The 64,969-nt window shown below is 38.4% G+C and overlaps 2 protein-coding genes across 3 annotated transcripts in view; one reads left to right on the forward strand and one right to left on the reverse strand.

The window, feature by feature from the left end:
* galnt17 (polypeptide N-acetylgalactosaminyltransferase 17) overlaps nucleotides 1-1,004 on the forward strand; it is a 13,631-nt gene extending 12,627 nt beyond the window's left edge. Inside the window, exon 11 of the mRNA XM_053647590.1 lies at nucleotides 1-1,004. This exon is cut by the window's left edge and continues 283 nt beyond it. The gene's annotated coding sequence lies outside the window, so the exon portion shown is untranslated.
* Nucleotides 1,005-5,870: 4,866 nt separating this feature from the next.
* Nucleotides 5,871-59,677, reverse strand: caln1 (calneuron 1). 2 transcript variants are annotated; one of them, XM_053647172.1, is made up of 6 exons: nucleotides 59,546-59,677; nucleotides 55,019-55,143; nucleotides 46,580-46,723; nucleotides 35,457-35,569; nucleotides 11,370-11,526; nucleotides 5,871-6,084 (listed from the first exon to the last, which is right to left on the reverse strand). In XM_053647172.1, the coding sequence occupies exons 2-6, from the start codon at nucleotides 55,134-55,136 to the stop codon at nucleotides 5,957-5,959; spliced, it is 660 nt and encodes a 219-aa protein (XP_053503147.1). In that variant the 5' UTR covers nucleotides 55,137-55,143; nucleotides 59,546-59,677; the 3' UTR covers nucleotides 5,871-5,956. The 2 variants fall into 2 exon arrangements, with proteins under 2 accessions (XP_053503147.1, XP_053503146.1); XM_053647171.1 differs by having other exon boundaries at nucleotides 59,444-59,677.
* Nucleotides 59,678-64,969: the final 5,292 nt, after the last annotated feature.

Below are 64,969 nucleotides of genomic sequence, written 5' to 3' on the forward strand. Positions count from 1 at the left end.
CTCTCAGTAGAGGAGTGTGCAATACATGCGAGAAAAACTGCACACTCAGCCTTCTGAGTTCAGTCCTCTACAGAACAAGGGGTTTTTATTAGAAATATGCGTGTTCCTCAAAAAGAGTGGCCATCTACTACAAACTTTAATGACTTTTTTTTTTAAATGCCAAAAAGATTTTGTAAGAGTCATGCTGTGGAGCAAAACAGGTTAAAGAAGTTATAATAACAGCATTCCATATCAAGTAAAACCTTTTCTTCAGGGTGCTACAAACTACATTGAGCTCGTTTTTTTCGTTATTATTAAGTGGTCTCTTTCTTCTATTTGAATTAAGATATTTTGACTATTTGACTATTATTGACTTTGTCATGGACTTGAGTATTTCTGTTGATTTGTCTCGAACACATTCATTACCCCAGTGGAAAATACTCATTTACAAGCGTTCGTGACGGTGGATGTGTACGGTAATTTGCTTAAGTTTTACTGTTTGTTGTAGATATTATTTTAAAAAATCTTTTACAGCGTCAACCCCGTTAATAAGACGTTTTCTTTTTAAGCAAAGTAACAGACTCTGTTAGTGACTTAAACACTCAGTAGCATGACCTTTTAATATGCAAATGAGAAATAATTATAGGTATAGTAATATATATTAGGTACAGTAAGATATTTTTGAATTTTAGAGTGAGTGTAATAGGACGTGTAAATGAATATGCGCTACTGCTGCTCATGGTCAAATGGCTTGGTGATGGAAATTCTCCCATACTGTCTTCCATTAAATTGAAATAAAATTTGAAATAAAATCGTGAACGACTCTGCTTGTGTAGGGTAATGTATGGAGTGACTACATTTCATGTTTCATCAACTTTACAAACATTAAAAGCAAATCACAAGTGAGTTAAATTACAATCCTAAAAAGGGATCAACAAAGCACAACCAAGTTATACGTTAATTACGGTGACTACATAAATAAACTGAATTTTTTAGGCTTTTAATAAGAAAAGAATAGAACGTATATCCCCACCCCCTGAACCCCCACCCCACCCCCCACATAATCTCCGGACAAAAATAATATACATTTTCCAAGTCCACATCTTTAAAAGGCTGCATGAAGCGGTTAGGTCTGTGCCCGTCAAGTGCATGCCATGAGGTTTTTGGTCATTGGTGATGAACAGTGTGAAGCGAACACGGTGCGATCATGTGATACTGAGATTCACAGAATCAAAGTGTACATTTTCCGCCACAATCCTTCCTTCAGTGACACTAAAGAAGTCCTAACTGCAAAGGCCATGGACTGTGCATGCTAATAAGGCTGGCACTGAGACAAGGCCAAACAGTTTCTGACACCTGTTATTTAAAATTCCGTCAAACATTGTCACGTCCACCATAAACAGCAAAGTCCACAGCATGCCGCATAGTCCAAAAACCTCTTTTGTACTGCATTTCTAAGGCATATTTCCAGGATACTTATTTCCTGTGTTCCTAGACATGCTCCGATTAACTCTGCTTGTGAATTCTGACTGCCTGGGTTTTTGGCCAACACTAAAAACACTAATGTCATGTTCTTGGTTTAATATATTTACAATTATATCAATAATTAAAATTTCATTCGAATGCATAAATGCTCGTTTGGTGTGTAGATACAGTGCACTCATCAGGTTAAGGGTGTATGGAAGTAAATAATCTTGCTGTAGCTCCACCAAGTGGACGCTTGATAAATTTGGGAAGTGATATAAGTATCGGATGTGTAATTACTATATTTAATGTCCATTATTTTATTCTATTCTATTCTTTTCAAGGGCAAACATACATAAAAAAAATACAATAGTATTTGCACAAAGTCAAATACAAACACTTATAATGTAAATGTATTAAACAAACTACCGAAAGAGCTTCATAAGCCTTCCCATACTGTAAACTGTTTGAAGAAGGTCTAGAAAGTAAATTGCGCCTGAAACCATGTTTGTTTCATGTTTGCTGAGCGCTGATGTAAGCTTTGGGCTGATGTAAGCTCACAAAATGAGCTTACATATAGCCTGTTTCATCAAGATTGATCTTACTGCTGGTGCTGAACACTACCATAAATGATAACCTCCAAAGCGGCGCACATTTATAGAAGGTGTACAAAATGATTCGAAATAAAGATGACAATTAAAATTCTATAAAACATTTTTTATTGCATCATTGCTATGCATTTATTATATACAGATGTTCATATTTACAATATTATCGAGGGAATCTTATAACAACTCTTATGGTATCTATATTCTAGGTGGATATATATTCTGCATGCGTATTTGGCTTGTCTCTCTCTCTCTGTGTTTGTGTGTGTGTGTGTGTCTGAGATAGATACAGGGCTCTTCTCATTTCTAATTGTGCTTCCTCGTTTCCTTTCCTTGCTTCCCTTCCACACATCTTGGCTCCTCTTCTGAGGACGTGAGGAACGGATGCAGGGATGGAAAGTGTAGACAGAGGAATCGATGGTAAAAATATCCTTGTTAATGAAGCGGTTCCTTAAAGGGATGACATTGATTGATGATATTCTTTACACAACACAGTGTGAGTTAAGTACAAACTGAATGAACTCAGTAAAAAACATTATTTTATATACTAAATGCTCATGTTCGTGCCACAACAAGTGGGTAGGTATTTGTCAATCAAATATACTAAGAATGCACATTCATTTGGATTTATTGTGGTCTTCGTTCAATTTATATCGCCTAATATTTTCAGTGCGCCAGATGAACGCACTTATATGGAGGCTTGCAGAATGTTCCAGATGTAAAGGTGGAGGTGGAGAACATGTACCTTAGGCTTGCGTCATGCTCTTTACAAGATTTTAAAGTCTGTGTGTCTTTTCACTCAAGAAGCTTCCCATCTCCACAATTCCTCTGAACACGTGTAACGAATTGGTAGGTCCTTAACGATGGCAGCTTTAATCGATTTCTTTCCTGAAGGGTGTAGGATACATGAGGCGAGGAGGCATCAATTAGAGTAGAGAGAAGTAGAAACCCATAATAAATCTACACATAAACTTTTACAGCCGGTAAGCCATGGAACCAATATGCTAATCCAACATATTTCTATTAATAATAAAAAAAATAAAAAAAAATTAAAATGCCCGTAATTATTTTTGTTATTTTTATTATTACAAACTACTAATAATAACAATTCTGAATCATTGGCTCCATCCAGTTATTCATGTTCACTTTTGAAAAATATCCACACCAAAGGACAAATTCAAATTTATTTCCAGTGTTAGTCCTTTTAAATGTCTTCAAATGTAACAACCCCATTATAAACAATGAAAACATTCACTCCAAAATATAATGCACATGTAGCACATTCAGAAGGACATTCTCTCCTGAATACAGTCTAGCGATAGTTCTGCACTCTTACTCTGTATTATGGTAGTAATAAAAAATAATCTACTTATGTAAACACATATGGTACAGTGTCCTGTTTCCTCTCCCTGCTCTTATATAATCAAATGCTACAAGCTAATGTTATCATCCAATTGAGACAGACAACATGAGGACACAATACTTAATACTGTTAAGGAATTAGTTCATACATGAACCACCAGATGGAGCCACTGTAATGGTTGGAACTCCAAATCAAATCCTTGCTCGACAAATCCTTGCTCGAGGATTAGCATTTCCGTGCAAAAAAAAGAGTGACGGTGTTTCTCCGCGCAAACATCAGCAGTTCTCGCTGTTAAAGGAGGAGAAAATGAACGTGGGCTTCCCGGTACATCTGTGCACACTAATATGGCTTTAGTCGGAGGCTACTGGAGGAGCTGAGAGCTGGCGCATTGGTATTGGGATCAGCAGCCCCCTCTGTGCCCACTGACACTGTCTGTGCAGAACATACTGACCTGTCCATAGACATGCATATACATATCACTTAACACAGGTGACTACATGAGACGTCTATGTACACAGATTTACAAGATCACATGCATTATGAAGCAAAGTCCTTTAAAAAAAAAAAAAAAGATGGAAGGGGAGAACGAGCTGCTTACACATACAGGAGACTGGTACTCTCATGAAACAAAACAACAACAACAACAACGACACAAATGAAATGAGCTGCATCAGGCACAGAACAGGCCCGGCTGTCAAAGCAAGCAACTGACCGATTCACTGTTGAAAAAGCTTGTGATTATGGATGACATTTCAGTACCATTCTGCAATTAGACAGAATGTTCAGAGAAATGCAGTCAAATATTTTAAAAAAACAAACAAACAAACAAAAAAAGTCTGAAACAAAAGAAGTTAATCCTACTGTTGTTTCAGTTGAGATTAGGTTGCGGGAATGAAACATCACTGTAGTAGTTACTGAAAGTTTGATGAAAGGAAAAGCTAATTGAATGGCTTTGACCTGAAGGCATTGAATCACTCTCAACTAACACCACAAGCTAGAGACTAAGGACTATTTTCTACACTATTTTGGTGTACTTTTGGTAAGAGTTCGGTATGTTTGGTGAAGACTTTTTTTTCTAATACAGTGTATGGAACAGAAAACTTATAAATGGTGGTCTGTAGTTCACAAAAACAGGCTGCACCATGTGTGAAAGTGATTTGCTCCTGGGGCTGGGCATCTTCCAATGTGAATATTGGGGAAAGACATGCTTTGGTCTATATAGGAGACTGAATACTTTCTTGGTACATGGAACAAAGAAAGCAACTGAACCAAGTGACTCAGAAATGATTAGTTATTTTGGTATATAAGCAAGTAGCTTCAAATAGAGTTTGGAATAAATGAAAAGCATCACTAACTTGATAAAAAATACATCAAAGCTACAGTGTGTAAGATTTTTCTGTTAGTTTGAGACTTTATAATAGTAATTCATCAGGGTCAGGGGTGTGGGGTCGGAACTGGTGAGAAATTCGTATGTATAGGTCTTGAACCAGTTCAGGCATGTCAAATGTCATTGCACCCAAACTTTGGGAATGAAATAAGTCTGACTACATGGTGAGTGGCAGGAGTCAGCAGCCAATCAGCGGTCAATGTGTTCATAGCATAGGTGGATTGGAATGGAAGCATAGCATCAGGAGAATAGCATCAGTGGACTGGAATGGAAAACATTTCAAATCCAAGATACCAATCCAGCAGTTCATTCCAGTAACTGCTCTGATGCAGATATGATTATTGCCTACTGATGCATCCCAAGAATTTGTGCAATTTTTCTGCAGTTTGTGGAAATAACTGTCTGTTTGACACCTTCCACCAAACAGGGGTACTGGGTACAGGTCCTACTGTTTGGGCAAAGTGTGAAAATGCCATAAAAGCATAACCAGAGATCTTTCTATGAGGACCACGACAGATAAACCGGCCTTAAGATAACCTAACATCAGATTTCGAATATTAAGCACAAACAATATGGCATTAGCCAAAACCCCAGCTCTGCTACTAAAATAATATCAAGAATAATCTTTCAGCAGGCTCGTTTCGCATACTGAACATATGGAGAAACAACCTCATCAATAATAAACAGAAGCTCAGATATTATGGATTCTCAAAGCTGTAAGAAGTATTCAGACGAGTGGCCACTACTGATAACTTCCATTTGCCGACATGTCTGTGCCTTGAAGCAGCTCTTCAGCACATCCCTGATGAAAATGGGAGACAAAAATTGGATGTTGGAGAGGTTCTTGCAGACACTTACAGGTTATTGCACTGAGGAAACAGAGATGGAAAGAGAAGGGGGAAAAAGGAGAGAACAAGTCAGCCCTTTAAAGTCCCTGCCAGTGAGGTGGAGCGAGGACTCAGTAAAGCATGGCTCCGGCTGGCTGCCGTTCCTGACAGAAAAACACTCCACCATTCTTTTGACGAGGTGTTTGGTTTCCTTAGTCTGTAGGTTGCAGGTTGAAGGCTTTTTTGTGTTCAGGCAGAAGGGAATGACGTCTCTGACGGACATGCACATGCAGGTTCCGCCCTCACACCCCTGCTCACAGTGGCGTCGCTATTCCATTCCATTGCGCAGCATCTGATTGGCCGCAATAAGCATAACGCTGATGATGAAGGCCATGGCAAAGGCGCAGATCAGGCTCTTGCGCACACACGTCTGTCGGTTCTTCTTGGTTGGATGGACTGGAGTAAACAAGTGAGACAGAGACAACTTTTACTCATGAGTCAGCAGAACATATATACATTTTACTTCCAGTTCACAGTAGCTAGTAGAACTAGAATGATGGCAGGGCTGGGGAAATGATAGTTCACTTTCACCCATGGCTACATGAGTGCTTCGGGTTGAAAATGTTTTTAATCTATCTCTGGAACAACAGATTGTATGGCGTCTCACCCCATAATCATCCCCATCCTCCTCTGTATCTGTAATTCTTGGCCTAATTACTGTGATGGCACAATAGCTGGGAGTGTGTACATGTGTGTGGTAAACCAATTCATACAAACCCTTTTGATTTGCCACAAGACAATTTCTAATCCACAGGTTAATATCAAACAGTTTCATAAGCAATAAATTCTAGGCTTAGTAATATAATAAAACAGAATAGGTGTGCTGTTATAAGAAATTAATCAGTGAATTGGAGTCACTGTTACCATGCCAAAGTTGCTCATTTTCCTATAACAGCACATCCCAAAGTGTTTATTCCTCTTGTACGACAACAATTTGCCAACGACTACAATGTTTTATTTATTAAAGAATGTTATGGATTATCCATTTATAGTTACATTTAAACAAGTTAGTTCCTGTTATCACTTACTTTACAGCAGCTATATATAGAGTCATTTCCTCATTGTCTCTTTTGGAAAGGAACAGCTTTACCTCTTACTGCTACAAAGCAATGAATTAAATAAACATATCCATACAGATAACTTCACGGTCAACAATTATATCACCATTTGCTTTGTTAAATAACATTTTAAAATCAGTTTATTAATAGGCTTTGATTATGTGGAACGTCCACCATGCAAGTCCCTGTGAATTATCAGTCACTACAAAAGCCGTAACATATCAGAACAAGTGCATTAATATAAACCTGTGACTTGGAATTACAGCTGGCACTATTGTCTGAGCTGCTGGTGTACAGGAAAATGACTCATCCCCTTCTGACCAATCAGATTCAAGAATTCAAATGTGCTATGGCATAAGCATGTTTAAATCATCATGTGACATACAGTGGTGCTTGAAAATTTCTGAACCCTTTAGAATTTTCCATAGATCTCCATAAATATGATGTAAAACATGATCAGATTTTCACACAAGTCCTAAAAGAAGACAAAGAGAACCCAATCAAACAAATGAGAGAAAAATATTATACTTGGTCATTTATTTACTGAGTAAAATGATCCAATATTATGTAACATATGTATTATGTATGATATATATCTTTAGGTGGCAAAGTATGTGAACCTCCAGGATTAGCAATTAATTTGAAGGTGAAATTAGAGTTTAGAGGGGATTTCAATCAATGAGATGACAACCAGGTGTGAGTGAGTGCCCTGTTTTATTTCAAGAACAGGGTTCTATCAAAGTTTGATCTTGTTTGGGGAAGTGTATCATGGCATGAACAAAGGAGATTTCTGAGGATCTCAGAAAAAGAGTTGTTGAAGCTCATCAGGCTGGAGAAGGTTACAAAACCATCTCTAAAGAGTTTGGACTCCACCAATACACAGTCAGACAGATTGTGTACAAATCTGTCCATGAACTGAATATCAAGAGAAAGTGGGTCATGCAGCAAGACAATGAGGCTAAGCACACAGGTCGTTCTACCAAAGAATGGTTAAAGAAGAATAAAGTTAATGTTTTGGAATGGCCAAGTCAAAGTCCTGACTATAATCCAATAGAAATGTCCTGGAAGGACTTGAAGCAAGCAGTTCATGTGAGGAAACCCACCAACATCCCAGAGTTGAAGCTGTTCTGTACCGAGGAACGGGATAAAATTCCTCCAAGCCGATGTGCAGGACTGATCAACAGTTACCGCAAATGTTTAGTTGCAGTTATTGCTGCACAAGGGGGTCACACCACATACTGAAAGCAAAAGTTCACATACTTTTACCACTCACAGATATGGATCATTTTCCTCGATAAATAAATGACCAAGTATAATATTTCTGTCTCATTTATTTAATTGGGTTCTCTTTGTCTACTTTAGGACCTGTGTGAAAATCTGATGAGGTTTTAGGTCATATTCATGCAGAAATGTCAAAAATTCTAAAGGTTTCACAAACTTTCAAGCACCATTGTATATGTAATTAATCACATCTCTCATCAATATTCCTAACATTATTAGAACATAGTTCTTTATTGTTTAATGCTCACAGGTTAGCGTAAGAAAGATCATATTATTTGAATTTACTGTTCTTAAGTGTCATAATAAATGATTGATAGCAACAAACATGAACATGGATGTCCAACATGAGGTGTGTAAGTATGACCATAAGCCCAAAAATGCAGAGTTACTGTCAGGAAATTTCAAGTTTCAAGTGTGTAGATTATATGAAGACTTCAAGGCTAGTCAACAATAAAAGAAACAACTATGTTTACACAAGTGTCCAGAGAAGACGCTGCATACCTCTGAATCTAGGTGGAAGTGTATCAGGCAGCTGTGAGCTGTGATCATGTACCCCTTTCACTCACATTATAATAAAAAGAACTAAAAAATTTTCCTTGCCAATCATCCATCCATCCATCTTCTACCACTTACTCCTTCTTCAGGGTCACATGGGAACCTGGAGCCAATCCCAGGGAGCATCAGGCACAAGGCAGGGTACACCCTGGACAGGGTGCCAATCCATCACAGGGCACACTCACATACACATTCACACACTACAGACACTTTAGACACACCAATCAGCCTACCATGCATGTCTTTGGACTGGGGGAGGAAACCGGAGTACCCAGAGGAAACATGCAAACTCTGCACACACATGGCCCCAGCGGGACTCAAACCCCAGACCCTGGAGGTGCAAGGCAAACATGCTAACCACTAAGCCACCGTGCGCCTTCCTTGACAATTATGCTTGAAGTAAAAAAATATATATATGTATGTGAAATGTTGCAAAACTGCTGAATGCAATTTCATAACTGCTTCAGGAGCCCTTATGTACTGAAATAATATTTTTATGACTTTTGTCTAGAGGGACCTTCAGTTTGACATGAGGGGAAAAAAAAGCTTCTGACTCATAAATATGAAAGACCTTCATACTTAGAGAAGTCTACTTCTTCATTTCCTTCCTTGTGTTTTAATGACCCGGGATAAGCGGCAGAATGTTCTGCCTCAAGCTGCAGAGCGGCCTATTCATTCTGCATTTTTATAAGGGCATACACCATTAAACAGCCAACGCACCACAAGCTATTGCAATACACAGGCTTATTTTATTTTATTTGGTTTGTGTTTGGTTTGTTTTTCTTCGGTTCAACCTAGAAGAGTCGTTTTCACTCAGTGACTAACTCACTGGTGAAGTTTTTCGGGATCTGCAGTTTGATACACGAAAACATGGACCAGTGAATTTCATGCACTACCTGAGAGTAGAATGGCAGGAACAAAAACTATTCAGCTATGAATAAGGAAATGAGTGTGTCTTCTGCTGATAAGGTATATGTAAATGAACATTTTTTACCACCTCTTTTTAAATGCTGTTGGCAGTTTACTATGGTAAATATACTAAACTGTTACGTCAAGGAACTTTCTAAATATGGCCTCCCATAATCCATCCAGATTGTGGAGAAGAGATTTGTTGGAATACAACTGAGGGAAAAAAAACTGTGGGATAGTGTTTGTGAATCTGCAACACAGTTTCATTCATAGGATAGGAGCATGGAGTGTGTGTCCCTTCATTACCACCTTGCCCCCATCTGCATCCCCACTGAGTAGCATAGTCAACACCTCAATCCCTCTCAGGGCTTAAGGTCTCACAAATTTCAGGCCCTGAAAAAATTGAGCCAAGTTCGTTCCCTCTTTAACACAGGGACAATCCAAAAAGTTACCCCACCATTCAGAATAAGGGGATCTACTCAAAAAAAAAAAATATATATATGATTTCTTTTCTATAATTGAGAGGACTGAATTGGTTCCTGAAAGTCCTCCCCTTTCTAATGCTAAAGTTGTTAGATGCTATTCATGTTGTTAGATGCTATTCACCAGTCTCATGTAGCCATGAGACTGGTTCTTATCAATGGACTTGAGCAATGCATACTTCTAGTGCATGATGTGAGCAGGCCATTATGTTCGATCCCAGCTCCTATTAAAGGATACTTTAATAGGCCTGTTGGAACCAAGGGGCTGTAAGAGATCCTCCATTCAGCCTGCGCCTGAATCCCAGGCTCAATTAAAAGAGACATATTCTTGTCTCAGCAATGGACCTTGACCCACTGGAAATGCAAAGCATTTCTCACAAAAGGGCTATGCCTAGGAATGGTTTCCAATTAGGGAGAGATGGTCATCATGGACACCTCTCGCACTTTAGTGCTGGGAGCAGTGTGGTGTCACAAGGGGCATATGGACCCGCAATGTAAGGTCAGAACCCAACTATATGCTAGAATTGATGGGGCCTTGCTGACCCTTAGGTTCTTCCTACCTGCTCCAACACACTATGATGTCCTAATCTGTTTGAGCAGTGGAGTGATAGTCAGGTACATAAATCATCAGAGTGGCATGAGGTTGAAAGTGACCACGCAGAAGCATGGACCCGGGATGGCCAGTGAGGCCCTGGTTACCACTGCTGCTCTCACTAGTGGTTGCAATGCCACAAAAATTCCCTCCATGTGTAGACTTGTTTCAGATGAAAAGGGACTTGTGACACCACAGTCTATCTACACCTGTGGGTTTTGCCGCTCAGACTGATGGGCGCTCGATGACTGCATTGTAGCAGTCCAGGAAATGGTCCTGAATGCTGGCGCTCCAAGTACATGGGCGTTGTATGGTCTAAAATTGGAACTTGGGAAAAATTGTTTGCACCTGGGCTCATAGGCCCATCCACCACACTCCCCCCAAGAGCCAGGCATGGGATCTCTTCTGGCTCCTGTCCATGCCTGTTTGGAGCCTCTTAAGAATTTTTGCTGGCAATCACCTAAGCTCAAAGGGTGGGAGAACTGCATGTCTTGGTGACAAGCTTGCCCTGTATGAGTTCCTGCCTAGGAAAAGTTCACAACTTTTTGAACTAGGTGATGGACCTTGCAGCATTTTATAAAAGACAATCTACAGAATGTTCCCTTCTGTCCAATTTAATATTCATTTACCTGTTACCTTATAAATTTTACAGATATTGCGTGTCAATGCCTGCTATGTTCTAATAATGTCTCATAAAGCTCTAATAATGTGGTATATCTAATTCCTTGATAACTTGTAATCACGCTGTAATAACACACACACATGTTTATTCAGAGATTGTTGTGGCAAGGGGATTCACCTCACCTCCCTCAAACTCTGTATGGCAGTTCCCTGAATTCTCATTCAGGCTCTCCTCCTCGTTAATGATAATGTTCTCAATGTCCTTCATTGTGAGGTGATCCCGGAAGGCATGGAACAGAATGTGCTTGAGTTCCTCCAATGTTATCCGCTGCATGTCAAACTGCAAAAAAGAAGCAGAACAACATCAGGAAAATTATTTTATTAAACCTTGATTTTGGACACTTTACTTAGGTCACAAGAGAACCGGTACGGCTTCATATGAATATGCCACACTGTATATATATATTAGAGATGCACAATACTAAATTTCTCAGCCGATACCGATAACCGATTATCCAGAGTGATATCGGCCGATACTGATAACCGATACCGATAGTTCTGCCTTTTATTCCTTCTTTAAAATGAATAATAATTAATTCCACAATTCTGAAGGAAATGCAAATAAAAACTTTATTCTCTCCATTTCAACAAGTAGTTTCACAGTAACTGGTCTCAAACAGAAAACACATTATTCCAATTAACATTAACACATGAACTCAATTCTAAAGATTAAAGTAAGATTATTAACTTATTGAATGTTATTAATTCATATTAACATTGACTGAATTCTAAAAACCCTCCTGTTAGTCTCACATTCACCCTGCACAAACACAAGCATTTCTACTTCATCATTAACACTGTCATATATAATATCAACTTTTTTATATATTAACATTAACTGGATATGAAATATACTACTCTACAAATATATTTTTCTGTGTAATAAATACTTTTTTGTCAACTCATCTTCATTGAAATCTTTCAGCAGTGTACTGTCGCTTTAATTCAACGCGAGCAGCACGGCAAAAAAATTTGACTCGATGCTGAATCTCCCGCTTCACTGCTGCAGCGTCCGGTGTAAAATTTGATCAGTGCAGAGATTACAGAGATTAAAAACTGCAGTTTTGTCGTCATTCCACACAAGAGACATCATCTTTATATACAGCACGAAATCAATGTGTTTTCCCGCCCTCTTTTGATCGACAGGATATAATCGGCCCTGATCATCAGATGTTTTTAAATTATCGGCCCATAGCATGAAAAATTGCCTTTATCATCGGTGATGACTGCCTATACATCGGTGCATCCCTAATATATATATATATATATATATATATATATATATATATATATATATATATATATATATATATATATATATATATATTTGAAGATTCTAGTATTTTCAGTAGGTTCTTGGGTGTCCTTTACTTATACTTTTTTCCTGTGTCATTCCGCTTTATTACACATAACTTTATTTATGGACTTTAATGTTTGGATTTTTTTATATTTGTGGATTTGTTGAGTTAATACTGAAGTCTGGTGAAAATTTCATGTGAATAACCTCATTGGAAATATAGTTACTGAAAAAAAATGTTGACGCGTTCAATACTTATTTCCACCACTGTAATCAGAGAGAGCTCTTGAACAGAATGTTAACTGCTTTTGTGTATGGTTTTCTGAAAGTAGCCTTATTGGACAGTTTTCTTGGCAACAACATCACTACTATGCACTATTATGAGTCCTTGTCTGAAAAACGAGCTTGTGCTGAGAACAGAATATGCTCGGTTAACCGTTCACAAGGAATTCAAGACCTCTCTGCTAGTAATTCAAGAATTCTCTGCTAGTAATGTGTTATTGCAAGCAACATAGAAGGACATTTTGTTGCATTGCTTGTGCCTTGCCTTGCACTCCTTTCATGTGTTGTGGCAAAGCATTTACAGTTAGCAGCAAATGCTGCTTAGCTAAAGGTGAGTGTAGTGTGAAAAGGTGCAGTGGGACATATAAGAGATAAGATAATTGACAAAATTGTAAGAAAATTAGATTAAAGATAACAGAAAATGGTTAGTTAAGTTAAAAAAAAAACACCATACAGGTTTACCCTTGCACAGAAAGGCTTTGAGTAAACTACAAGGTTTGGAATAAAATGACCATTACAGATAAATATGCCAGGAATTGGCATATTAGAGCCACAAGAAGCTTTCTCATAAATACTTTTCTACTTGGAATTTCAGTCTCAGTATCAGTGCTTACCAATTTATTTATTTTTTCTGATTGCGTTTCTGTCTCTCTCATGGTTATGTTTAATCTCGCATACATATTCTGTGTGACCCATTTTTGATGAGAATGTCATGCATGGCCTTTATCATCATCATTCATCAGAAAAATTATGCTATAACTTGATATGGGAGATGGCTATATTTACTCAGGAGGCTGTATTCCAGTTTCATGGCTTAGTCCTGCACAGCAACAATGGACTGATGCAAGGTTTGCACTACATTTACCATAACACATAAATATGCCATGAATTGGCATATTAGTGCCTCCAGAAATTGGTCTTCTATAGCCCAAAGACGCCAAGCTCAAATTACATGTTCTTCTGAACTGAAAATGGTGCCACTGTTGAACCATATAGCATTTTAAAATCTGGTTATCCCCAGAAGAGAAAAATTTTATTTAAATATTATGAACATTTAAAGCGTCCACTCCAATTCCAAATGATCATTCATCACTCAACTGAGCACTGTTCACTTTTACGTTTAGCCAATTTAGTCAGTTTTCTTCCGTTTTTTTAAAAACTTTGTCCACTGCCATCTCTACATCAGAGACAACGCATGCACATTGTGGATAATTTAACAGCTGGTATTTGGACAGTTTACAAACTGAATTGATTAGGATTTGCTATGGAATACAACCAACACAACATGATTAAAGCATGACATTCACTGTGTGAAGAAAGCACACTTAAATAACGATCTAACAATTAAAACATCTACAGGTAGAATGCCTGTCAAAGCATGATATAGACAGAAAAACCCAATTTTGGTTGAGATTTTTTGGTGAGTTTTTTTGTGAGGCTTGACATTACATTGAGGGGGTCACTACAATGAATAATCCTTTAAATTATTCATTCATTCGTTCGTTCGTTCGTTCATTCTTAACAGAATGAATGAATGAAACCCAGCCACAGATTTGAGTTATTTCTGTTGAATCCCCAAATAGTTTTCAGGTCAACTGTAAGATATCTTTCCTGAGATGCCGGTCCTGGGTCAGTCCCAGCAACTCAGTCCAGTGAGACAGAGAGAACAGCCCGATCGAGAAGTTTGGTACTGTAGCCTATACTGTGTGTGACTGAAGGCATGTACACCATATGGCCAAAAGTATATACACCTGACCATCACACCCATATACACTTTTTGAACATCCCATTCCAAAACAATGGTCATTAATATGGAGATGCTACCCCTTTTGCTGCTATAACAGTCTCGACTCTTCTGGGAAGGCTTTCCACACTATTTTGGACCATGGATGTAGGGATTTGTGCTTATTGTGTGATGGTCAGATGTCCACATACTTTTGGCTATATGAGTGTATCTAGTCCACACCATTCCATCATACTCAATAACTCAGACTCTTTCCTTACCAGTGAAGTTCACCAATTTTCTACTGTTTGTGTGGCATTGTTCTTTCCTTCAGCAATCTTTTTATCTGACATCTCCTATCAGAACTGTTTACCAAGGTGGGCTCTGCTGGATGCATTAAGTGGCCGTTGACATATTGATGTTCTCCATGACAAGCTCTTGATAAATGCTGATAAAAAAACAAAAAAACATTGATAAATGCAAATTTAAGTGGCTTTAAAATTTTTATTTATAACTATTTTAATTTAAATTTGTCCAAATTCACCAAATGTGAAATTGTTCTTGTTCAGTCATTATACTAATAACTTGGTAACTTGGTTGGTAGGAAATCATCAGCAGAAAGCCAGTAACTGTGCATCATTAGAAAGCCAGTAACAGACAATGCAACACTAAACCCATATGTGCTTTTCTCACAAAGCTCATCTAAATTCTAGCTCAGTATTATATACTGAAATAGTTTGTTTCAAGTTTACTCAAAATGAAAATGGATGCCAGGCCAAGCATCTTATTTATGGGGCTCATAAGGAAACACAACAGGGTATTACAGTAGTTGTCAAGCTCATAAATTATTACAGCCCCAGTATGCATGCTGCCACTGTTATTATTTTATTGCTCCTTCAACAAAATAGCAAAGGTTAAAAGAGGTTGTACCACTAGCTAAAATATGAAACTGACCAGCCCTCTCCACCTCTAACTGATGTTATACTTATCAGACTTGAGAACACATTGAGGTTGGCCTAGTGAATCCTAATTTACATTTTGAGTAGACAAATGGTCTAACAGACTAAACAATGGTCCAAACTGGCTGAATACAAGCCATTAGGTGAAAACGCTACACTGTTGTGGTCTTGGATACTTCAGTTTCCCTGCCTTGGAAAACATCTCAGAAAGAGAGCAAACCAGACAAAATTAGACCTGTAATTAAGGATTCCTGTTTGTCTTCTGGTTTGCCTTTCTTTCGCTTTATGTTTACTTCCTCTGATTCTTGAGATCCAGGCCATGAAACGGAAGTCTGGTGTTTCCTGATGAGAGTTGAGATTGTTCTGGGTTTTTTAAGAGACGGAATAAACCTTGATTGAATGTGACCTTCAGCTGGAGAAATACCATTACTTGGCCGCATTGGTGCCCGATTTCTTCTACATTTTCTTCTCAGCTTTGAGCTGAGAAAAACTGACTTGACGCCGAATCTCCCGCTTCACTGCTGCGGCGTCCGGTGTAAAATTTTAGCAGCGCAGAGATTATAGAGATTACAAACTGCAGTTTCGTCGTTATTCCACACAAGAGACATCTTCTTCACACACAGCACGTGTGTTTTTCCATGTGTTTTCCCACCCTCTTTTGATTGACAGGATATAATCGGCCCTGATCATTGGATGTTTTTAAACTATCGGCCGAAACGATTATTGGCCGATACATCGGTGCGTCTTTAGTACATTATATATATATATATATATATATATATATATATATATGTGTGTGTGTGTGTGTGTGTATGTATTGCATCATATGAAATACATATCATATGAAAATGTCAGTCTCACCTTCGATAGGTAAATGGCATTGGGCCTTCAGGATAGAGGGATAGAGGTGTGCACTGTTCTATTATCTGTTCTCTACTCTTTATTTTAATCTCTGAAGTACACAAACACAGTTGGACTGAATCTTCCACATAATCACCCTGTTCAGTGGTTCCATGAGGCCAAGACCTGGAACTGAGCTGCCAGCTTTCAGAGTTATCACTGCACTCCTCCAAGCTCATGGCATGCTTTACATCAAACAGTTCCACTGGCCTAGGAAAGTCATGAAAACCAAGTGGCATTTCAGTTTTTTTCATTTCTTGTCTTCTTGGCACAATAAATAACTGAATTTGTCTTCCAGCATATATTCATGTATCATTTTAAATGGCATCTTTTTCTGATATGTGCTGTACTTAAGTCATTGTAATACAAATCAACGAATGTAACAGTTAATGGCTGCATTGGATAGCCCAAAAATAAAAGGCGAGGTACAATGTCTCACCCTGGGACATTATTGACCTCTCTGCACGCTGAGCTTAGTGGGATTCAAGCCACACTTATTGGCCAACATTGGTTTATTGATGCATGTGTCACGCTGTGCATTGGTCTGATTAAGAACCTATCAACATGCCATCCGGATCTCTTTCGTCATTTCAGTGCACTCTGAGTGTGTGTGTGTGTGTGATAGAGAGAGAGAGAGAAAGGAAGAAACAGAGAGAGACACTGAACAAGTGAATGATTCAGTCATAAAAACAGTTATTTACAGTGCAGTGAAAAAATATTTGTCTGATTTCTTCTGTTTTTCTGTACATACATGCTAAATAGTTTTAGATCTTCAAATGAAATACAATGTAAAACAAAGGCAACCTGAGTAAAGACACAATACAGTTTTTATTTATTGAAGAAAAAAAAAAAACATTATCCAACACCTATCACCAATGTGAAAAACTAATTGCCCCCTTAAACTTAAAATCTGGTTATGCAACCTTTAGCAGCAATAACTGCGACCAAACGCTTCCAATAACTGGAGATCAGTCTTTCACTTACTTCTAGGACTAGGACTTACTCCTATGCTTTGGATCATTGTTTTGCTGCATAATCCAGTTGCGCTCGAGTTTCTTACAGACTAAAGACCGGACATTCTCCTTTAGGATTTTTGGTAGAGAGCAGAATTCATATTTCCCTCAATTACTGTAAGTTGTCCAAGCCCTGAAGCAGCAAAGCATCCCCACACCATCACACTCCCTCCACCATTCTTGATCGTAGGTATGATTTTCTATTTGTGGAATTCTCCACAGAACATTCTCCAAAAAGGTTTGAGGATCATCAAGGTGTGTTTTGGCAAAATTCAGATGAGCCTTAATGTTCTTCTGGGTTAGCAGTGGTTTTCACCTCGCCTCTCTTCCATGGAGGCCATTTTCCCCCAGTGTCTTTCTGATAGTGGAGTCATGAACAGTGACCTTTATTGATGCATGAGAAACCTGTAGATCCTTTGATGTTGTCTTTTTGTGACTTGTTGGATGAGCCGTTGCTGTGCTCTTGGAGGAATTTTGGAAGGTCGGACACTTCTGGGAAGGTTCACTGCTGTGCTGAGTTTTTTCATTTGGAGATAATGGCTCTCACTGTGGTTCTTTGGAGTCCCAGAGCCTTTGAAATAGATTTGTAACCCTTCCCAGACTAATGTATTTCAATCACCTTCTTCCTCATTGTTTCTGGAATTTCTTTTAACTTTGGTATAGTGTGTTACTGGGTAAGACCTTTTAACCAACTTCATGCTGTTGAAAAAGTTCTATTTAAGTGTTGATTTGATTGAACAGGGTTTGCAGTAATCAGGCCTGGTTGTGTCTAGTCAAGCTGAACCCCAGCTAAATTAGTAACTACTGGGCCAAATAAATTTTCACACAGGCCCAGTTGTTATTGGAGAACTTTTTTGCTACAATAATAAACATTATCATTTAAAAACTGTATTTTGTGTTTACTCAGGTTGCCTTTATTTTATCTTAGATTTTGTTTTAATTTCTGAAACCATTTAGCATGAGATACACAAAAACAGAAGAAATCAGGATGGGGCAAATACTTTCATTTGTAACCCAATTAAATTTTTTTTTCATTTTAAATTAAGGGACATTATCACTATCTACACAATTTATTACTAAACATTCATACTCAAATGGCATTCTTCACTCTTAAATTTCATTTTATTGCCCTAGTATCTTTATATATGCAGTAGCATTTATGATGCAGTGTGTGGCGTATGGTCTGAGCACTGACAGGCTGACCCTCCCCACCCCTCTGCAGCAATGCTGGCAGCACTCATACGTCTATTTCCCAAAGACAACCTCTAGATATGACGCTGAGCACGTGCACTCAACTTCTTTGGTTGACCATGGCGAAGCCTGTTCTGAGTGGAACCTGTCCTGTTAAACGGCTGTATGGTCTTGGCCACCGTGCTGCAGCTCAGTGTCAGGGTCTTGGCAATCTTCTTATAGCCTAGGCCATCTTTATGTAGAGCAACAATTCTTTTTTTCAGATCTTCAGAGAGTTCTTTGCCATGAGGTGCCATGTTGAACTTTTCCCACAGGTAAATGGGAACATCCGCAGGGACACCTAGACTTTCTGTTTTACTTTATAACTCAAAGGGTTGCAATAAGTATGCTTCAATTACTCATGTGTTTGCTTCAGTTGGAAGTGTCCAGCTCATACAGTATATGGCATTATGGTAAGTGTAGCGTTATATAAAGTTTAAAGATTAAACTGTTATATTTATGTAATGGAGGATAGAGCAGTTTGTTTTCAGACTTTGACAGGACTGCCAGCATGTCTACTGTAGTAGTGACCAATGTTTCAACATATTCACACAGTGAGTGATGTCTTGCAGCAGAAATGCTGACAGAAATACAAAGCAGCGATGAGCACCTGAGGAAAACACCTACTCAATCATTTTCTGACTTGGAGGAGCACCGAAACGAAGAGATTTCTCATTTCCAGAAGGCATAGGAAAGGGGACAGCACATTAGGACAGAAACAGAATTAAACGGACATACTATACAACATTTTTTACACTTCTTTCTATGTACTGGTAAGATTTTATTTTTGACAACCATGATGAAAATCCTTCCATGTATATTTCTGAGTTAGAGTCTTTATGACTCTACTTCAATTTCCAGTTTCCTCAGAATGTCATAAAACAAAACTGGATTCTTGGTCATAGAGGGCCAGAACACTAACACTACACAGCCCAGCCACTGAAGAACCCCACTCTCCTAAGAAAATTAAAACGAGCAACAGGGTACGAACGCTTGGTATGGTGATAACACTCAATACTTCACAAAGTCATGGTGTTCAAAAAGTCTCTTATATAGCGTGGAGCGAGTGAGTGTGAGATTGGCAACAGGTGTGTGTGATTAGAATTCCAGAGAAGGTGAACGTGTGTCTGGGAAGTGTAGTCCATGGCGGCCATGTTGATATGACACCTTGGAGGTGTGACCTACACATGGGTAATTATAATATATGAATGGACTGCCCAGAAACTCAACCTATTCAGTCATTTAATTATGTTAATAATTTAATTTGCTTACCCTGACTACGCCCCCTTATATAAACACATGCATAATAATATGTCTATATACAAACTGATATTACAATGAATTCTTGAATCTGTTGGATAATTACCCGGAAACATTGCATATGCTTGTGAAGGAAATCTGTGAATGAGGAGCACTTCCATTTACCAAAGTCCCATTGAAAAACAGCCCTAAGTGCACAAGAGTTATTATCTGCCAGTCTGCTTGACTAAGCTCTTATTACCCCTGTCTGGGAAAAAGCAGACCATATGTACTTATATTGTAAAAGTGCAGCTCTGCAAAAATAGTGATCACAATCTCACAACAGCTTATCCATTATGCAACAGCACTGAACCCCCATCTCCCACCATAATTTAGCGTTCAAGGGTTTTTAAATCTACCTTTTGAACATCATGAAACAAAGAATGCCGTTATAGAAAGCAAGGATTTTAGGGTTTGATACAAATAAAAAGACCAAAGACAGATATGATGATTTGACAAGCAGAAGACCATATTACTTGTACACGTAGCTGTAACTTCACACCTGACAGCAATAAATCTCCGAAATAGCCTGTATTTCAAAAATGGAGCACAATTTTTATGCACCAGATGAAGGACTATTCTCCAAGGGGAGATGGAACAAATGGAACCAAAACTTAAAAACTGCATTTGTCTTCATCTCGAAGTTTTCTGACCAACCCCAGAAGCCACATTCACTCTGTCACTGCACACTACAGATACAAATACATTCGGTTTGCACTGTTGTTAGGGAGCGTGACCATAAAAATGGCACTATTGTCAGTGGACAAGTCCATGATATTCTTGTCAAGGGATCTCTGTCCTGAAATAAAAACAAAGTTGTCAAAGGATGTATCCTTTAAAGATATTGCTGTCAGTTGATATGACCCTAAAAGGGCATGTCCCAAAATGACAACATTGTCAGGACCTTGTCTCTAAAAATGACAGTGTTGTCAGTGGACACATGAAATTGTCATCCATTGTCGGCTCACAGCCATGCCTAGGTGATCAAAGAAACAGCTCTCACAATAGACTTTGAGTACAAACACTCATGCACAGTGTTTTCAGTACAAACACTCATGCAAATTGGAAAGCTGTGGTCTCTCCATGGAAAGTGTCCTCATTAGGTCATCTCAGCCTAATCAGTCATTTAAAAAAAAAATCTAACTCTGTCAAACTACATGGTGTCTGAAAAGTCAGGAACCAATGGGAATATGTTGAGCAAATATACTGTTCCAAATATGTTGAACAAAATCCACAAAAACATGATACAGCGGTTGAAAAAATGCATAACGCGTAAAGGTGAACACGTAGAAAGTACGTATGCTGTAAATAATAAAAATACAAAACTTAAATATTACATATATGTAATTTTACTCTCTTTGGTTCCTGTCTTTTCAGACACCCTGCATATCAAAGATAGGCACATCTGCTCAACAAACATAAAATTCAAGGACGACTGAAAGTGATGCATAACATCAGAAGCATGATGGCGGTGTGCTTCAAGTAGCGTTCAGTGTTAATGAACTGTGTCGTGTTAGTTACATCACACATGTTTAGGACATAGAAGACATCAGTGGATCATGACATCTTTCAAACTTTGTACCAAAGATTTACTTTGACAGAACAGAACTTGACAGATCTTTAACAGTTCTATAGCAAAGCCATATCTTGTTCTGATATGAATTCTATAAAACTATAAATAACACTTTCAGCAGGAACAATATACTGTAGGAGATGTATGTAGGGGTGTGATGGCAAAGTGATGGCATAAACCAGAAAAGCTAACACTAGCTAAATTTCACAACAATTTGCAATTGACTGTATGACCTTAGCGAACACTTGAAGTAGCTTGGTACGGTTAGCCAGTCACTCATGTTTAAACGTACAACACCACCAGAACAAGTAGAGCATAAAAGAGCACTTCACCACCATTCAGACGGGGAACTTACTACCAGTTTCAGAGCTAGATGAAAATCTTGGAAAAACTGTATCTACTGAGCAGACTCTTGCTCCAATTTTGACCTTCTTCAGCACAAACTTAAATCAAGGTGGTGACTTTCAATTTGACCAAATTCAGGCTTCAAACCTGCACAATGGGATTCAATGGCAGAATGTTGTCCACACATATATACAGTCACTGGTTTGAACGCAACTGCACTCAGTATTAGTTTGGTCTTTCCACAATAAGCTTGCCAACTAGCAGCACAATGTAACAAAGCTGTCATGTACAGTGTAATTGGCTGTATAAAACCCAGTTCAAACATAGTGAAATTTTTTAAATATAAATTTTACAAATAAATAATAATACTAATAATACTACAGTTTATATATATATATATATATATATATATATATATATATATATATATATATATATATATATATATATACATATATATATATATATATTTTTTTAAACTGTCCATTTTTATGTTGTTTTGAAAAGATAATTCGATCACAATGCCTTCTGGGGCATTCTATGAGTGTTCCCATTCTCCTTAAGTCCACAGTCAAGTTTACTCGACAATCCAAGGGCTTGTCTAATGAAATTCACCAGAACTTGATAAACAGCCTTTAATTAACACACCAACTTAAATTTCCCAAGTGAAAGAGGAGGACAGCACATTAAAACACTAATGAAAACGTCACTGGAAGAATCAGGAGAATTGGCGAGTATAGCCGGACCGGATATCAACCCTCACCGTATCCATGGTGCACATCAGACCAATGGTTGTGGTGTGGATCTCAAGCAGCCAGATGGATTGTATCAATACTGGACAAACTGTCAAAGATGTCATATCAAATGGACCCCAGATGTGTTTGTCAGGATGAGCACTTGAAGGGTTTCCTCTGGCTCTCTCTCCATGCTCCTCTGACCTTTTCTTTTAAATTTGCTTTATTTCTCACATACAGAGGACCTCCATCGCTGCCTGTGAAGCAGTGCTCACCAGACTGCAAATCAATGTGACCTTTCCAATGCACCGCTTTCTATAATAGAAAGCAGGTCTGCTTTGTGCACTGAATACTTCGAGACCTCTCTGCCATGGATTTTGTGGGCCAGTTGTACAACCTAATTAAATCAATAAGCATTATGTAAAACGCTTCATGCGCTATAGTTTCAGAAACTAGTGTTGAAACAGTTTAGTGTTTAACTACAGAAGCTCGAGCTATAAACTCTAATTACTGAATGCCATGTATACTTAAAACCGGACTTGATATCTGTACTTAGATACACACTTAGAACCACATTATGTTGCTCTTTATCTAAAACCACTGAACACAGTATGGAACTTACAATCCTTGCATTTAATGTTTCTCAGTCAAGCAGAGGAAAGTGTTCGGAAGAGGTCTTGTACTGGCCTATTTTCATATCTGAAATGAAAATCAACACATAGGCATTCAAAGGCATTCCTCTGGCCCCTCATTTCATTATGTGCACAGCGTCATCTCCTAGAAGCCTGCAGACAGCACACTAAAGACAGTGCACATTACCATCCGACACATGCAAATTTATACCTCCTCATCTGCAGTCCATCTCATGGACAGATGGAGAGTAGGCTACAGCACTGCTGTGTATGCAAGGCTGAAAGCTCAGTTCAACACCTTGGCAATCAGTATCCGATTTCTGCTTTTCCAGAGCCAGACACATTTGTACTTTTATTTCTTTTCCTTCTGGGTACAGAGTGAATTGTCAGGAACATTGAGACACAGAAGCAAATGTATGAAGAGTCTGTTTTGTTCATTCATTCCTTAATTCATCTTCAGTAACCGTTTTTCCTGGTCAGGACTGTGTACGTCCTGGATGAGACACCAATCCATCACAGGGGACCACACGCACACACACGCACGCACGTACACACACACACACCTACACACCTACACAACTAAGGGCAATTTAAGGCCAGTTTATATTTGACATGTGACTTCGTGTGCACAAGCAGAAGCAGTGGCTACGTGAGTGGCACTGTTTACATATTCTCCTGCATACTTCATGTACATCTGCAGAATGAAAAGTGGCACTCGATTTCCTGTTCATCAGTTTTCTAAATTGAACCGTAAAACATTTAGTGATTTCACCCACGGTGATATTAAACATACTGACGAGCTCTGTCTTTCTTTAAAACTTTCCACCATCATTGTGATAATTGTCATGGGCTGCGTCTCAAATCGAAAACTCCGGCCTTCGATTCAAATCTATTTACTAATCTAGAAAATCCAGAAGACTGGTACATTTCAGTAGATTTGAAGGCTACAAATGTTTTGTTGTTTTGTTTTTATTTTGTTTTATTCTGTTTTCTATTTTACTTTTCTTACTCTGTTCAGCACTTTGGTCAACTTTGCTGTGTTAAACGTGCTATATAAATAACATTTACTGACTTACTTACTTACTACATGAGATAATAGCAGCCATCTTGCGTACATTGCGTACGCATAGCAAGTATAATTAAGCCTTTAGAGTCACCATTCAGCCTGCCATGTTTTTGGTTTTATCAATTGACTTTCAAAACAGTGTAAAACATCTGCTAGGATTTTAGTACACAATAATCCATAGAGACAGTCCATAAAAAAATAAAATAAAAAATCTAGTGCGTTGCAGTTCTGTGGGTGGAAATGCCTTGTTGATGAGGTCAGAGGAGAAATGCCACACTGCCTCAAGCTGGCAGGAAGGTTACAATAACTCAAATAATAAAAAACTTTGAGGATGGGCTTCAAAGCAGACGATCACATTGGATTCCACTCTTGTCGTCCAAAAATAGGAAACTGAGATTACAAGTGGACACAGGCTCACCGAAACCGGACAGTTGAAAATTGTAATAAATACCAGGATAATAATGTTCCTCCATAATAATATGTTTTGATTAAGACTAGATGAAAAGATAACAATGGAGATCAATCACAGAGGCGGTGGTAGAGGCGATAAACAGAAAGCTGTATTCAGAAAAGAAATTTTCAATTCCAAATCGATTACTATTAATTGTGATGATGGGGAGATCAGCATTGAGAAACCAGGTCATCGGTGGCATAACTTAACTCTCTAAATAAGGATAAGGAATGAAAAATATTTTTAAATATCAGCCTTTATTTAGAACTGGTTAGTGTTGTGCTAGAATCCCACATCTTTCATTGTTTTGTATAACAGATACTAGGGATACTACTTAAAGGGAAATTTAAAAAAAAAATGATCCTTTAAATTATCCTTTAATCCTCCAGGTAACAACTAAGGTTAATATTTGCTATGTAGCCTACATGTGTAATATTTCACCTCTATTGCGTCACTCTGCAGCACACGTTTTGCAGACAGCATGTTCACATTGGATATTGGTGCCCCAAACAATTAGGTGGAAATTGAAGCAACAGTGCTACTTGACAAAATCTCATTTTGAGTCCTGCATTAAAATGATTTCGTAGCAGAAAAAATTGTTTGCCAATCAAGTCAATTCTCCATTAAAGAAAATAAGATTCCCAGGCTGGGCAGTCCCTGTCCAGTAATTTGGTTAAAAGGTTAACAGCCACCACTTGGATGTTGTTTTCATACTGATCCAACTTCAGCAATTCAGAAAGACTCATCTGATTTGATTGTCTGGAGTGGATTAGACCATATTAAAGAAGGCAGCAGCAGTCTGCATCATTAGCCAGCTTCTGCAATGACATTTTACATTCATATTCAGGGCATGTTTTACAAAGTTTTTTTTTTCATTCTAGCCTTTTTTTTTTTTAACGCCCCCATAGCACAATTAGCCCTCTGCTGTCATGAGCTGGAGAGTGAGGTGTCAGTCAATGCATGTCAGTGTGTGCCCACAGAGACTGCAGTCTTTACAGAGAAGGTGAGTCACTGCATCCTTAAGCCATTTTAATAGTCCAATCTACAGACATGTCTTATCCAACATACTGACACCAGAAAATCACAAACACAAGCATACTGCTCTGCCATGTCACTGTGTTCAGTTGTAATCAAACAGATGCCAAGGTAGTCATGCTGGTCTGGTCAGAGATATATGAAGGCTGAAGGGCTGCAGTGTTAGCATTTACCATCGGCATGCTGCTCTTGTCAATGTTTTGAAGGCTGTTACATAAAATGCAGTTACTGCAAGCAGCATGGAAGGGTGGAAAGAGGAAAAAAATCTAATTGCAAGGGAATATGACATTTTGAAAGCTACGTTATCTACAGTACATGAAAATCAACAATCATTTTGCTATGCAAGACAGCAAAAAGGCAAATGTTATAAATATGTCACTGGCAACCTGAGCACTTGACCATGAAAGGTTCTATTCAAGCCAAATTCATTATTAAATTCACTGGCCAAAGTCCAAGAACAGAACGGAGATTGCAAGGACCATATTTTTGCAGCATAAGGAGTCCAAAGATCAAACTATTGAGTCAGTCTATTTTTTGATTACATGTACTTGGAAAACTGGTAAAATTAGACAAAAGCTGGATGGATTGACGGAACACAGACACAGCATATGGTCCGGAAATTATTTCTCCTGAACAATAAACCAATAAATGTAGGACAGCCCTGTTTCTTGTTCAGCTTGTCCTCACTAAAATCTCAATAAGAAGTTTTAAATAATGTTTCTCATATCCTCAAGCTGATTTTAGGAGCAGCAACAGAGGGTATGATTTACAACCTCAGCTTTTCTCCAACAGCTAGTGCAGTGTTTTTTATTTAATATTACTTTTATTAGTTAAAAAATGATGCACGGAAGGACGCTCCGTGAACCAGCATGAAAAATGTATAGAGCATTATTTATGAGAATCAATCTCATTTGTTGTGTAGGAATAAAACAAGAACACAGGGATGTTGTTAGGGTGTCTGAGCTACACGGCCATGGATGGAGTCTTTCACTGGCTTACTTAACCACTGAAATCATTGTAAAAGCAGAAAACAAATTAAACATTTCACACTTTCTGGGATAACCAAGGGAACAGAGGACACATTTCAAAACATTTGGCTAATATTAACATATTATATTATTAGGACACAAAAAAATATTTCTTTAAATATAAGATACATATGGCTTTTGATATTGGGCCTATTCTGAAGGGTTTCATAAATTGTACAGATGATGTTACAGTATAATTATACATGTATAGTGCGTAGATAAAGTTGATACCATTGAAAAGGGTGTCATACTCCTGGCTACAGAATCTTCCAGCTCGGACACATATGATTTATTATATAAAAAATATCCGGCATATCAATTTACAGGGCCTTTACTGGTCTAATAACTTTATTACACAAGGAATTTTTTGTCATGGTGGTCTGCTACACGGAGAGAGCATGCGAGAGAAAAGGGAATGTTAAAAAAAAAAACGAAGCAAAATTGGCCAGCCTATGCGAAGGAAAATGGAGCGACCCAGACAGAAAATTCCAGAACTTCCAGATGGGCACTCCACCCCAGTCTACCCTATGAACAGAACACAGGCCATTATCCCAAAGGGGTGCCTTTTTGACCTGGTAATTTTTTATTGGTAAAATATGTTGGTCTATCTCAGCCACCTATACCCACTTCTGACAAGCTAGAACCTGATGTGGTCTTCTGATATTGCAGCTCATATACCCCAAGGTTCGATGCGTTGTGTGTTCAGGGATTCTTTTCTGCTTATCACTGTTTCAAAGAGTGGTTATTTGAGTTAGCCTTCCTGTGAGCTCACACATTCTTCTCTGACCTCTCTCATCTCATTTTGTGCCCCATTCTGCGCAAAGTCTGAGACTGTTCTGCATGAAAATCCCAGGAGATCAGTAGTTTCTGAAATACTTTAACCAGCCCTTCTGGCACAAACAACCCCGTGCCACAGTGAAAGATCACATTTTCCCCATTCTAATGTTTGGTGTGAACATTAACTGCAGCTTTTGACCTGTATCTGTATGATTTTATGCACTCCACTACTGCCATATCTTTCGGATTAGATATATGCTAATTTTGTTTTCATTTTCTTTCAACTCTTTAAATGTTTGACTCACTTACATCTACTATATTTATTTCTATATTTAAGTAAAAATGAATTTTTCATTTTTATAGTCTATGTATTAGAGCAAACTCAGCTCTTTTACTGCACATATCAACACTGTTACCTTACAAAGTAACCAAGTTTGCAGTAACATGGCCTATGACCTACGTCAGCCATAACTGTTGAAGCAGATATCATGGATGTTGTGAAGGTTTTTCAAATAAACCTGCAACTTTCTACATCTTCCACAATATTCTTTATCTCCATCAGAGTTTTTGTTGTGGGATTGTAAAACAAGATCATAGATTCAAAGATTATAAGTCAAGATAAGGCTGGAACAATTACAGTACTTGCTCTTTACAGTTGTATTCCTCCCGAGAGAATGATGTTACTTCCTCATAATCACAAGAGCTAATAAAAATATTTAATCAAACAAATATTATATATGTATTTGAGTCTTTGAGAGATTTGAACTTTTCATGGCTATAACATTGCACACACAAAAACCTAATTTACATATTAATATTTAGTATTATATTTACTTATTTTTGTACATCAGTAGCACTGTTCCTTTTTTGCATGTGCAATTCTCCCTGCATACATAAATTACCACGTGTTATTTTTGATATCTTAGTAAATCAGGGCCCAAATGTATAAGAGCTAGGTGGAGAACTATAAGCATTAAATCACCGTCTTTTTCCTGTGATGGAATGCCTTGAACTGTTCACTTCAAATGAGCAGTGGCCTTTCACGTCCACTATCATCAGTTTCAAACAACCTGCACTGAAACAGGGCTTTAAAGAGAGATATGGCTTCAAACACGTTTAAAGCCACACATCAACACCACTGTGACTCATTTCAGTCAACATATTTTTATCCATCATCAGCTCCTACTGAGGCTAGATCATATGATGGCTTGAAAACTACGATAACTCTAGATATTAAAGGAATGGCTCTCACCTGGCTCAAGTCTTATTTGACTGATCGTTATCAGTTTGTATATGCAAATGGTAACTTCTCCATGCATACAAAAGTAAAGTTTGGTGTCCCACAATGCTCTGTTCTGGGCCCACACTTCTTTTCTCCATATATGGTACCGCTGGGTACAATTATTCATAAACATGGTATAAGCATCCACTGCTATGATGAGGACACACAGCTGTGTTTCAGCAAAGCAAGACGACAGATACCTGATCAGCACTTGAGGAATGTGTAAAGAACCTTAGATAATTCTGACACTTAATTCTGACAATACGGAAGTACTTCCACTAGGACCGCAGTAGGAAGTAAGCTTTTTGATTATGTAGTAACTCTGGATGGCCTTTCAGCCATCATGTGTAGCAGTGAAAGACCTTGGTGTGATTATTGTTGATCATATCAGAAATATGGTTAAGAAATAAGAAATATACACAACATGTCACAACATGATGCAGAAAAACTAGTTAATACTTTTGTTACCGCTGGGTTGGGCTATTGTGACACCTTGCAGTCTGGATTTTCCAGTAGATGCATAAAAAAAGCCCCATCTAGTCCAGAATGCAGCAACCAGTGTCCTTACTAGAACCAGAACATTTGATCATATCACCTCTCTATCTTATCCACACTGCAATGGCTCCAAGTAAAATTCTACACTGATTAAAATAAAATACTGCTAATGTTTCAGTTTCAGTTTATAGACTGAAGACCGGACATTCTCCTTTAGGATTTTCTGGTAGAGAGCAGAATACATATTTCTCTCAATTACTGTAAGTTGTCCAGGCCCTGAAGCAACAAAGCATCCCCACACCATCACACTTCCACCACCATGCTTGACTGTAGGTATGATGTTCTATTTGTGGAATTCGGTGTTTGGTTTATGCCAGATGTAACGAGACCCCTGTCTTCCACACAGTTCCACTTTCAACTCATCAGTCCACAGAACATTCTCCCAAAAGGTTTGAGGATCATCAAGGTGTGTTTTGGCAAAATTCAGATGAGTCTTAATGTTCTTCTGGGTTAGCAGTGGTTTTCACCTCGCCACCCTTCCATGGAGGCCATTTTCCCCCAGTGTCTTTCTGATAGTGGAGTCATGAACAGTGACCTTTATTGATGCAAGAGAAACCTGTAGTTCCTTTGAGGTTGTCCTTGGCTCTTTTGTGACTTTTGGAAGGAGTTTTTCCATTTGGAGATAACGGCTCTCACTGCGGTTCTTTGGAGTCCCAGAGCCTTTGAAATAGCTTTGTAACCCTTCCCAGACTGATGTATTTCAATCACTTTCTTCCTCATCATTTCTGGAATTTCTTTCAACTTTGGTATAGTGTGTTACTGGGTAAGACCTTTTAACCGACTTCATGCTGTTGAAAAAGTTCTATTCAAGTGTTGATGTGATTGAACAGGGTTTGCAGTAATCAGACCTGGTTGTGTCTAGTCCAGCTGAACCCCATTATGAATGCAGTTTCATAGATTTTGGGAATTGGTAACTATGGGAGCAAATACATTCTCACACAGACCCAGTTGGTAACTTTTTTGCTTCAATAAATAACTAACATTTAATAAATAACATTTAAAACTGTATTTTGTGTTTACTCAGGTTGCCTTTGTTTTTATCTTAGATTTTGTGTTACTTTCTGGAACCATTTAGTATGAGATACACAAAAACAGAAGAAATCTGTTAACCCAAAGTGTCTGTAAAACACATTTTAAGAAATTCTGTATAGTCATGACTATAAACTGTTGTAAAGTACTTTTCTCTGACTCACCTCACCACCACCTCAACTGGACTCTATTGAGTTGGAGGAGCAGCAGCTCTACTCTGAGGTTCTCCTGGATTGCTAATCACCCTATCAGGGAAAGTAAGCCCAGCAGCCATGCAGAGTAATCTCATTTCTGTCTCCTGTACTCACAACCATATTCTTTGGTCACTACGACCACTTATGTACATAGCTAAGGATAGGGCTCATTAGGATAGGGTAAGAAGAGAGCTTTCTCCTAAAACTTAGCCCCAGCTCCCCTGCCACAGACAAAGGATGGAACTACTGGCAGCATTAAGCTCCCAGTGACATAGCCCTGAGGTTCACCAAAGTAGACAGACCCTTTCACCACAACTGGTTCTCACTCCACAAAAGGGGTCTTTGAATTCACTTCCTCAAATCCGTTTTGGAAGGAAGAAAAACTGGGAAACAGGATGAAGGTGACAGTGTAGGGAACCTTTTATAGTCTACCTACATGGAGTCAAGCTCACAAGGTGATGACTTTGCTGTTTGTACTCAAGAACCAGGAACTTTCAACCTTTCAATCACTAGTGCAATTCCTTACCCACTTAGCTACCACTGCCCATTTGACACTATCCCACAAACAATTCCAGTCCTACCACAGTGGCATCTCATCATTTTTTCCTAATTTTCTTTTATTTACAATATTATTATGAGGTTAAATCTGTGATCTACAGCCCTTGTTCCTCTTACACCAATCCATATTTATTAAAACACTTGTCACCCACAAGAAATTCTGACGGTTGTTGATGCACTGAGTAGCCATGTCACACTCACACGTCATGTCATGTTGAAAATACAGACAATTTCCCTCCATGGTGTGCCCCATTTTCTCGTCACAATTCAGTGAGAGACATTATTATCCTCCACTGAAACCACCACATCCAAATAGTGATCTTAATTAGAAAGGCTAGGTATTGTCTTCCGCTATGGGAGCAATTAATAAGCCTGGCATGGAGCAGTAACTAAAATCACATAGATGCCCAAGTTCTATAATATGTGCTTGATTTACTCTTTGTACCTTGGCAGAGGTCTAAATCCTCCATAGGTAGACTGCTGGACGATTATGATGATGAGATTAGCTTCAGAATTACTGGCAGTCTTCAACGGAATGCGTAAAAATGACTATTTAAAGACAACATGGTTGATTATTGCGCTTCAAAATCAACAAGAATCACCTTCATAGCAAGCTGTTTGCAGGAGTTCAACAAAAGTATCCTTTCCTGAGAGTTTACCACAAATTGCTGTGCCGAAAACCATTATGAATCGTGTGTTGTCAGATAAGTCCAAAAAAACATCCAAAAACATTTTGACCGAACACACCGCTGGCACCTGATACCCAGCGTGGTGGTGAGTCATTGAAGTTTTGATGGTGAAGATTCTCATATGAAGATTGAGGGTAAGACCCAAGACCAAAACAAATATCCAAATCATCACAGAAATGGTTGCTGGATTCAGGAGAGATTCAAAAACCCTCTACAACTGTCTCCAATCTTATTAAACATTACAACAGTGACTCAGAGCTATTTTCTCCTGAGAATTAATTGCGGGTGTAGCCGATTTAGAAAAAAACTGCACTATTGAAAAAAACAACTATGTTTTATGTATAATATTGTGTTAACATTAAACTACGCAGCATCCTTATACTGTATGTTTAAGCTCAAGATCACCTATTCAATGTGTTTTCCTTTTTAAATGGTAAATGCTCTGTACTTATATAGCGCTTTTTTAACCTTAGAGGTTCTACAAAGCGCTTTGCACTGGTTCTCATTCACCCAGTCACACACACACACTCACACACCAGTGGTAGCAGAGCTGCCATGCAAGGCGCTAACTTGCCATCAGGAGCAACTTGGGGTTCAGTGTCTTGCCCAAGGACACTTCGGGATGTGGAGACACGTGGGCCGGGAATCGAACCGCCAACCCTACGATTAGTGGACAACCCCCTCTACCACCTGAGCCACAGCCGCCCCAATATTACATATTATGTTACATATTCACTTTCGGTTATTTTCATAAATAGGGTGCCAATAATTCTGGTGTTAACCGTGCTGCAGGAGTTCTATCACACTGAGGCTTCTTGTTGAGTAGCACAGCAGATGTGACTTTCAAAATGAGGCCTTCTGTCATGTGTAAGAAAGGAATTTGTTCAACAGGCTGTTCTTCTGCTGTTCAATGGCTGTAATAACATGATAATCAAAGCCTCCAGAAAAGGGCAATCAGTCCATTTGACTACGGCGTGTCAGTAATTGCCTATGTGCCTATGTTGAGTAATTTAAAAGAGGTCCAAATCAACTGTTACATAAGTAAATGATGTTATAAAAAATTGTTCAGGCTAAACAAATCAAAAATGGGATCTTTGCTATTACACATTTACAACAGTATGATACATATGAGTTAGAGAAAGCAAAAACAAACTCTTTTCTAAAACTAATGTTAAATTTTAAATATGTAGTCAGTGATTTTGGCAGAAGTTAACTGAAGCTAGCTGTTTAAAAAAACATCAAGCAAGTACAACCCCTTCCATCAGAATGTAAGGAGAACAAATTACAAATATTAACAATTATTAAAAATGACATAAAAGCTATGAACACCATATTTGTGTGCAAAACCAACATACATTTGATAAATGAACACCAACATAATCATGATCCTTGTCATGAGAACTGATGGAAATTTGCAACAATCTAGCTCAAAAACCAAACATTTTACAGCATCTGTCTAAAGAATAACAAGCAGAGACTAAAACAGTAAAATGCTCACACACATGTCGATCTTGAGCTGCAGTAGACTATAAACCTGGCCAAAATTAAAGGACACGGTTGTCATCTTTTATTTAACCCTCTGTATTTTATTCACCACAAAATAATACAGTAATGTATTACAAATAAGATGTTTTAACATGTTGGGTTTTGTATTTGAAGTGTACTTTATTTACCATTTTAAGTATTCCAGAATATTAATTACCATTTAATATACATGTAAATACATAGTACATTCCAAATACAAGACATTTTGGGTATTATTTTTATTATAACAGAATTATTAATGCTATATAGCTTTCTCAATCATTTAAAGATTTGCACCTTGAATTATTCCCATGAATTATTTAAAAGCTTTAAATTTCTTGGCTTTTTTTGCAAGAAAAAATAATATGCTTGGTATCTGAGATTTACTCCTTTAGTTTTGACCTTGATACAACTTGTTGCTATATGATTAAGATAAGTAATTAATTATTTAATAAAAGATTTTGTAATATAGCATTGAAGTGGAAATTATTAAACCAATAAACATACTATGTATTAAACAACAGTGGCGACTCAAGAACTGTATGCGGTTTGAGAGAGGTACTTGCAAAAGATTTTCTGTGAGACTTGTTGTCTACATTAGCCTCACCCATGCAAACCTAAAGAAGCAAGCAAACACTAACCATCAACCTGTCTTGGCTGGATGACTAGATTTCGAGAGAGGTAAACTTAGGATTTTTTTTGTTGTGGAAATTAGATTCTTTTTTACAGAATTATTTCTTTAAGAGGAGTATGAGCTTGATTATACAGCAAAACAGAGAAGTCAGGGATCCATTCATAAACCATAATTAAACCCATGACAGCCATTTTGAGTACTTCATATAAGGTGATGTATTCTAATATATATTCATATAGTGTCTATAAGAACAATTTCAGCCTGTGCTGTCGTCCTCTATTTCTCAGGTTAATGTAGGGTAGGTTTGGTTGTACCTTATGGCTTATCGATCTAACACACCTTGTGTGAAATGAAGGAAAAGGGAGTGTCCCCTTGTCCTTGTGCACCAGAGAGCATAATCAGCTCCAGCAAACTACTATGTTTAAGAATGTACTGCACTGTCTGTGGAGACTGGCCTTGGGGTATATAATGAAAATAAATACCAGAAATGGACCCATTCTGTCTTGGAAACTGCCATCAAGTTCTCACCATGACCAGAGAATGTGCATTGAATGGTGAAGTAGTCAGTGCTCAAAGGGAGGGGAAATTTAGTCACTGCACACTCTATTGCCCATTAAAACGAGAACTGGATGAGTCAGATGCCCTTCACAGGAAGCACAAAGAGAGAGTCAATCACTGCACTTAGTTGCAATGGAAATCACTGTGTTCCATGTGACTTCTTGCTAGCACCTTTTTGCAAAGCCACAGAAGATATTAATTACAAATTATGATGTCGAATAGTTATCTTTAAAGGGCTGATTAGGATATGCTAAATAAGTAGCATATGATCACTGAAGGAAAAGCACAGAGTTTGCTGTCTGAAAGTTTGTAAAATTGCTAATGTGTTTTAAAAGCGCTGCCTAAAATAACTTTACCAGCTGCAGCCAGCCACTACGATAGTGAAAAAAAAACCCCATTCAAAATTGAGTTCAGTCAGAGAAATGTGTTGAGAAGGTCATTCTGTCCTCTGCAAGCTGTCAGCTGTTTGAATGAGGAGAGTGGCCATGTCTTGACAGATCTGTCTTTGCAACCAGCCAAGGTCACATGTGCCTGCACTTTATCTTTCCACATAACATCCAGAGTAGGAGCTGCAGCTGAGTGCAATAGCTGGCCTCTCCTTTGCATGGCTGCTATCATAGCATGCTTCTGCTTAACACATCCATCACTTGGCCTGAGTACGCTACACTTTCCATGCATCAACAGTACGTGCTGACATTGAAGTCTTTTTCGTAATGGTTCAATGTTGGTTTATCAAGAACTTGTTACAGATATAGATATCAAATATTTAGCATTTATGGACAACAATAATATACAAATAGGATCAGTGAAAACCTTATGCAGTAAGTAGCAAGGAGTGCATACCTGCCAAAATATGCTGTCTATTGTGTTTCCAAGGAAGCCGTCCCGTGTTTCAGAGGATAGAAGTTTGGGGCCCAGTATCGTCATGAATTCATCAAAATCCACCTGTCCATCCCCTGGGAAAAAAAGCACTGTAAGTGATAGATAGCTAACTAGGCAGATAGATACGCAGTACAGAGTGTTTGTAGATACGAGAAAAGTAGATATGCAGGTAGGTAGACAGATAGTCTTATGCTTTATGTGGTTTATATTCACATACTTGAAAGCAGAGATGGAAACTCGAGTCTTTACTTGACTTAAGTGGCAAAAAAAAGAGAGACTTGACTTGCACTCGTGAACAACAGACTCGAGACTTGACTTGGACTTGAAGACAGAGACTCGTGAAAAACACGTCATTTTGGATTGGCATTCCCGATTACGTTCTCTCTTTACTACCCCACATGACAGCATCAAACATCACATTTTTCTATTCATTCCTCATTCATTCATTCCCTATCTGTATGTGCAGCAGCAGCAAATATCACAACAATTCATCTCTAAAAAACACCAAGCCAAAATTATTATATAAAAGCCTGACACATTTGAAGGCACTTGTTCACCACCCATTGGAAATGTGCTGTTATTTACATGAACAACAAACAATAACAGCTGTCAGGGGCTTGCTTGTTGTACATTTTCAAGAAGTACAAATGTTTCCATGTCCTTTTCATGTTTCTTCCCCACCAAGTATTAGCTACCATATGCATATAATATCCATGTTTACCGGTGCTCACTGGAAGACTACCTTACCCTTCATTACTTGAGAACTACAGCAAACTATGGCAACTCAAATAGCTCAAACTACACAGCACATTGGCATTTTGCACTAAGTAATATCTAAACTTGACTTGGACTCTACCTCAGAGACTTGAGATTTGACTTGGACTCCATTTCAGAGACTTGAGATTTGACTTGGACTCCATCTCAGAGACTTGAGATTTGACTTGGACTCCACGTCAGAGACTTGAGATTTGACTTGGACTCCACCTCAGAGACCTGAGATTTGACTTAGACTCCACCTCAAAGACCTGAGACTTGAGTTAGTCTCCACCTCAAAGACCTGAGACTGGACTTAGACTCCACCTCAAAGACTTGAGATTTGACTTAGACTCCACCTCAAAGACTTGAGATTTGACTTAGACTCCACCTCAAAGACCTGGGACTTGAGTTAGACTCCACCTCAAAGACTTGAGATTTGACTTAGACTCCACCTCAAAGTCTTGAGATTTGACTTAGACTCCACCTCAAAGACCTGGGACTTGAGTTAGACTCCACCTCAAAGACTTGAGACTTGAGTTAGACTCCACCTCAAAGACCTGAGACCTGACTTGGACTCCACCTCAAAGACTTGAGACTTGACTTGGACCTCAGGGACTTGTGAACATGTCTGCTTAAAAGTGTATATTAACATACTGTACATACAGACTAGAATGATTAAACAAGTTTTGAAGCATTAGTTCTTAAAGTTCTGCCCCAGTCATTATGCTTCTTCAGTGTGTCAGTCTGATGAATCACCACCAGAAAAGTCCATAAAGTGGAAAAGACACAAATGTGAGGTGCTTTCTTAAATGCCAGTAAAGCATCCACCTCCTCTAATGCAGACCTGGTCAAACCAAACTGCCTCTGTGCCGCGAGTGCCTAATCACAGCTCTCGCTTCCTGGAGGATGAGTCAATTGCACTTAATTTGGTCTCATTCCAGCACTGTACTCAATCCTTAAGGCACTGACATGCTCAGCCATTTGACTGCACTGATTGGCTGAATACCATATGAGTTTGGGGAGATAAGAAGATGGGACTGTTAAGGCAGAGCTAGTCTAAAAACAGGACTGAAGTTAGCACAGGCCCTAAAATCAGTTTAGAGCAGGATTTTTCAGCCACTGCTACATGGACTGAATCTGGACCATTTCAATTGTTAAATGGCCCACAGTATTAAATTAGCATTAATACTATGTTTAGGAATAATATACATATATCTATCTGTTTGTGATGTAAAAAAACAACAACAACAACAACTGAGATGAATCATGTCAGACCTTTTCCCATCTTTAATGTGATATAGCAACCAAAAAAATTCCTGTACACTTGGCTTGTAATACATCATTCAAGCTTTTTGGTCTACTAACTTAGCGCATCTTGATTTGGCCATTTGTTGAATTGGATTTGCGCTTTGCTTTGGGTCATTGTCATGCTAGAAGTTGGAATTTTTCTGCATCTTCAGCTAATAGAAGCCTGCAGGTTTATAGATTGATATTTTGGAGCTATTCATGATTTCCTCTTTCTTGACTGGAGACCCAGTCCCAGGTGAAGAGAAGGAGCTCCATAGCATGATGCTGTCGTCACCATGCTTCACCATGGGTATTGGGTTCTTTGAGAAACAAGCTGTCTTGTTTCTTAGAATTATCCCCAAAAAAGTTCTACCTTGGTCTCATCAGACCATAACATTTTGCCACATGGTTTGGAGTGACTGTATAAATGCTTTGGCAAAATTTAGACAGACTTGGATTTTTTGACAATGAGATCCCTGCCATGGAAGCTCTTTGCACACAATGGTTTCAGAAGTTGGATGAAACTAAGAAGATGTACAGAAAATCCTACAGTAACAGCTGATCTTTATTTGGGGTTCATCAGAATCACTTCATTGACGACAGGTATATAATAATTATCTTTGAATGTGAGTTAATTCTGAGCAAAGTCACATGACCCATTATAAAAAAGTGTGCACACTGATGCAACCAGGTTACCTTTATTTTTTTTCTTTGACTTTTTTTCCTTAAAACATTCCTATTTCTTCTTCACTTGAGTTTTGTTGGTTGCTATATCACTTTAATGGTGAAAAAAAGATCTGGCATGACTTATCTTGGTTTCATATCACAAAAACTTGCCATTTTTGATTTGGGGTGTGTATATCTACTTTTTATATCTACCATACTTATCTACTGTAATGCTATCATTTACTGTACTACTGTCATTTATCTCCTTTCTTACATCCAAAGTCACTTTTTAGTATGAAACACAAAATAGTTGAAAAACTTTAAGGAGTAGAAAAAGAAGAGTATTATTGTGTGAAGAGAAAGTTCTGCAGCTGAGATTTTAAAGAACAATAGAAGCACAGGTACTGATCCCGCAGTTTGGGAGCCATGGCACTAAAGGATCTGCCATCTACTATGGAAAGCCTGGTGGGTGTCAGGGTGCACAATGAGATGTAAGAATGGAGAAGCTCAGAACACTCGGCAGGAGCAAGACCGTGAAGGGCTTTGAAAGTAATAAAAAGCAGCTTATATTGATTGTGGAAAGACACAGTAACCAGTGTACCCGACACAGCACAGGTGTGATATGAGCAGATTGTATTAGTACTCTAGCAGCTGTGTTTGACTGTATTGTTGTTGGTTCAGAATTTAGCTGGTAGACCAATAAAAAGAACATTACAGTAAATAATATGAGGACGATAAGGCACAAACTAATTATTTAGCATTGTTGTTATTTAGGAAAGCAGAAGAATGATGTTATGTAGGTGAATTACAAGGCAGATTTGGTGAGGGATGAAATGAGGGCACAGCTGAAAGTGTAGAGCTGAGAAGAACATGATTCCTAATAACCGGCACAGATTAAACAGACACACCATCAAAGTCAACAGAGAAATCAGACAGTCTGGGTATTTAGGATCCAGGGCCAACTAGTAATATATATATTTTTTAAAGTTTAAGTTCTCAATCATCCTTTAGAATGATTCTGTGTTCTGTATAGCTGGAATGATGGGAGACTTATCATTGGGAATTGTGGTTGAATTTGCACTTACGTATAACAGAATGTTATCAGCATAAAGATGAAAGCTGAGCCCATCACTAGTGATAATAATTTGTTCAATGGGCAGCATGTATAAAGTGTTAAAAAAGGAGGTGGCCTGAGAACCATAGTTTGCTCTCCATTCTAGAAACAGCTCTAGTCTGTCAGTAATCACTTTCTCACTGTGTATCTCTGCCAATAAGATCATTTCAATAAGATCCAGCCTAAAATGATGAATAAGCCGAATCGTTTCATTGACCAGTTACAAGAAGTGTTTAACCATTGTACTTACTGTGCAACAATAAGCATGGCTACAATATGGGGTTATGAATTCATGGCAAAAATAAAATGGAGATAAACATTGCTGCAGAACTGTTATATCTAGTAACCTTTCATGTGCCCTATTTGCTAGGGAAGTAAAATATTGCTGAGGTTTGGATTTGACTATTTCGGCTCTGCAGGTAAGAAGAGACAAAATTAAGACGTGAGAATAACAGTGCATTGTGTGTGCTTTGTTCACTATGACCATGGGACAATGTTGTATTAGTTTAATAGAATTAAAGTTGTGCATAGATAGTGAATTCACAGCTCTGGAACCCTGAGAAGCCAAGACACATACAGTGGGGGAAATAAGTATTGAACGTGTCAACATTTTTTTTCACTAAATATATTTCCAATGAGGTTATTCACATGAAATTTTCACCAGACATCAGTATTAACTCAAGAAATCCAGAAACATAAAGAATTCACAACGTTAAGGTCCATAAATAAAGTTTCTCAGTTGTGGATAAGAAAGGGCAGTTTACACTGAAAACCTTTATGAGGCATGCCTTTCATTCTCGGGTAACCTTCTTTTGATGTTTAGGCCCACCCTCACAAGATGATTTCCATCCATCCATCCATTTTCTGCACTGCTTATCCTACACAGGGTTGCTGGAGCTTATCCCGGGGAACTCTGAGAATGAGGCGGAGGACATCCAGCCCACTGCAGGGCACAATCACACACACACTAACACATCCATTCACACACTTCAGACAATTTCGAAATGCCAATCAGCCTACAACGCATGTCTTTGGACTGGGGGAGGAAACCGGAGTACTTGGAGGAAACCCTCAAAGCACAGGGAGAACACATGCAAACTCCATGCAAGCAGGGAATACCCCCCAGCAGATAATTTCAACATCATTAAAATATACAGTAAACACCGCACATGCCTTCATAGCTGCAAAAGCATGACATTGCATTTCTCTGTTGGAGCTGGTGTGAAGCACATTATCTAGATAAAGCTCTCAGGCACAGGGATTTAATTCTCCCGCCATATGGAGCAATCTCTGCTATGTCTATTCTTGCTCCATATGACAGGAGAATTAAATTCCTGTATATATATGTACATATACAGTGCCCTCCACTAATATTGGCACCCATGGTAAATATGAGCAAAGAAGGCTGTGAAAAATCTATTATTTAAAAAAATAATAATTGTTTTTAACCTTTTGATATTTTGTTAAAAAGATTCACAAAACACTCATGGATATCAAACAATTGCAAACAAAACACAGCCATATAAAAAAAAAAAATCTTTGTTAAATATGGGTGTGCAACAATTATTGGCACCCCAATGAATTCATATGAGAAAAAATGTATCTGAAGTATAATTGCATAGCACAAAGGCCAAATTTCCCTTAGTCATTCATAACAACAGGTAAGACCAAGGAATATAGCTGTGATGTGTGGCAAAAGGTTGTTGAGCTTCACAAAATGGGAGGTGGCTGTAAAAAAAATAGCACAAGCATTAAAAATGCCCATTTCCACCAACAGGGCAATAATTAAGAAGCTCCAGCCAATTGTAAATGTTATGAATCAACCTGGAATTGGACGTGTGTCTGTATTGTCTCAACACACTGTGAAGAGGATGGTTCGAATGGCCAAAAAATCTCCAAGGATCTCAGCTGCAGAATTAGAGAGGTTAGTTGTGTCTTGGGGTCAGAAAGTCTCCAAAACTACAATCCGAAGTCACTTACATCACCACAAGTTGTTTGGAAGAAGGAAAAAAGCCTCTACTCTCATCCAAAAACAAACTCAGCCGTCTTCAGTTTGCCAGACACTACTGGAACTTCAAATGGGATCGGGTTCTATGGTCAGATGAAACCAAAATAGAGCTTTTTGGTAATAAACACCAGAGGTGGCACTGGAGCACACAGAGAGGTAGCCATGTGGAAAAGTACCTCATGCCCACGGTTAAATACGGTGGTGGCTCTTTAATGTTTTGGGGCTGTTTTTCTGTCAGAGGACCTGGACATTTTGTTAGGATTCATGGCATCATGGACTCTATCAAATATAAACAGATATTAAATGAAAACCTGACTGCCTCTGCCAGAAAGCTTAAGATGGGCCGTGGTTGGATCTTCCAGCAGGACGATTTTCCAAAACATACATCAAAATCAACACAAAAATGGTTTACTGACCACAAAATCATCTGGCCATCCCAGTCCCCTGACCTGAAACCCATAGAAAACCTGTGGGGTGAACTGAAGAGGAGAGTCCACCAGTGTGGACCTAAAAATTTGAAGGATCTGGAGAGATTCTGTATGAAGGAATGGTCTCAGATCCCTTGCCATGTATTCTTCAACCTCATCAGGCATTATAGGAGAAGACTCAGAGCTGTTACAGTGTCTTGGCAAAGGGAGGTAGCATAAAGTATTGACTAAAAGGGTGCCAATAATTGTTGCACACCTATATTTAACAAAGATATATTTTTTTGGATAAACCTGTGTTCTGTTTGTAATTGTTTAATATCCATGAGAGCAGAGTATTTTTTTCTAAATAAAAGATCGAAAGGTATATATATATATATATATATATATATACATATATATATATATATATATATATATATATATACACACACACACACACACACACACACACACACACACACATATATATATATATATATATATATATATATATATATATATATGTATATATATATATATATGTATGTATGTATATAAAATAAAAGAATGCCTTTGACAAAAGAACGTATTGAAATCATTCTCATGGCTGGATCGGGAAGCTGTACATGGACATGCAATTACATGCATAACATCAAATGTGTAAACCCAAGTTCATCACGAGTGGGAGAGACGACTCCATGTGTGTTTACAAAGAAGTGGCATTCACATAGAGGATGTTTTGTAAAACATGGTAAAAAGTGTTAATTTCCCCTATGTATAGAGACCTTTGGGACACTCTGTATTAAATATGGTTCATATACTGTGTTAACTGCAAGTCTAGTCCACACAATTTAGCATTCACTTTATATTTGTGTGTACATCGATCATCCTGTTCAAAAGTTTACATCCCCCTGGATCTTAAGGTATTGTGTTACCTTCTTGAGCATCAGTGAATGTTTGCACCTTATGTAATAGTTGTGTACGAGTCCCTCAGTTGTCCTCAGTGTGAAAAGATGGATCTGAACATCATATAGCCGCTGTTGGAAAGGGGACAAATATGCAGAAGATGCTGGAAAAGGAACGAATGTGCAGGATCTGGAGGATTTTTCTGAAGAACAGTGGGTAGTTTAACTGCTCAGGACAAACAAGGGACTCATGAACAACTCTCAAAAAACATAAACACGGTACTGGATCATCCAGGTAACAACACACAGTATAAAGAATCAAGGGTAAGAATCAAACTTTTGAACAGGGTAATTTTTATAAATTCAGCTATCATCTTGTCTTGTGGACTATATGTAAACATCTGTTATGTGAAATGGCTTATTCAGGACAGAACTAAAAGACAACATGGGATTTTTATGATCCGTCTTATTTTGTTAACAGTATTAAGAGTTCTGCAAGGGGTGTGCAAACTTTTGGGCACAACTGTATGTTATGAAAAGACTGAGATTAAAACTAAATCCAAAATAGCTAACAACATTAACGCTGTTAAAGGGAAGGAGACAAGGTGATTTGATTGGATATCGCAGTAGGTTGAGTAATCACACTTCTCATTAATGGAGTTAAGTTTATTAATGTACAGTACTGTGAAAAGTTTTAGGCACCCTATTTTTTTTAGTATAAACTTTAATAGATTTTTTTACAAAAACATTTTAGATTCCCAAACATTAGTCTTCTAGCACAAAATGAAATGTTACAGAAAAATGTTTGTATGTCATTAAAGTAAGCAGTATATTAAGTAAGAGACATTTTTCAGACAAAAATCATAATGAAGGCTGCTGGGTTTTGCTGCAGAAATAAGAAGCGAGTGCGACAGTCAAAGTCTCCAGATGAACCGTGTCTGGTTCTGCAAGACGCTCAAAAAAACTTACAGCTCATTTCCTTATAAAACTGCACGAATTCTACCAGAGACTACTATTTTTATTTTTTTGTCACACCAAATATTGACTGTTCATTTCTCTTCACTGTATTTTTTTTTAATGTAGAAACATTTAATTTCATTATTTTGAAGGCATCTTTGCTCAACAGCATTTCTTTGCATGTGCCTAAAACTTTTGCAGGTATTGTTGCGCTTATGGTCACTAAAATATTAAAAAAATATACAATGTGCCCTGTTTTGCATGTGCACTTTGATCACAAAAATAACACCCACAGAGTTTTCCTTAAAATGGCAATTACTGACAACTGAACATATGGATCAGCTCTGAGTCAAGCGTGTAGTAGTTTGTTCATGATGTAAATTAGGACTTGGATTAGGTTCATGATGTAAATTAGGACTTGAAAAATTCCTGGATGGTAACTGAGTAACCTAACATCAGATTTTTCCAGAGGCGCGTCAACGCGTCAACATTTTTTTCAGTAAATATATTTACAATCACGATATTCACATGAAACTTTCACCAGACTTTGGTATTAACTCAAGAAATCCAAACATTAAAGTCCGTAAATGAAGTTATGTGTAATAAAGTGGAATGACACAGGAAAAAAGTATTGAACATGTTAACTGAAATTTATTTAACACTTAGTGGAGAAGCCTTTGTTTTTTGATGACAGCTTCAAGGCACTTCCTGTATGAAGAAATTAATGTTCCGCAGTATTCAGGTGTGATTTTGGCCCATTCTTCTAAACATATTGTCTTTAAATCTTGTTCAGTTGGATTCAAGTCAGGTGATTGACTGGACCATTCTAACACCTTGATTGTTTTTCTCTGAAACCAATTGAGAGTTTCCTTTGCTGTATGCTTTGGATCGTTGTCCTGCTGGAAGCTCCACCCACGTCTCATCTTCATCATCCTGGTGGATGGCATCAGATTCTTCTCAAGAATCTCCCGGTAAAGGGCTCCATTCATCGTTCCTTCAATTATAGGAAGTCTTAAAGTACCATGTGATGAAAAACAGCCCCACACCATGATGCTTCCACCTCCAAACTTCACTGTTGCTATAGTGTTTTTAGGGTGATGTGCAGTGGCATTTCTTCTCCAAACATGGTGTGTAGTATGACAGCCAAAAAGTTCAGTTTTGCTCTCGTCTGACCAGACTACACTCTCCCAGTATTTCATGCTTGTCCAAATGAGTTGTAGCAAACTTTAAACGAGCTTCGACATGCCTTTTCTTTAGTAATGGAGTCTTGTGGTGTGAGTGTGAGCAGTGGAATGCATTGCCTATTGTTTTCTCTGTGATGATGGTACAGAAGTTTTGAAATACGTCTGTATCTGATTCCATCAATATGTTTTGCAACAATAAGGTTGCGAAGGTCTTGGGAGAGCTCTTTGCTTTTACCCATCATGAGATGTTACTTGTGCGACACCTTGGTAACGAAAATTCTTTTTATAGACCATCAATTACTAACCCAGCTGATATTAATTTGCACAGAAAGGATTTCAGCTGGTTCCTTGCCTTAACTTGCCTTGGAGAACTGCTTTTTCTTAGCGTGTTCAATACTTTGTTCCTGTGTCATTCCACTTTATTACACATAACTTTATTTATGGACTTTAATGTTGTGAATTCTTTATATTTGTGGATTTCTTGAGTTAATACTGAAGTCTGGTGAAATTTTCATGTAAATATCCTCATTGGAAATATATTTACTGAAAAAAATGTTGACGCATTCAATGCTTATTTCCCCCACTGTATGTCACAATATAAGTGTCTCACTTCACTCTAATCTAAAAAATAAACAAGCAACCAGTCCCTTAGTGAATAACTGACTCTTCTAGCAAGATATATCAAATAACTATTTCTTGAATGGATCACATCAGTTTTTCCCTCAAATTACCTGGTTATCTAGCCACCTCATTTGCCATGCTTATTATTGCTTTAGCTTTATTATGAGATGTTTTTTTATGTTGTTAAAATGACAGATTGTCTCACAATAAAATGCTTTGTTGCAACATAACCAGACATTTTATTTTGAGATTTTATTACTACATAACATTCCAGAAAAATGACAAAATGACAGAATAAAAACAATTGTACCTGGCAGTAATACACTTCAGTGCATTTTACTAGTTTTTTTTTTTTTTTAAATATATTGTATTTTTTAAGTGATGAGTGCACCTGAAGTTGAAAAGTTTGTGATGTCATCATGCATTCCAATATAACATAATGTGATAGTAAACCATTATTTCAAAATTTCCCTACAGGCTCAGAACAAGAAGCACTTCAGTGCTTGTTAAAGCGTTCTTTGGATATTTAAGGGTTCTTAGCTTCCTAAAAGGGTTCTCCTTGTCATGATTTCTACAAATAACCTTTAAGAGTTCTAAAGAGGTGAGAAAAAAATATGCATTTTTCAATGACACCTGAAGAATTTGGCAAGAATGTTTGCATTTGTTAGAATTGACAAGCAGACTGGAAAGTGCTAGTGAGAGAACGAAGACTAAAAAAAGGCTTGCATGTCCCTTCAGACTGACAAGCAGTGTACACTATATGGCCAAAGGTTTATGGACACCCTGACCATCACAACAATAAGTGTTTTTTCCCAAAAAGTTTGAAGCACACAATTGTATAGGATGTCTTTACTTGCTGTATATGTGAGATTTCCCTTCGTTGTAAGTAAGACGCCCAAACCTGTTCCAGCATGACAATGCCCCAGTGCACAAAGCAAGGTTCATAAAGACATGGTTTGCCAAGGTTGGAGTGAAAGAACTTGAGTGCGCTGCACGCAGCCCTGACCCCAATTAACTCTGGAATAGGATGATCAAATAGCACACACGGGTTTGAAGGTCAGGTGTCCACAAACTTTTGGTTTACTTTGTAAATTGTAGATTGTCTGGATGTTGAGGAGAACACTGCTGCAAAATACTACGGTGGCCAAATACAATGTTTGTGTGTGACTTGAAACTCACCATCCATGTCCAGTCTCTGCATGATGATGGCCAACTCCACTTCACTGGGCATGTACCCGAGTGAGCGCATTGCCATACCAAGCTCCTGCTTAGAGATGAAGCCATTGCCGTCGCGATCCAGCACCCTAAAGGCCTCACGGATTTCTGCCGAAACAAACAAACAGATGACTCAGCATTCCCCACTCTCCTAGGCTTCCAGCCTCTCTTAGCTTCTGAGTAGTACAACGAGTGGCACAGACTCAAGTTAACAAAATCAATTCAACCATTTCTGCTGCACCTGCTGTTTTGCACCTCAAAGTCTCCACCAGCCCAGTGTGGCTAATGTTTAACACTCTCTCTCTCTCTCTCTCTCTCTCTCTCTCTCTCTGTACTTGTGTGTGTATGTGTGTGAAAGAGAATGACAGTCAGACAGAAGGAGTAATAAAGTCAAACATAGAACGTTCAATAAATGCAATCAGCGACGGAATAATAAATAATACAAAAAACTATTACACAAAACAATTCGGAATCATACAGAACATCGAATTGGCTGCACTGAATACAACATTGTATTCAGCTTTATTAAATTTCTTATGTAATCCCAATAGAAAAAAAGCAGATAAACACTCAAAGTGGATGTAGCAAAGACCTTTACTGAGTTGCCAGTTTATTAAGTACACCTGTCTACACTGAACAACTAATTTCCTATGTGTTGAGGGCAGTGGTGGATTGGCGGTTAAGGCGCTGGATTACTGATCGGAAGGTCGGGGGTTCAGGCCCCAGCACTGCCAAGCTGGCACTGTTGGGCCCTTGGGTAAGGCCCTTAACCCTCTCTGCTCCAGGGGTGCTGTATCATGGCTGACCCTACGCTCTGACCCCAACTTCCTAACATGCTGGGGTACGTAAAGAAAAGAATTTCACTGTGATATGTATATGTGATCAATAAAGACCCAGTATTATTATCATTATCATTATCATGTCAGGCCACATCAAACACATTCAAGGATAGAATATGTCAGAAAATATGTCAAATCTGATCCAGCTTTTCAGGCCAATGAGATGAATCCCTAAAAACAAGTGTTTAGTGGATGATCAATTAGATTGTTCTCAGGCAATTCAGTACATCAGAGGTTAAGTGCTGATGACTACAGAGCAGGAATAAGCCAAGTGAGTTTCTGTCATACTTGCACAGGACAGCAGAGATGGAGGTTAAAACATAACTCTCAACTGTCCTCCTTCTCACCTCTCTCATCTCAAAACTCCTGCTCTCTAGCCATCCCACAACCCGTCCTTTTGACCCAGCCCTTCTCACCTTCATCAGTCCATCTCTCCCACACTATTACCTGCACTCACACACATCTTTAACACATCCCTCTCTACTGGCACATACCCTACCTCATTTATGCAGGCCCAGGTTACACTGCAGCTTAAAAAATGACACTTAACCCTGTTGCAGTTGACAACTACAGACCTGTCTCCCTCCTCCCGTTTCTTTCCAAAATCCTTGAAAGAGCTGTTTTTAATCAACTCTCCATTTTTCTCACACAGAACAACCTCCTGGACACCAAGCAGTCTGGCTTCAAAATCAGTCACTTCACGGAGACTGGTCTGCTTTCCGTCACTGAAGTTTTACGACTAGCAAGAGCAACCTCAAGATCATCTGTCCTCGTCCTACTCGACTTCTCTGCTGCTTTTGTCACTGTGAATCATCAGATCCTCCTGTCAACTCTCTCCGGCCTAGGCATCACCAGAAAGGGTCTGCGCTGGGTGGAATCATATCTGACAGGCAGATCCTCCGAGGTATTGTGGAGGGGAGGGGATTCTGAAACTCAGCAACACACAACTGGGGTTCCCCAGGGGTCAGTTCTGGGTCCACTGCTCTTTTCTATTTATACTACATCTCTGGGGCCTGTGACTGAGTCTCATGGCTCCTCATAACATTGCTATGCTGATGACACCCAGCTATTTGTCCTTCCAGCATGATGATCTATCCTTCTCATCACACATTTCTTCCTGCCTGTTTGATATCTCAAACTGGATGAGGGAACACCACCATAAGCTCAACTAAGCAAAAACCGAGCCTGCCCCTCAATCAACCACAACCTCACTGTACAGCTTGGCTCAACCACACTCAAGCCAACCATGACAGCCAGGAACCATGGGGTGACTTTTGATGACAGCTTGATCTTCACAGACCACATTTCAACAACCGCACGGTCCTGTAGATTCATTCATTCATTCAGGCTACACAGCTACAAGTCTAGGCTCTTGTTATCTCAAAACTGGACTACTGCAACGCACTCCTCTCGGGCCTCCCAGCCAGCTCAATCAAACCCCTTCAAATGATTCAGAATGCAGCAGCACGTCTCGTCTTCAACCAGCCCAAGAGAACCCATGTCACACCCCTCTTCATCTCCCTCCACTGGCTTCCTGTAGCTGCCCACATCATATTCAAGGCCTTGATGCTCACATACAAGACCTTTTCTGGAACAGCACCCCCCTACCTCAACTCTCTCCTTGAGGCTCATGCAATCTGCGATCTGTTAACGACCGATGCTTAGTAGAACCTACTCAGCGTGGCTCAAGATCCCTATCCAGAACCTTCAAATGAACTGTCCCTCAGTGGTGGAATGAACTTCCAACCTCAATCCGGACCGCAGAATCTGTCACTATCTTCAGAAAACAGCTAAAGACCCACCTCTTCTTTGAGCACATAAATAACTAAATGTAAATGTATACAGGTCAAAGCAAACATTTCAAAACATCAAGCAAAAACTGAAGTGAAATAATCAGAGTTCATAAACCAAGAGTTATTCAAAAACACAGACTACGTTTACACAGACAGCAGTAATCTAATTACTGACCTTATTCTGAATAAGACAATATTGTGATTAAGGTGTTTACATGAGTCGCTTTTAGAATATTCCTTTCATGTTCATGTTGTAAGTCGCTTTGGATAAAAGCGTCTGCTAAATGAATAAATGTAAATGTAATGTAATGTTCCTGTGTTACATGTTATAGAACATAAATCGATTAACAGCACACGTCATTACGTCCCCACGGCACGCCGTCCGATGTCCCTCCAGAATTTCACGTATCGACATACAGTTGGTCCTCGTTATGGTACCGTATACAGTTTTGGGTGTTTCATTTTTAATTTGACGAAAGCTTCAAGTGCAGTTAATTATTTGTCACGCAATACGTGCTAATAGATGACTGCTTGAAGCCGTGGGCTGCGTCCCAAACCGCGTACTTACCTACTATATAGTAGCTCAGATACATGTATTTCACCTACTATATAGTAGGTAAGTACGCGGTTTTGTACGCAGCCGTGCTCTCTTGTTTGCCGTCAAACGGTTGAGCACTGCCGTGTGTGTACGTGTCCTGTCGCAAAATGCAGTGAAAACTCTCACACGACGTTAATAGTGTGATTGAGGTGTGTACATGTCTGTAATGCACTTCGATAGTGCGACTAAAATAGGAATGCTCCACACGTCTTAATTCGATTTGTGTTTACTTCGAGTATGACTTTAGTTAAGGTCATCAATAATCGCTGTTTACATGCTAGTTTCTTAATCAGAGTATCGTCTTAATCGGGTTAATATCGGATTGCTGTTGTCCATGTAAACGTACTGACGGTGTCAGTACAAAGAGGAAATTTGAAGGGCAAAAGCCAGGAAAAAAAAACAGAGCAAAACTCATACACATGAGATCAAGACTGGCAAACAGGCTTAGAAATGTCACCTGAAAGGAACAAACAAAACTTCTTGACAGCTCAGCTAATTAGCATTTTACTGTTGATCCTAAAACCCCCCAAAATAAAACACACATTATACAAATTTTTATTTTGTTTGCCCAGCATACATACATTATGGAATATTTTTCATTACCTCCTTACGTCTTAAACTAAATCAGACTTTTATTTCAAATGAGCACTATGCCAAATGATGGCTCTCATTCATCTCTCTGGGTCATGGATTGGAGGACACTTGTGAAACAATTCACTACACTAACACTTGACTTGTTAAATACCACCGTGAAGTGCCAAATATCTCATTAACATTGCTGAAGTGGTAATCAGGAGAGATTTTCGGGAGGTAATCAGGAGTAGTTCCTGCTTTGAACTGATTGCTGTGGGTTAACAATGCAGCATTTATGAAAGTGGCCCCCACATATAAACACAAACATACTCCCAAACTGTAAATGTCATAACTAGGAAAAAAAACAGTGGCCCTATGCCCAATAGTACAAGCCTAGATAAATCTGCCATTTGTGTGCCATTTTCACATCTTGGTGTAAGTGTAGACTGGTAGCACAGATGCCAGCAGCAGCACCGGCAAGAAAGAAAAAAACTGCTGATGCCAAGAATATTAGTCTATACTGTACTCTGGGATCATGGATTAAAGCGAATGCAGCAAGGGACCTATACTGAGATGCAGTTTATTAGGTACACCACCTTGTGGTTAAATGCTTTTATCAGATAGACCTAGCATATAGGGCACTTTGTATAAAGCATGCTAGTGTGTGTGGTACTGGCATTAATACAAAGTGCATCACTAATAAACTGATAACTCTAAGCAGGTAGTGTAACACTACTCTGATGATGTCACAATTAATATGCATTTTGCATTAAAACTTGCCACCTTATGTCATTATAGCAAATAAAGAAGAGGCAAAAAGAAAAAAAATAAATCGACAAACTTATAGGCAATCTTTAACTACTAAGTCAGCCATTAGCTAATAATTAGCTGATAATAATAACTATTAGCACTTTTCAGAAATACAACAGTCCTTTGAATGGCAGAGAGACTTTTTTCTTTTTTGCCTTTAACAACTTTACAGTTCTAATCCTTTTTGCTCTATTTTATAGGTTATATACCAGTTTGGATTCAAAAAAGAAACTCTTTGCATGACATTTCATGGATGGTACCGAATGAAATGCATTTTAAGAAGGCAGATTAAATGGCAGGACTGAGTGGGTTTGAAATTATACTCTTCAAAACACCAACGCTTCCTTTATTTTAAGGTCAAACGCATAGAGAGCGAAGAATGACTCCGAACACTACAGGATGACGACGAATTGCAGCACACATGCGCGGCTTCAAAGTGTGCTAGTTAGTGAGCTAGATAGTCACACTTAGTCATTGAATCTCTCTCTGCTTTTCACATTTGCCTTTCGCATTCTTAATGTCAGGTCATTTAATAGAAAACAAATAGATGTCTTTGGGGACTGGAAGACTACTAACATAGAGCAATGCTCTTAACAATCTATCCATCCATCTAATATACCGGTTATCCTACACAGGGATGCGGGGGAGCCTGGAGCCTATCGCAGGGAACTCGGGGCACAAGGCTTGGGACACCCAGGATGGTCACACACACGTTCACATATCCATTCACCCATTTAGAAACAGCGCATGTCTTTAGACTGGGGGAGGAAAGCGAAGTACCCCCGAAGCACGGTGAAAACATGCAACCTCCACGCATACAGAGGGAAGGCGGGATTTGAACACCCAACCCCGGAGGTGCGAGGCAAACATGCTACGCACTAAGCCACCATACCCCCCTTCCCTTAACAATACGACTGCTAAATGAACACTCTGACCATCTGCATTCTAAAGGCAGGAATAAATGTAATAACTAATAAAGTAAACAGACATTTCCAGAAAACTTATATTATTGAAACTAATTACGGAATGTAAAATTGGCTGAAGAGGCATCTCTCTCCTCTCTCACAGTCTATCTGTGAAAATAGAGCTCTATTTGGACAGAGTTCTCTATTTGGTGAGTTCTTCATGGTTTTTCATTCTATCTTGAACACAAGCTACTCTATGATTTTATTTCTCTAGGGATTGTTGACGTCAGTTTCGTTCAACTTTTTGTTCAAAATGTTAGTTTTTAGGAGATAACAGTGAAAACCTGACATATTTCTTCTCCTATTAAACACCATTGTAACTGTGCTAGCAGTGTCCCCCTGTAATTTCTCACATGATTCATGAAAATACACCAGCAACCTACAAATTTGCACCAGAATTGCTAAGCACATCTATATTTCACTATAAACATATGTATTCTGTTTCAGGGTGGACTTCTCCTGTAAGTATTTCTCATCTAACAATCTACTCAGTGCAAAAGCTGTGGGAAATGTAAAACCAATTATCCACACAGCTACTAAGCCTTAAACCATTTCCTAAATGTTAAGTGCCTTATTTATAGCAACACCCTGAGTTACCCTGATCCCTCTGCATCATCACATCCACTTGAAATATAATTTCATTCTGCTTCACAGCATCTGAAAAACCTCTGAATCCTCTGATATAAAACGATCGATTATAGCTGACCAGTAAACTATTCTGTTCATTACTGTTCCAGCAAGTGTGTGTGCACAAAGGCATTAGATTTATTTTTTGTGTATATCTACTCATAAATATATATATATATATATATATATATATATATATATATATATATATATATATATATATATATATATAATACAAGCACCATCGATGAGTCAGGCTATTGCGTGGCTGTGTGTGTCTGAGGCTGATCTGAACACAGTTCATTATGACAAACGCAGTTCCTCCATAAAGGCTGCTTTACAATATGTGAATGCTAGGCTGTAATGTGACATCAGGCTGATATTGCACATTTCTACAAGATTTAAAAAAAAATAAAGAAAAAAAATAAAGAAAAGTAAAGAACAAAGCACACAAATAACAGAAGCTCAGGTGGACACTGATAGATTCATACCAGTGTAAATGAATAGCTGATACACCTATTATGATTATGAGTTCATGTAATGTTTATAAATCAGTTCCACTTCTGTAATTCATCACATTTGTGGCATTAGAAATAAAATAAAAAAACATGCAAATATGGGATGTTTCATCTTAACACAGACGATAACAACAAGAACAATACAGCAATGTACTGTATGAAGCACTTCATAAATCCTTTGAAATTCCCTTTCTGAATACACGAGGTATAAAAATCTCTGAATGTTTCTTCTTGGAGTACATTTATAAATTTTTCATTTCATGATTTTTTTGTAAGTGTGTGGGGTTAAAAAAATAATATTTATGAGGTAGAGGAGCTCTACTTAACTGCATAAAATGATATTTTAGCAAGTGAAAATATCTTGATTTTATATATATATATATATATATATATATATATATATATATATATATATATATATATATATACATACATACATATATGTATGTGTGTATATGTCAGGGGTGTCCAATCGTATCCGGAAAGGGCCGGTGTGGGTGCAGGTTTTCATTCCAACCAAGCAGAAGCCACACCTGATTCTATTGAAAGCTTCAGGTTGAAATGATCCTGTTCTATTGGCAGGCGATTTTCTTATTTCAAGCATTTATTTATTAATTTTTATTTTTTTTAGAAAGAAGCTAAATTATCTATCAATAAAACAAGACAAGTTCAGACAGCCCTAGAAATAAATCAATTAGATTTCAATTTGAAACAAATCTTTCGAATTAGATTCATACATATTTTAATCTTCATTCATAAATATATAATATTAGGTCAATTACATTATATTCAAGACCTTTTCACTTGCTAGGTGCTGCAGTGCTTTTCAAAGGTGGAAACGTCATTGGACTTGATGTCCACATTGATAATATGGAATGGCAATAAGTGGCATTTTAATCTTCTGATTCGTTCCTGGCAACACATTTTGATTTAATATACAGCTTGATTGAAGGAATATGTTTTACCATTTGATATAGAATCCATCAGATAATACAGCATATTACAAAACGTTTGTGGCCACCTGAGCATCACACCCATATGCAGTTCTTCCCCAAACTGTTGCTATGAAGATGGAAGCACACAATTGTATGGGATGGGCTGGTGTGAAAAGGGTGAGATGATTTGATATGATGGCCTTCACCAGCCACGCTCCAAAATCGAGTGGAAGACTTCTCAGAAGAGTGGACGTTATTATAGCAGCAGACCAATGCCTATGGTTTTGGAATGGGGAGTTCAGTACTCAAGTGTCCATATACTTTTGGCCATATAGAGTAGTACAAGAACACTGCTGTTCATGCAAAATAAAGTTGGTGAAGCTCAGCACCCCAGAGTTCCTCCCAGATTATACCAGCCTCTGAGACACAGGAGACATAGTGGTCTATACGTGCATTAATCATTCAAACTTGCAGGGCGCAATTCATTGCCTTTCTGAGCTGACAAAAGTAATTCTCTGGAAAATATATGTGACAGAGAATAATATGTATGAAATCATTTGCTCAGTGGATCATAAACAAATGCCAAAAGCTTTTCACATAGATTATTATTCTACCATAAAAACCCGTAGGTGTACAGAACAAATCAATGAACTTTCCTTCATTAAGTAATACCATTTCGTGTTGTGTGCGTGTGTGTGTGTGTGTGTGTGTGTGTGTGTGTGTGTGTGTGATGACTCTCACTCACCATCCAGTTCCTCTGCAGAGATGCTGGCCAGCTGGTCGCTATCGCTGCGCTCAGACAGAGAGCGGCTCAGATAGTTGCCTTTATACAGCAGCCCTGCCGTCACATGATGGAAGGGCATCTTCTCCCTAAACACAACAGAAAACACCACACTGAAAGTTAGTAATTATGCCTGCAGTGATCCCACAGTAGAATTTGGAAATAATTAAGCTTTACAAATGTGCCATAATTCCTTTATTCCTTCATTCATTCATTCCAAAATGCCACATCCAGTGTTTATTAGCCTCCTCAATGCGTTGCTCTGACTACAGAGAAAACAGAAAACTCCTTTTGCCTAGTGTTCTATTATACTTCTACGGTCATTTTTATTCCTTTACAATCACAACACTTACTTTTCCAGCATTTTGTTGCCCCGTCCCAACTTTTTTGAGACCTGTTGCGGCCATCAAATTCAAAACGACCTTATTTTTTTTCCCTTTTTTCTTCAGTTTAAACATCTGATATGTTTTCTATTTTCTATTGTGAATAACATACAGGTTTATGAGATTCGCAAATCACCGCGTTCTGCTTTTATTTACATTCATTTACATTTTACACAGCGTCCCAACTTTTATTGGGAAACGGGGTTGTAGATAGATCATAGTCAGCAGTGTCTCCAAAGATCCTCGGAAACTTGTAGAACCCCAGTATATATTGGATAAAAGTAAACATTATTAATCATAATTTCACAATGTGTACAAAAAAAGTCTTTACTTCAAATGAGCTGAAAAACCTCCACGAGCAGCAACATTTCATCATAATTTTATTTTAGCCTGTATTCATTTTCTCACTTTTTCAGCAAGTTCCCCTGAAGTGTTCATGCATAAGGCATAGTGATCTTTTTCGTGGATGTCCAAGAGACCCAGCATGGAAATTCCACCAGGTCAGCAGAGACACTGCGCTTTAGGATCAGAGCCCATACACTGTGTGAATACACAGCATGGGCCCTGGGACACAGTCAGGTGTAAAAGAGAGGAGAAAAACACAGCCAATACAAGCAGTCCAGAATTAAACTGCAGCCCACTGAAGGTCGTTTGGCTGATTGCTGGCTGCTGACTGTAAAAGATGGATGCTGCTGGGGGACCAGCAGTCATGAACCCAACAGCAAGCCAAGTGAACCGTAATGAAATGGGTGATTGTAAATCAGCGAGTGAAATTAAATCAGCTGGGTGTGATGGGTTTTTTTTCTTTTTTTTTCTCAGAGGTGAGAAAAACAGCTTTTCATTCCACTTCTCAATTCTCATCATCTGGGTTTGGATATTGATCTCAATAAGACTCCTATTATTAATAATGAAATAATATGGACATTTAGATATGACTGCTTATTTTCCAGCTGCTTGTACTCCATATGCCTTTCATTAATGATCTGAAATTTACTTTAACTTTATATAAGAGTGTGCATTTATAATCATTTATACCCAATTCAATTAATCACCACTGACTGGCTGTAATTGGCAGGTTACACAGTGGCAGCATAACAGAAGGTCTTCAATAACAATACTTCAAGCCACACTCACTAATAGCTAGCTATATGCTAGCTTTTACCTTATTCTTTGCTATAAATTCTGGTGCCTGGTGCTTGGCCGGCTGGAACAGTGTTTTTTTGGCAGCTACTGAGGCCTCAGGCCTCTAAATCATAAACTCTGTCTTTATTTTCCACATGAAAGAACCTTTACATTGAAAGCATCCAAGACTTTCTTTTTTTTTTTTTAATGTTCATTGCACTGGTCGTAAACTCCAACACACTGTGTACATCTCATCGAAACAGATCTGGAGGCGAGAATAAATCATGGTACTGGAATTATAAGAGCCCAGCTGAGCAGTACAGTTTGACACATTTAATTAAGCTAATGATCTAGATGTCTCCAGTTGTCCAGGGGATTACAATCAAATTGTATTTGGATGTAGATTATAATTGAGGAATAATAGAGGAGTTTAGAGCACAAACAACTCCAAAACATTCAGTCTCATTGCATTATTTAAAAAAAAAAAAAACATTTAATGTGCTCAAATTGCAAATCTTGTCACTAATGTTATCATTTGGGATAAACCAAATTCTACTGAGAATTCTACTGAGAAAAAAGAAAACGGAGAATACTAGACTCCTAGTATATATCCCAGGGATATATACTAGTCTTAATATGCAGTGTGATGTAGATTGGGACTGTATGACCATTTCTTTATGTATTTTAATACAGTGTGTCCAAACACTGAGGAGACTGAAGCAGAGCCCCCATGCGGTGTCTTGAGAACACCTTGAAGCTGAGAAGACGATGACTAATCCATCTGCTGTTCCGCTAAAGAGCAAAGCCTTTCAAATCACTTTTTTTTCTTCTTTTTTTGCAAAGCACAAAAGGTCACTAAGAACACCTTCCACATTCAAATAAAACATAGCACTGTTGAAACATATGGCGACTAGGAGAAAAAGTAGTAACTGGCAGCAAAAGAAAGAAAAAGCAATGGAGCCAATGTGTTTGAGAGAGAGAGAGAGAGAGAGAGAGAGAGAGAGAGAGAGAGAGATTGATTACAAGCACTTTGTCCAGCTAGGGACAAAACTTTAATAGGTAACAGTGCTGACCTTTTTTTCCACCGGACTTATAAATAATATAAATATTATATATTATTATTATATATTATAAATATCTAATATGCAGCACTTTTTTATTATTATTATTAAAGATAATAAATGACAAGAAGAAAGCATTCACAAGACACAACAACTTATTCACTATGGGAACAGATGTGAGTGCACTTGTGCAGGCTAAACAAAATATTATTTAAAAAAAAAAAAAACAGGTAAATGTTAAAAAAGGTAAAAAATAAAATAAAAAAAAAACAACTCATAAAGATATGTTATTTCAAACAAACAGCCGAGATACTATTCCCAGTAAGAAGCAACCACATAAAATAAAAACAAGAAATGAAATATGCACTATAGAGAAGAAACAAAATCAGTGAATTATACAACATCAACAGCACAAAAATATTCAAACAAAATGAGAAAAGTTGTAAATTAAGTCAGGTAATCTGCTGCCACCTCTAAACAATGCCTCTGTAGTGAACGCATCTCTTGAGCTCATCCCTGGCATCCTGCTTCATCTTACCCATTCTGATGGCACTCCCCAGGGTACCGCAGTGTCCCGTCCTCCTCACCACTGGTCCAATTTCTCTCCGTCTGTTCCTCTGTCCCCCGCTCCGGATCTGTACCTTCCATTGGATAGAAAAGAAGCAGGCACCAGGCAGCTCAGCCCGACCGCCTCCTGTATCTGCTCCTCTCCCAAAGGACCATGGAGCAAGTGTTAAATCCCAGGGTGATATTTCAGCAGGTAGTCACTCGTTCGTGTCCACGGCGCGTGAAATGAAAATGCACTAGCTGAAAGTTCATTAGAGGAGCTCGATGATTAGAGTAGCAGATCATCCTCTGTGGTTCGGAGTGCATGTGAAGCAATGCCTCAAGACGGGCTGCTCCACAGTGATTTGTGAGCGAAGGCGCTCCCTTTAAGCACTTACGCAGCACACAGTCACTATAACCATTACAGACAGCTGCACTTACCAGAGAGCTACCAAGGGAATCAGCATCAACTGTAATCACCAGTGAGGCTCAAGACACGTTGTCACCCGTATGTGATGATTTTCTGACTGTTTTGCACATTAAACTGAGCCTTCTGGAGATGACAGACAACATACAGAATCTGTAAACAGATTACACCGATTCTAGTGTTATTCGCTGAAAACATTGCTACAGAAGGTTAAACAAGAATGTGTTTAGTGATTTTTAAAAAAAAATTATTATTTTTTTTTTTTGTATTTACTCTAGATTGCAGGAATTTATAAGAGGCTGAATCATGAGCAGTTTGATTTGTGAGCTGTATTTACTGGAGTTGTGAAATCAATGCAGTGATGTTGCATGTGTGTTTTCTTAATCAGTGCTTCATTTATTTATTTACTTATTTATTTGTTTATTATTTTCCTTAGACCAGGGATAAACACCAAACTTCAGTTGCATCCATCCACCAGAAAAGTCTTATCCAGGTCAGTGAATTAATGGATGCTGTTGTTGTTGTTATTATTATTGTTGTTGTTGTTGTTGGGAAACATTTCTATAGTTCTTTTTTTTCCATTGTTTCTCTTTGGAATGAAGAGAATCAAATGGTTTTGCAGAACATGCAGTATGATCTGAATAGATCAGAAGTGAATAAGTGAAAGTGTTAAGGTTCTGATCTCAATCACACAACAGGTGCAAAAGCAATGAACTAATTTGCCAGAGAGGCGTCACTGAACACCGTGCATGAAATGTAGCCATTAAAAATAAAAAATAAAAAAAACCTTTTATTGCCCATATTTTAATGTGAAACTTTTTTTTTTCTTCTTCTTTTAACGCACGCTCACCTTTAAAAGTAATATCCAGTGTTTGGACGTCACGCGCCAATTCAAATCCGCTCCCACATCCGATCCAAATGAGCAAGGGAAAGAAATAAATGTCAGTTCTACCTGAAATCTTTCCACTCGTCTGTGGGTTTAATGGCTAATCCGCTGCTGTGGACGGCATGTGTCCAAACCGCGTCCTAGTTCCAGTCAGAGGAAAATCGACCATCAGATTCCCGTCAATACGCGCGGCTCTCCATCATCTCCACATCCAGCACAGAAACGCAGCTCGAGCGCGAGCGCGGATTGTTTCCCCTCCTCAAGTGACAGTTTGCGGCTGTGTGCATCCAAAGGTGTGTGAGGAAAGTACTGCGCACAGCAAAGGTGATCACTAACAGTCAGTGAAGGGAAAACTGGCACACAGCCGATCAATAAACATCGCTGACAGCTCAGGAGTTCAGCTCTAATTGTTTCTCTATTGATGCGCGAGCTGTTCTGCTGCTTTCCCACGATTACCTTCACAGCTAACATTAACCCGTGCGTGGCTCGGATACTCGCCTACTATATATGATGTGCTTGATCACTACGCCACCACAGGCTCTTACACAGTCCAATAATAGTTTATCTGTATACAGCAGGCATACGAGAGGACCAAATGAATCCTATTCATATCAAATGAGTTGGCTACTGGACCATGAGTGTTAAAATAGGAGACTGTGTCTCTATAAGTACGCCTACTGTACAAACAGGACATACTACTGCACTGGATAAGCTAGTATCTAACATCCTGTGGTGGTGTACTATTTAAACTTTCTATTTACTCTTAAAAATAAAGGTTCTTCAGTGGTTCCCGTCTGCACCATAGGTTCCGCAAAGAGCCTTCTTCTTGTCAAAAATAATTTTTCATTGTATACGGTTCTTGAGTTGAGATATATGGTTCTTTGCAGATTAAAGAAGTTCTTTATGGTTCATTATAGGTTCTTCAAGGTTTCATTTCGTAACAGGATGACGTGAACCCTATAAAGTTCTTTGTGGGACTGGAAAAGGTTCTCCTGGCATCATTCTTAAGAACCTTATTTTGGTTCGTTAGAGCACTAACTAAGATTGTTTTTTTTTTTTTAGAGAACTTGTGATAACATGGTTCTTTGTTGCATTGCTGTGAAGATCCATTTCTGGGTTCTTTAAAGCACCAGTAAATAGGTGGTTCTTCTAAAGAACTCGAGTGTGAAATGTTGTTTGTGTAGCTTAAAAAGGTTCTCGTATGGCATCAGGCTGAAAAAATGTTTTTGGTTGTAAGTGGAACCTCTTATTTTTAAGGGTGTAATATCGTAGCTACACAGGTTAATGCTTCCAAATAATGTGTTGAAATAATACACTACCACAGGCTAATACTACACATATGGGCAAGAGTTTGTTCAAATCTGACCATCACAGCTTTATGCTTGTTGAACATCTGATTCCAGATATAGTCCCCGTTTTGCTGCTATAATAACCATTACTCTTCTAGATTTTGGGCATGGTTGTGGGGATTTGCCCATTCTGCCACAAAAGTGTTAGTGAGGTCAGGTGCTGGTGTTGGGTGATGAATTCTGGCATGTAGTCAGAATGTTGTGAGTTCAAATCCCAGCAGCACCAAGCTGTCCCTGATTGGCAATTGAGCAATGCCCTTAATGAATACAGGTTCATCTCAAAAATTTGAATATTGTGGAAAAGTTAAATTTTTTCCCATAATTTAATTAAAAAAGTGGAACTTTCATATATTCTAGATTCATTACACATAAAATGAAATATTTCTGTTTGGAGGGTTTTCTTGCATGTACTCCCCTTTTAAAATCCCCCCACAATATTTCAATGGGATTTAAATCCGGGCTTTGACTAGGCCATTCCATAACCCTCCATTTCTTCTTTTTGATCCATTCCTTGGTGGATTTGCTCGTGTGCTTAGGATCATTATCCTGTTGAAATGTCCACTTTCAGGTCAACTTCAACTTTCAGACCGATGGCCTCACATTATCTTCAAGCACTCCTTGATATGATGCAGAATTCATGGTTGAATCAATGAATGCAAGCTGTCCAGTCCCTGAGGCAGCGAAACAACCCTAAACTATAACATTTCAACCACCGTGCTTCACAGTTGGTATGAAGTGCTTTTCCTGAAAAGCATCAAACATGTCTGCTGTTACTGTGGCCAAACAACTCTCTTCAATTCGTCTGTCCAGAGCACAATTTTCCAAAAGGCCTGGTCTTTGCCTATATGCTCATTGGCAAACGGTAGTCTTGCAAAGGCTTTTTCCTGGCATGCCTCCCACGCAGGTCAAATTTGTGCAATCTCTTTATGATTGTATAAATCACGCACTTTGACACAAACAGTTTTGGGGTTCTTGGAGACTTCTTTTTGCATCAGATGGTCTGCACTTGGGCTGAATTTGCTGGAACAGCCAGGCCTGGACAAATTGGCAGTCATTTGAAATCTGTGACATTTATAGATTGTTTCCCTTACAGTGGAATGATATATTTCAAATAATTTGGAGATCTTTTTAAATCCTTTCCAGATTCATAGACATCCACAACATTTTTTTTAAAGGCCTTACAGAACTCTATACATATATGTATGTATGTGTGTATATATAGCCCTTTTTATAGGGCTTTGTGCAGGCCACTTGAGTTCTTCCACACCAACCTTGGTAAACCATTTATTCACAGATCTTGCTTTGTGCACATGGTTCATGCTGGAACATGTTTGGGCCCCTTAGTTCTAGTGAAGAGAAATATTAATGCTATACATCCTATACAATTGTGTGCTTCCAACTTACAGTTTGAGGAAGGCCCACATACGAGTATGATTGTCAGGTGTCTACAAGCCCTTATAGTGTAAATAATACAATCTTATATTGTATATATAGCCTACTAAATAGCAAACATATGTCAATTAAGTTGTAAAATACTGTGCCCCTAGTGTAGGTCTACTAAATAATAGGCTAATAGATATTAAATTGTATGCCACCACATGTGGTAAAAACATTCAGGTAGGTAGACTGGCTACTCTAAATTGCCCGTGAGTATGAATCAGTGTGTGAGTGAATCAGTGTGTATGTGTGTGTGAGTTTGTGATGCCCTGTGATGGACCAGCGTCCCGTCTAAGGTGTGTTCCTGCCTTGTGGAATTGTTTGTTTATCTTTAAACTGACTATTAGAAAAGGATTTAGCACTTTTTTTTTGTCTCAAAAAGCTGATCAAAGCAAAGTTTGCATTCATAACAAGTGAACATGCAGAATTAGTATATCTAATTACATTTATTTGGGACATTTTGTTTTTTCAAAAACAATAACGTGATAATCATGATCAGTTACACTAGAAGTACACATAAGCAGCTTGTACAATTGTCAAGTTTCATTCTGCCATAAACCCACTTAATTCCAACTTAATTCCAGGAAGGCAATCTGCACAGTTCTAGTATTGCACAAATGGTCAGCATGTATTCATTAATCAGCGCTCAATAAGAAGTACAGTGGCCTCATGCATCACCCTCCAAAGAACAATTTCTCTTCTTAGTGCTTATTCATCCTGAGAAAACCCTGTTCGTACTGTATGATAAAGGAGTACAAATCACCAGTCTCTTTTCTACGTTGCTCAGATGGATTATTCAATTATTTAGCCTAATTAGATCATCAAAATAAAATCTGTTGGACTACCTGACATTATAAATGCATTATGTAAAAGATTATATGGAGAGGCTTACACCGATTAGTACAAGCAAATCAAAAACACGGAGAGAACATTATAAGCATTTCAGCCAGTTGCACAGAAACACGCACAGAATAATTCGCTCAATCACTAATACACACAGAAGCACACAGAACAGCAGTGTGATGATACGATGTGATAATGAGAATCCCCCTCACTTCTCAGCCACAATGTCTTCTAAATGCTTCCACCAGCTGACTCACGTGCTCACTCACTCACTGACACATGTACCCAAATTTTTCGTCAAATATCCTCAATCACAGAGATAAACAGAATTAGCTGACTTTGAAATTAAGCCCTAAAATCTTCTGACAACTGCTCACTAATGATGACAAGGACACCAAATAGCACAAAACGAGAGCCCAAATTAATTAACACAGTGCTTTAGGGCAAATCCTTTCTAGTTATTATTTGCTGTTGTATTGAATTCATCTAATCATGATGACTCTTTAATGTAGACTTGGTGTTAGACGTTATTGTTTTATATATGTATATATGTTGTATGTTGACAAATGAAAAATCACCATAACATGTCTTGGCAAGGTATTGGGCCTGACTCAATGTACATTGGTATAGATTCCACAAGTCTCTGGAAATGTACTAGAGGGATGAACATCATTCTTCCGAAAGATATTGCTTCAGTTGGTGTTTGAATGATGATGGTGGAGAGTGCAGTCTAACACATCATTCCAAAATCTCTTGTAGGTCCTCAGTGGGGTTCGGTTCAATTCAATTCAATTTTATTTCTATAGCACTTTTAAGAATGGACGTTGGCACAAATCAGCTTTACGGAAATTCGGATAGCATTTTTAAAATTAAAACGTATACATTTATTCCTAATGAGCAAGCCAGTGGCAGCGATGGCAAGGAAAACCTCCCTGAGACGACATGAGGATGAAGCCTTGAGAGGAACCAGACTCATAAGGGAACCCATCTTCATCTGGGGTGACACCGGATTGTGCTAACAGGAATTTGAGTATGAGCATCAGAGTCATTTCTGAATTTTATTATAGTTTTAATTTTAAGTCTATAATATCAAACTGTCCAGTGATGGAGAATCCAATAAGTGCAAACTGTTCTTAGCAATTGCAGTCCTAACGCTATACAAGGACTAACATCAACCATGCTTATGGTTTCTATTTTGGTACCATCCACAGTAATTCCATGGTGATCCTTAGGCGATCCACTGGGGACCATTCTTAGCAACAGTGAGTGATTTTCAAGTGACAAGCTGACAAGCTCCAAGCATAAGTAGACCATCACAAGGGTTGAGATCTGGTGACCATGAAGATCAGAACATAATGATGGACATAATTTTCATCTTCATCAAACTATTCCGTCATCCCTCCTGCCCTTGGACGTGGGTGGGGTCATCTTGGAAGAGACCACTCCCGTCAGGATAGAAATCTTTCATCATAGGAAAAAGGTGATCCATTTGCAGTGATGCTTCACTCTAAGAGGACAACTGGACATGAACCATGCCAGCAAAATCCCTTCCACATCATAAAAGAGCCACCGATTTTTCACCAATTTATTTATATTCCTGTGCTGTCTTGTGAAAATAAATTCCTGTGAACACAGTGAATTTGGTCAATCTGAGACCTCGTGTTTGCACTCTGTTCTGATTCTATTCGTATATAGTTCATGACTGTTAGAGTGCTATGAATAAATAAATTACTGAAAAAGGAGGATTCATTCATTCTTGTTAGTGAAGTAGGGCAAACCAGTGCACCCAAGCACATTAGATGTGGACCAGAAATATTGCTGTTATAATAATGTGCCATTTCTTTTGTACACTACTTAACAA

Source organism: Ictalurus furcatus, chromosome 17, assembly GCF_023375685.1.
Source record: "Ictalurus furcatus strain D&B chromosome 17, Billie_1.0, whole genome shotgun sequence".
Lineage (NCBI taxonomy): Eukaryota > Metazoa > Chordata > Actinopteri > Siluriformes > Ictaluridae > Ictalurus > Ictalurus furcatus.

What these genes read in the sequence shown, in the direction of transcription:
- caln1 (XM_053647172.1), bottom strand. Translation starts at nt 55,136, where the DNA reads ATGCCCTTCCATCATGTGACGGCAGGGCTGCTGTATAAAGGCAACTAT. An exon ending in CTCTGCAGAGGAACTGGATG is followed by an intron (nt 46,724 to 55,018) that starts GTGAGTGAGAGT and finishes TTGTTTCGGCAG; the next exon opens with AAATCCGTGAGGCCTTTAGG. An exon ending in CCATACAGAGTTTGAGGGAG is followed by an intron (nt 6,085 to 11,369) that starts GTGAGGTGAATC and finishes TGTTTACTCCAG; the next exon opens with TCCATCCAACCAAGAAGAAC.